This window comes from Odontesthes bonariensis, chromosome 14 (assembly GCF_027942865.1).
Source record: "Odontesthes bonariensis isolate fOdoBon6 chromosome 14, fOdoBon6.hap1, whole genome shotgun sequence".
NCBI lineage: Eukaryota > Metazoa > Chordata > Actinopteri > Atheriniformes > Atherinopsidae > Odontesthes > Odontesthes bonariensis.
The window spans coordinates 25,890,627-25,956,452 of NC_134519.1; the positions used below are offsets into that span (position 1 = coordinate 25,890,627).

Consider the following 65,826-nt stretch of genomic DNA (forward strand, 5'->3'; position numbering starts at 1 on the left):
ATAAGTGGTTCAGTCAACAGTTCTATGAACTATGTTTCAGATGAAAAAGTTGTTGGCACAAAGCCATTCAAGAGAGAAGAATTTTGCATGATCGATAGTGATAAAGAGCAACTTGGGATAAACCGAGGCCCCACTTATGAAAAAAAATAATAGGCATCCAGAAAAGGAAGAAAATCTATTGGAAGATTAACATAACAAAAACAAACAAACAAAAAAAATATTGGAAATTAATTTGCTTTCACGCCCGTTTTGTGTGTTTACAATTCCCAAGAGTGTAAGTGTGTTCTTGGTTTTGCGTGTTTGAATGTACAAGTACATTGCTAATTAGAGCGAAAGAGGTTTTGGCTCACTGACTACACTTTCTTGTGCCAAAGCAACAAAAGAGCTCAGTTTGCTGATTCAAACAGTGATTCCTTCTTTTGTTTTTCTTTGAAGAAATTACCTTTTTTTTTTTTTTTTTTTACAACTTGCTCTATCTATGTGTCAAAAAACCTATGAACTGTGCCACTCAACAGTACTTTATGTGCCATTTTCCCTTTGTTTATACTAGCCTGTATATTCTCCTATAACCTAAAAAGTTTGACTGACACATCCTCTTAACCAACCCCAAAGCTGTCAGCTGGGTGGGCAGACTGCAAAGGTCAACAGAGAGGACCTGTTCTCAGGTAACGGTATGCCACACATACACATTTTCAGACACTCAAACACAGGAACACTCTGCAGTGAACAGTCAATGAAGCCTGTGTTGCAAAGACATTTTTTCATCAATTCCCCATCTATCCTTCCTCTTCCTTTCCTCCTACGATGTGTTTTCATTTCATACTTGTTGGTTGTTTTTTTTTTTTCGTCAGGAAATGTCGGGAAACATTCACAAGCTCTTTTTTGGACGAGTGGCCGAGAAAGGCTGCACAAACACTGAAAAGCAATATTGTCGTCATGCGTGGGGAGTCTTTAACTATGTTTAGCCTATTATCAGTCTATCAGTGACCAACAGGGCAAAACTGCATCGGATCTAATCAAACCAAATCAACATCAAATCAACTGGTGTTAAAACAAATAAGTGACATAATGAGGAAAAGGAAAGTGCATTCATTAGCATAGCTTTTATAGATTTTCAGTGTAGATGTACAAAATCTCCAATTTGCTGTCCCGTAATTAGAGTATGGAGATCTTAAGTTGCCACCTTGCAATTTACAGCTCCTCACAGAGAGGGGCAGCAACACTTTTCTGGCTGTGGTCCTGCCCCAGTTAAGGTTCAGCGGTGATTGCATGAAAAGGTCAGCGTCTGTCCGTTTGATCAAATCTCCTTTGTGTCCAGGGCGGCAGGTGGGAGACAAAGAATGTCTGGAATGGGAAGAGATGATGGTAGATGTGCACATGCACAGACATACACACTAACACACACGAACACACACATCCTCACACTCTTTGAACCCCAAGCTGCAACCTCAGTGAAGACAAAAGGGACTACCTGCAGGCAAAAGGGGCAGTGTGGCCTGGGTGTGGGTCAAAATCTATCAGTCTCTATCAGCTGTCCTCGGAATAAGTTCAAACAACAGATTATCACAGCCAGAACACAGCAGACGGGGGTAATTGTAACTGAAATATCAGTAGGAATTAGGGTCACCAGTGGCCACACATATTTCATTTTAGAGCTGTGGGTAGTAAAAGATAATTAAAGCTGTGCTTTTTATAACTACCTGTGCTTAAGCTACCTGTGCTCACTATAAAAGCAAGGCTGTGTGTATTAATACTTGCAGTAAGATGTATTAGCATTAGATTAGCCTACATTTAAAATGTCTAGAGGTTGCTTTAAATTTTAAGGTCAAACGGAGGGAATTAAACATAGCATAGAACAAATTCTGTTAATATTATTTGTAGAATTGAAATAGTTGCCCTGATACAGGGTCTTAAAATACTTAAGCATGGGAAAAGACGGGGAGGATGGGCAGAGCCATGGAGGGAAAAGAGAGGTATAGCAGACACTTCACAACAGGGGATAAGAAAAAATATAAATTAGGACAAAAGGATAAAACAGGAGAAAAGATAAGTGTCATAATGGTTCTCAAAGGAAGCGTCTGACCCCAGGGTAGGATTAACCCAAACCACTGACCTGCCCACCCAGATCCAACAAAGATTTGTTGCAGAGAGAGGTTTGGTTTCAGCACTAACATTTCTGTTATTTAAGCACACGTGTGCCATTTTTAGCTCCCATTCAGTGCCGTGTTACATAGGATCTTATTCTGAGTGGTAAATCATAGTGATGGCTTGATCCCATCATTTTGGTTAAGATCATTTTAGAGAATGAGTTAGGTCAGGCATCCACCCAATTAGAAGTCATGGGACCAACAAGACATCACTCAGAGACACAGCTGACTTGGGCAATTTTTTTCCACCATTCAACTTATTATCCTCCATGTTAAATAAGCAAAGTAGTCAGAATGCATGCTCTAACTAGGTGATACTTACGAAGGCTTATGTTACTAACCACTGTGCTCTACCATTCACTGTAAAAATTAGCAACGTGCACGTATATCTTTTCAGCCACTCTTTCAGCTACTACGTCTTTATGGGTGTTTTTGGTAAATGCATATCAATACTGCTAAATTCCCAATAAAGCTGCTCTCATTCACATTTTTTATCTGTCTTTTGTTGGACCGCCAAACGTGAATTTTGATTTCAAATCTGCTCATTCAGAGTACGAGACTGTCGCTCTGCTCTAATAAAATCCTGATATTTTTCTTAGCTGTATTATCAACTGACAAAATCACCATTCAAGTAACCTAAAGACAACATCTGTGCAGTGAATTAAGCATTATTTACATGTTTGATAATCTCCCACAGAGAAAGTTTGAAGCAGCACGGTTCCCTTCCAAAGCATATTTATTGAGACAAGAATGGTGGTCCAGGTAAATGGTTGTGTCATGCTGTAGCCATACCCAGATTAAACTGTGTATGTAATTGTACAGAGAGAAAGGGACCTATCATATCTTTTCTCGTAATGGTGGGGCTGTATAATCACAAGATGTTTGAAATAAAACAAGAACCCTGCTGTGGGACGTTTTTCACTGTAAACGATACTTTTTCTTATCGTTTGGCTGTCGCAGCCACACGGAGCCGGCGTTCCCACTACCCCAAAACGATAGTTTTTGAGAACGGGTTCCAGAGTGGGAAGATTTTGAAACGGTGTCGTTTCGTTTCCATTGTTACAGCGAAAACGTTTCTGCGTCAGTCACATGGCTAACGCAGTGACGTAAACACATACGTCAGTGACCAGAAAAAAAAGCGGCTTCCATTCAAAATCCGGAAGAAGACAACACAACAAGGACAGACAGCGATCATCATGGACCCCACAACATTGATAGTAGCACTGCTGCAGACACCGCTAACTACAGCGGCGTTGTTGAAGGAACATTTACAGGTGATGCGCTGGTAGAAGTAGGGGCGTACACACGCATGCGCATTGCTTCTTCTATTGTTCTGGTATAACTGGTGGGGGTGGCTTACAGCGCACCTAGAGGTGTTTCGTGTGTACTGCATCGTTTTCAGCAAGCGTGTGGTCAAAATCGTTTTCGTACCCGTTTTCAAAAAAAACCTCGTTTCGTTTTCGTGTAGCGTAAATGTTTGGCTGAAACATTCATACATTGTCTCACCCACTAATGTTCCGGAGAATTTACTTTGGGGACAGGTGGGAAATGTTCACAAGTAGTCAGGAGCGAATGTTGCGGAAATTTGCCTTTTCACACAGCCCCTCTCAGGTGCTGTTTACACATACCCGGGTATTTTGAAAAACGAAGACCTTTCCCTTCGTTTGTGCCTTTCGTTTATACACAAACGGAGTTTTTTCCTCCGAAAACGAAGCTAAAAAAAAACTCCGGCAAAAGTGGAGATTTTTTAAAAACTCCGTTTAGCGTTTGTGTGTAAACTGGTTGAAAGAGACAAAAACGAAGTTTTGGGAATGGAATGAGGAGTTGTCGTCATAGTACAGAGCCCCGCCCCTATGCGTGAAAACGCCATTCTCTCCGTCCATTGTTTATCTGGCAAGCATGGAGGTGCTAGCAGCATTTCTGTTGTTGAGAGCTATACTCGCTTGTGTGATTTTGAAAATTACACTCATACAATGTATTGAACAACAAAGACATTTTTCACGGCTTTAGCAGTTTTATAGTCCAGCGCAACGTGTAAAAGTAGCTCAGTCTCGCTATCAGTCCACACACATGAGCCTGGCGCCATATTTTCTTCTTGAAAAGGATCCGGAAGTTCTTCCTGTCAGCGGTTCTCTATTAGGCTTCTGATTGGCTTGTGTGGAATTCTCATTGTTCTAACACTGCCACCGTCAGGCTTGGTGTAATTTAACAGCTCTTGATAGCGTATTTATGCGGATTAATGTAGACGTGTTTTTTTTTAAAAACGGGGCTGTGTGCAGGGCTCTCAAGTCTCACGCAATGAGCGTGAGACACACGCATTTCAACAAGTTCACACGCTCACACGCCACACATGCCATTTCTCACGCTGAGAAATTATCAACTTCGTCGCACAGAAATTCTAATGGCCGATACTATAAACGAGTCAATGGCAGGTTACTGTGCGCTCGTACAGCTCAGAATAGCTCTGGTACAGCTGTCTTGATTTAGCAACCCATCGGCAAATCACAAAATAGAATTTCTCAGCCAATCAGAAAACAGAATTTCTTGTTGCCGGGTGTGAAATAGCTTTCAGCTGCAAGCAAGCGTCCCATGAATGCACAGCGGACATAGCCTATTATGCTCTGAATGCGTGCAGAAGTTGTAGACGAGCTGGAGGTGGAAGAGAACCGTCAGGATCATCAGCAGGTCATATCTTCATTTATTTGAATCTTTTATTAGTTACTATAGTTTTCCTACTCCTTGTAAAAGACCAATACCTGCCGATTAAAGTGTTCGTTGGAGTAGTAGGCCTAAATATTCAGCACACACCCTTTGACATGAGCAACTTAATGAAAAATGAAAAATATGTAGGAGTGTAATTAGGCTTCCGTGGTTAATTTTTTTCAAAGGTGACTGGTATGAACAGATTCCCAATAAGGCTATCTACAATTGCCAAACTGGTATTAGTTCTGCCACACTGAAATGCTGATGCAGAGAGGGTTTTTTCCATGGTGGGGCTCAATAAAACCAAGACCAGGAACACGTTGTTTCTGAATGGAACTCTGTCATCCATCATGACTGTGAAAATGGCTGACTTTGAGCCTCAGTGCTTTAAATGGGAGCCCCCAATATCAGTCATCAAGCATCAAAATCTGCCACAAACACTTACAACACTCATAAACAAACAAACACAGAGAGGGACTGCTCAAGGGGCCCATTTGGGGTTATGTTTGTTTTTCTTAATTTAATTTGTCTGTTTTTTTGTTTGTTAAGACTTTGCATACCTAAAACAATTTATTTTAAAATATAGCAGAATTTAGTGTAAAAGTGAAGATTTGTGATTTTGGTATAAATAAAACAATTTCTTTGTTCTTTAAGTAGCTAGTTTATGGCGATGGGATACTGCAAGGGACCCCCCCCCCCCAAAAAAAACCCGAAAGAAACCCCCCCACGCACATGGCCCGGCCCCTGCCCTGCCCGAATCTCACTCCAAGCAAACTTGAAAACTTGAGAGCCCTGGCTGTGTGCACCTAGTTTTTTTTGCAAACGAAGGTTAGAAAATATGCGTTTATCAAAATACCCGGGTATGTGTAAACAGCACCTCAGGAACATCTCTAGATGATCTCAGGAGTCCAGTGCACGTGTGAAAACAGCTCCCAAAACTAAAGGAGAGCTAACGAGCCTGTAGCTCACGAAAGAAGCTCGCAGTGATAGTGAGGTGGCAATTTTTGCTAATTTATCATCCGTGTTAATTAAGTTGGAGGGTATCACAGGCACAGTACTCCTGGTCAAGTATAGCACTTTCCTGATGGGATTATATGCTGTCTAGCACAAAGGGTTCTTTGGCAAGAGTTTTTTCAAATTAGGAAGTTTATCCAAGTCAGCCCACTAGTAATATAATCAATTTCAGCATAAAAATATGGGTTAGTGCAGCTTTACCATAAACACTCTTTTCAATTTTAGTGCTAAAACCAAAGTGATTTTTCATGGTGCCCATAAAATCTAGAAAAAAAAAAACTAAACAAATGGCAGTGAAACGATCCTCTTCCTCAGCTGGTGCCTTGGCAGAGGAAATGGTCTTATGGGAAGGTGCGTGTGATTACATTATGCACTCTGTAAAAAGAAAGTTTACTGGCTTAATGATTTACACACTGCCTACAAAGACACAGGCTTCTGCGACTATGACAAACTGACTTGGCCAACGCTACAGATAAACTTCTGACTTCGACATCACACCAACAGTTCCTCTCAATGGCACTCTGTAAGGTCTGCAGCATATTTCAGACAGATGAATTCATTGTTTGGAGTTGATGGGAGGTCAGACATGGACATCTGCAGTGGGACATTTTCCGTTACACCAAGTGTCCGTGGTCATTGTTGTGACCTAACCTACCGCCTACACTCCCCTCTACAACCCCCTGTCCTCCTTTCACCCTTAGTTCACCTCTGGAAACATCCAATCATACAGATGCAGATATATGCTAAATAAGACGGAGATGAGTGGACCAGCTGGACAAAGACAGACAATGTGACAGACAGACAAAAAAATAACTTTTGAACCATATGTTCTCTGTCATAAAAAAACTTACTATAAATACTAAACTGTATTTAAATATGCTACAAAAGTTATTTGAGATAATTGGAGTTATATTGAACTATTTACATCTCCACATGCATGTATACTGTAAGGCACAGGACATTGAATGTGAGACTCTCAGCGTGTGTTTATGTGTCTTGTGATGTTTGCTCAGCTGTGAGTGTTGTTCTCAAAGCCTCTCGCATAAGCTCATCTCCTCCTCCAATACAAATGCTAATGAAGCACTAAGGGAATTCTTTAACACATACGATCCACTGGAAAGTGTTATTGCTGTTATGATTTTAGATAATCCCAGTGGGAAAGCTGAGATTGAAGACAGCAGCTCTGAACCTACTATTCAATAAATAGCTATCTCATGTATGTCATATAAAATTTGCTATAATATAAAACCTCAAACTTTGTAATTAAATAAGGGAAATGATGACATAAAAGTTAAATATTGTTGTCAAAGGCCTCATATGAAAACAATCCTGCATCGCTTTGAAAGTTGCGGCTGCAGGAACTGTGGGACAGAATCATCTCCTTTCTTTCATGAAGGACAGTCCAGCACCAATGCTCCTTTCCTCAGCATTTAAGCAAAAGCTGCTGCTTAGACATTGCTGGGTCATTTAGGTGCTGTTTACACGTACCCGGGTATTTTGATAAACGCATATTTTCTAACCTTCGTTTGCAAAAAAAACTAGGTGCACACAGCCCCGTTTAAAAAAAAAAAACACGTCTACATTGATACGCATAAATACGCTATCAGGAGCTGTTAAATTACGCCAAGCCTGACGGTGGCAGTGTTAGAACAATGAGAATTCCACACAAGCCAATCAGAAGCCTAATAGAGAACCGCTGACAGGAAGAACTTCCGGATCCTTTTCAAGAAGAAAATATGGCGCCAGGCTCATGTGTGTGGACTGATAGCGAGACTGAGCTACAGAAGCTCCGCAATTGCTGCCCTCCGCCCGCGCCCTAATGCCCCTTTGTTGTTCAATACATTGTATGACTGTAATTTTCAAAATCACACAAGCGAGTATAGCTCTCAACAACAGAAATGCTGCTAGTACCTCCATGCTTGCCAGATAAACAATGAATGGCGTTATCACGCTAGCATCCTGCCAATATGGCGGTTAGGGGCGGGGCTCTGTACTATGACGACAACTCCGCATTCCATTCTGAAAACTCCGTTTTCGTCTCTTTCAACCAGTTTACACACAAACGCTAAACGGAGTTTTTAAAAAATCTCCACTTTTGCCGGAGTTTTTTTTTAGCTTCGTTTTCGGAGGAAAAAGCTCCGTTTGTGTATAAACGAAAGGCACAAACGAAGGGAAAGGTCTTCGTTTATCAAAATACCCAGGTATGTGTAAACAGCACCTTAATTCCTAAACAGAAACTGTAGAGCTATTACCTGAAAGAGAAACATTCACAAAAAGGACCAATCGAGAAATGCTCATTGAAAACAGAAATGGAAGCCAGGCTTATGATGTTTGTGCTTTGGAGCTGGTGCTCTGCATTGTGTTTTCAGACAGGCATTTGCTATAATCTGTGTGGAATGAAAGGCCACCGTCAGAGAAATGTGATAGGAAAATATTATCTCATGCTTGCGCCACAGTCACCCTGGCAGTGGACCATCCACTGACCACCCCCAGAGATGGCACAACAAAAATCAGTATTGTTCAGAACCACAGGAGTAAAATGCTCTACTTGTTCCTGTTGGCATTTATCAAACAGCTTATGATTTATTAACTGATTTCTAACTGTTTTAGTCATAAACACTTGACCTGTACCAGCAAATTTGGAAGCTTCAAAGCTGCCCAACTTGTGAGGTAAATCGCTGAAAGGAGAGTGATATTTTCCACAGAAAAAGGTGCAGAGATCAGGTGTTTGCAGTTTGCACACAAACTGACATGAATGTGCATCTACAGTACAGCAGTGGGGTGATTCGTATCTTTACATTTAGCATTGTTATAAACCATATTCACGGCAAGATTTGGCACCAGTATTGAATCATTTAGCTCTATATTTTTTTTTATCTCTTTGCCTTATAGTGGTCAATGGTTTATCGTAATTATTTTAAAAATAACTATATTTTCAGTCATAGTCTCAGGGGTTATTTGAAAGAAAGAAGGCTGAATTTAAGGTTTGTGTCCTTCACCTCTGTTTTTAGCTCTCTTGAACCTTCCTGATCTTGAGAATTATTTTTTAACTTTGGTTTATTTTTGTGTTTGTTTATTTTTGAGCCTGATGTCGAATCTGAAAATGTAAGAGCAGGTCACACTTTACAAAGAGGCGGTGGTCTCTAACCATACAAGTAACTGAATTTTAACTCTACAAGTACCTTAGATCTGCTTGTTAAATAATGATAACTTTAATGTAACATAATTAAAGTCTAGGATGAAAAGAGAAGATGTTCACTATTAAACACAGAAGTAACCAAAATAGATCATTCTCTTGTACATTATGTATATTATATATATATGTTCATAAATCATAATTAATTAACTTCAGCTATGAGTCTACAAAGAGATATATACCTGTGTGCTTCTCATTCATTGGCTGTATTTCAGAAGTTTGGTCAGAGGACTTCCTCAATCACTCACTCATCACTATCACTGACAACCAAAACAGAGACTAAAGAGTTGCCTCAGGGAGTGAAGAGGCTAAGTGAAAGAGCAGCAATTTGAGCTTCTGTGTCAAATCTAAAGGTAAATACTTAACAGTCCGCTGTGGCACAGGGGGTCATTATATGACTGACCTTAGATGTTAAATATTTTGTTAAGGAGGAAACTGAGATATGATTTGGATTCATAGAACAGCATTGTGGTAAATCAACAATTTCTAATGAATTTTCAGCAAACTAGCGGTAGTTTTCCCATCTGCTTATCCAACTGAATTGCACTTCAACTAAGAAAATACTATGCCATGTTATTCCATCAACATTCCACTCACAGGTCAGGTCACGGCAACAAGGATTTGTATTGCTACTAATTCAGTGTTTTTTAATAGACAGATTTGCTGTCAAAGCATCAATGTGTTTGCGTGTTTATGTAACATCTGCCAACAGAAAGAATGAGCATAATTTCTGTGGCCTCAGACTCAGGTATGCAAAAGCATGCCTGATTATAAACACACATCTTTAACCTTGAAATCCCGTTACTCCTGCATGTTCAAAACTGTGTCCGAGCTGAAATGTGAATGCTCCACAATTCAGACCCTGCGCTTTGCTATGGTGCGAACAGAAGAAGACAGTGCTGAATATCATCCAAAAACAAAAGACATTAGGGCATTTCCAGACTGTTGTTATGCTCTAAAAAAATACGGATTATATAACCACAGCATCATCTGACAACCCCCCCCCAGTGGAGTACGTAAAAGACAGCACCTGTAAAGTAAATTCAGCTACACTTACATGTACAATGATCTCCTACAGAGAAAGTCATAAGCGGCAGAAAGTCCGCTTTGTTTAATAACTTTACTCCTTTCCCGTACATATATACTGGCTAAGTCAACACTAGCTTAACTCAGCTGTGCAGTACTGATTCGGGGATTGATGTTTGACCAAAACATGAAGCTGAAGCTCTCAGCAACTGTCCTTTAGGAAATTGAAATAAAATAATGAAAATATACAACAGTAAGTGTGTTTGAAAGTGAGCTTAACAATACTTTGTTATAGTCATGAATTGTGGTTTCTTATCTTCTTGGTTATGAGAAAGCAGGGCTGGGAAGTTCAGTTCAGTTCAGTCAGAATGTTCTAAATGTTCTTGTGGAGTTCAGGCAATAAAGGTGCATGTTAGACTCCCACAGCCATCAACTGTGCCGACAGAACTTTAACTCTTTCCACAATTACAGAAAGTTTCCGATTCTCTAAGTTGCTACAAGACTTTCTTTGTGTGATCCATGCCCAAAGCGTAGATAATATGGAACAGATAGACAATGAAAAGGATTCATCACTAATTTCTTTCGTGAAACCATGGAAACAGTGTACCCAAACAACAATAACAACAGAGGACTGGTGGCATTTTATGGTTTGCTTTTGATAAACAATTGCAGTAGGAGTTGAAAATTGTAAGTTTTGAATCTCAATGTAATCAACGTGAGTCTCATAAATGCTTCTGGGATACCTTTGATTTCTTGTCCAACCACAAAGCTCAAATTTCCCTCTTCGTTTTGATCACAACCCTCTAAATGCTAATGGCTACCAAAGTTAGAAAACTACATCATCTCTGTGGGTATCATATGGAAAGTGGGAAAGAGAGAACAATTTTAACGGAATGTCAAAAGACTTTACAAGAAACACCCATTCTTACTGTCAGCTTTCCAGTGAGGGATTTTTTTCCGCTTAAAATCACATAGAACTAAACGTTCGTCACATAGCGCAATGACACCTTTTACAGTTGGCCCATTGTGCCCAACTGTGTTCAAACCAAAGTCAGTCTGGCTGAATGAGCACATTCCAGACAGGACACTGTTGCAGGGTGGGTGTTCAGTCGTCTCATATACTGAAGATATTTAGGTACAGGTTTTTATGGAGCTTTATAACACACTCACATGCCGGGTTACAAAGTCATAAAACACTAAATGAGAGCTTGGAGGGTGTTTGATTCCGAGTAACATCAGAGAACAAATCAGGTCAGGAGCGGAATATAGAGAGCAACAGAGGAACCTATGTTTCCAAGCAGAGAAAAAAATTACGACACTAAAAAAGATCAAATATTCGGCAGTAAAAAAAAAACATGACTCGATTATACTGTACAGAGGAAACTCGTCAAAAACAGACTCCTACTGGGCTGACCTTACAATAATTTATATTGGCTAAACATGCAATCCTTTCAGAGCAACTCAACCAACGGTAAATGGAAAGTGAAGGTTCCTTGAGCCAGAAATAAGGGTTTTCATCTTAAGGGAGGGGGCAGCAGCAAGATTGAAGTGGGAATTGTCCAAAATAAAATTCCGTTCTCAACTAATGTCACAGCACAGCCCAAAAATGAGTTGATGATAATATGCACTCACTAAACTGAATCCACTGTAGAAAAAAAAAAAAGTTATTTGAAAAGATGATGTTGAACACACATGGATGCACTGTCGTAAAAGTGCTCCCTCAGAGGAAATGGTTAAATTTCTCTCTCTACGACAAGTTCACTTAGTTAATTTTGTTTTGTTAATTAGCACTATATAAATGCATTTTGAATTAACTGAACAAAATTGCTAGAAATTAGAAATATGGCTTTTATCAAGGCTACTGGTTCCAGAATTAAGTCTGGAGAGTGTTTCAAAAACCTGTCAAAAATACCGTCTCATTTAGACAGAGAACAAAAAAGAGAAAAAGATACTCGTCTAGTTTAGTATAATCCTTTTTAGCTCAGCGGGTTGTACAGGTATTGCTGCCTTACTAGACTGGGATTCAATGTGAGCACCGACTTTAGTATCAGAGAGGAATGTTCAACAGTCGTGACCGGCTGTAACGCCTCATGTGGCCCTCTAAAACTCACAAACAACTTGTGGACAAAAAGAGATGAGACCAATCACACAGCCTTTAGGGTGCAGCGTAGCACCATTCCCGTGACACGCCTCTGGGAGGCAGAGGTATACTGGAGAGTTTAAATTCTCTCCTTCAGAGAACTGATGTTACTACATGCAATGCGAAAGGCTTTAATTGGTTTGTTTCAGTGGGCGTATCACGTTTGAAATACCCGTTTAAACATGCTGCTTTTAGTGTAAAAATGTTATTAGAGAAGGTGTGAGAGAACACATTTTCACACATGATGTCTGCTCTGTGTCCTCAAAGGAACCCCCCAGACATTGACAGGTGTTGTCCTTTCACACATTAATCGTTTTTCACAAGAAACACAAGAGATTTTCATGAGAAAGTGAAGAGTTTGGTTCCAGACTTTTTTTGTAGTTGCTGTTCACGCATGTGTTTCACAGCAGGAGGCTTTCATCCAGAGATGCACTCCCATGGCTGGAAATGAGAGAGTGGGATTGCAGGGGAGCCTCTGTCTATAGCTCACAGGAGGCAGCATGTGATGCAGAACTGAGGCTGTGGAAATTCCTGTGTTTCTTTACAATGTGATGAAAATAGAATATGATACCTTTGTTGTGTTGATATCACTATGGCATATATTTTTATGTATCCACCACAGGCAGGGGTGTGCAGAAGGTGGCATAATGTGCAGCAGAAAAGGAAAAGAAGAACCCAGCACACACACATGCTCACCCATACACAGGAAGTAAATGCTATGTAACATTAGCAGCTACATTTGCATGTATACTACCAGTTGATAATCCAGAGATAGTGGACGGTAACATGAAGCACTGCAGAGTGCTGGTTGGATCCCACATGACCTGTGGGCATGAGCAAGGTCTCTGCAACACATACCAACACACTTCCCATGAAGCTGTTTGAAAGTCTTGTAGAGGATTTGCAGCATAAACCACAGCTCTGCCATTTGTGCAAATTACTACAAGTGCATTTAAAACACCTGCGAGTATGGATTTACAGATCGATTTTTGTTTCTCCAATTGTCCTAAATGTTTTTAAACTCTTCTGGACAGAAAAGCCTGTCGCAAACTCAATCAGTGCAATAACTCCTCTTTATTTTTCACTTGTAAGTCGCGTTAAAAAAAGCGTTTCCTAAATCAATGTAATGCCATAAACACACACACTCACACACACACAGTAAAATTGATCCCGCCCAAAGTGAAAGGGTACTTGTATGTAATGGAAAACAAAACATGGAAAAACTGTGCCATACTGTACTATGCTGTAATGGAAAAATGCCATTTTTCACTACTGAGAGAACACCATTACACTTAGGTGAGGAGTGGTATGTTATTCTTATTATATATGGTTCTCTTGGTGATTTTTTAATTTGTTTCACAATTTTGGGGTAGGCCCACACCAACAGGGGTTCCCTAATCCAGTTGTCTCTATGGGTACTCATTGTGCTTTTTGTTAAGCAATGTACGTTTATGAGAATATGGACTAAATTACAAGTTACACTGACTTTTTACAAGAGGACTGACACGTTAAAATCAGTTGGGTAATGTCTAGAAAATTGCAGCCTATCATGGTTCGGTAAAAAAAAAACAGCTATATGGTACTAAAAGAATGGATCTCTTTTTTCTTTTAATTCACCACAGCACAATGATACAAGAAGTACTCAAATGATCAAATGTTCAGCATCAGAAGATGGACAGGTAAAAGCAGTGGTGCTACATACAAGTCTATCAACTAAACATCTTTATTCTTTCTGCCTCACTGTATAATGGACAACTACCGCTTGTGGAGGGACTGAATACTGAAATATGACCTATGTCATGAATCTCTTCATGAGAAACTTGATCGAATACAACATATGTAAATCAAATCAAAATCAAATCAAATTTATTTGTATAGCACATTTCATGTACAAACAATTCAAAGTGCTTTACATAAAATAAAAGCATTGCAGCAGGGAGTGTAAGAAGCATTAAAAATACATAAAAGAATATAAAGAGAAACAAATAAAATCGTTTAAATGAATTTAAAAACAAGCAACATTCAAGATAAGTTAAAAGATACCGTGCAGATTTCATGCATAGACACATGAGAAAAGTTGATAGTAACACAGCAGAATCAACAAAAAACAACAACTGTTTGAGACTCAAGTGATTTGCTCAAGGGTACACTGGTAATTATAGTTACCCCAGTCTGTAGTTCAACTCATGATTTGCAAGTCACAAGGTAGTCTCTAACTGGTGAGCCATTGGCGGTCTTAATCGTCATCAGCTGTGTTGTCTTTTTGTTGTCTCGCTCAGGCAGTACAACACAAATGTGTCCCTATCTGATCACGCCAACATTTAGAGCATTAGCTCTTTCTGACACTGCTTTCATCATCCATTGTCAGCATTGGTGGCACAGAATCAAGTGTGTTCCCGGCATCTCACTTCAAAGCTCGGTGTTATCCCACCCCTCCCAACCAAAATATCTCAAACACACAAACAGCCAGTGCAGCGCGGCGGAAGCCCCTTTCACCACTACCATACAAGCTAAACGTGCCACTTCCCACCCGTGTGCAGTGTTTGACTTGTCTGCCACTTCCAGCTTCCTCAATGCAGACACACACAAAAAGGATATAAGGGGATTGGAGGAAGGTGGGTCGATTGCCAAACAAACAAACTATCACTCTCCAGCAGAGCTGTATAAGAAGAGCAGGCCAGCAGGGAGTCACTGAAAGAAAACCGTAACAGCAGGCACAGATGTGAAAATGGGGCTGAATCACACCGTGCGTCTCATGATGGGGCTGTGAGAGCATGGTCGATTCAAGTCCACACTTTTTGGTCTGGAAATGGCAGTTGAGTGATGACCACATGCATTTTCAAGGGTTGCTCCACTGATTTGAGTTCAGTGCATTACAAATTGACGGAAAGGCCTTTGGAGGCAGGAAGGAACTAAAAATGCTGCACCGTTGCAATATGTGCAACACAAAGTGCGTACAATGACGCTAAATGTTGGCCTATTTCAACTTGTGATTCTTTAATGTCAACCATTCTTTATAAATCCGACTTTAATGAAAAGCATACTTTAGTCAAAGCTCTGCAAGTCCTACATTTCCTGCCAAGATTAGAGCTGACAAAACCCATACACAAATGCTCTTCTTGCACTGGCAATATTGTGCTTTTGGTTAATGAGTGAATAATAAAAGCAACTGCCATTCAAACTTTTAAGAGAAGGCATCAGAGTAGTGTTTTCTTTCCAGCTTCCATACATCTCACCTCAGCATTACATTGCATCTTGCCTCACAGCAGTTTACATCTAAACAAAAGAAATACAGCATTTCCTCAATGGTATCCGACCTTTTGTATGTTTGAATAAGTCAACTTCAACATCAAAGAAATCCATTACGAATGGCCAACAATGCATTCTTGATTTGAAAATGCATCATGCAGACTTTTCCTGCTAAACTGCAGCTGTTGAAATCTCTCTTCTTCCGCCTTCCACTGTTTTTAATCTGAGGACAAATTCAAGCCTGAATCCAAACCTCTGATCTGATACAAATCTGATCACAGCACAGTGGACGACTGTCCCAGCAGATGTGAAGTTAAATAATTTACGTATGGTAATTTCCACAAATATAGGTATTAATTTTACGTACTTACTTACATATTATGTGATTTTTTTCTTTTCACACCTCAACAATTTTTTTATGGAGATTATTTTGAGAGAGAACAGCAGTGGCAGGAATCTTACCTTCTATAACCTGCAGGGAAGCGGCCAGCCAACACAGCGGGGCGAGAAGCAGGGCAGGAGACCACCTGAGGAGACACATCAGGAGCACAATGGGAGCTGCAATTGTTGAAGTTCTAGCTACACTTTGAAACTTTGAAAGTTGTGAAAAGGGGGTCCTGAAGCAGCTTGCAGTGCAACGGCAATGTGTCAGAAAGTCTCCTTTGAGGTGGTACTAATGTACTTGGAGAGGATATCCAAAATCTGTAAAAGCCAGTGAAAAGATCCACTACGCTTTCTTTTCATTCAGAATATATGAAGTCAATATGAATAACCGCTTCTTACCCTTGAAACATTTTAGCGAGTGAGTGAATAAAAATCCAGTTTTGAGAAAGAGCTCCGAGAACACGTGTGTGATGAAGCTCCAGCAGACTCCCTGGTCCCTCTGTCCTCCCTCACTGTGCAGACCTGAAGTCACACTGCTGCTCTCTCTCTCTGTGGCTGCACAAAGACTCTCTCAGTTCTGAGCTGAGCGACTCCCTGGATCCAGAGTTGGGAAATTTGACTCCCTTGGAGGGAAAAAAAGAAAAAAAAAACTCCCCCTGTACTCACTCAGTCGACCCTCTCTCCTAACCTGCTGCTTGAGACAATTTCTTGCCATTTAAGATATTATCAAGAATATTTTTGGCCTCCAGAAAGAGTCTGTATGATGTATTGATGTATTTGTCCTGCATAAAGCCTCTAGTTCTACGCAGACTGTTTTATATCATGGTAAAATTGGCAAATATAAGATACGGAATAACTCAACTACAAGTGAACGCATTCTAAGAAAACTTCTCAATTATTGTTAATTAATGTTAAAAAGAAAAAATGCAAATCGTATGTCCGTGTTTACCTGTCATGTGACCCTGAGGCAGAGATTTGTTGTTGGTCTCCTAATCACCCGCTGCATTATGTATGCACCCACCCTGTAATTATCAAGCTTTCATTAACCACAGCGCAAACAACAGATTACACAACAACTTCTTCAGCTTTTGCCGACAAAACAACCAGTACTCTCGAACTAAGATGATTTTCGCATAGCATCTGTTTGAAAAGCTCAACTATGATTGAAACTGAAAGGAGAAAAAATACAAATAAACTGACAGCAATGTGTTCATACTTCACGAAGATGAAATCTGTATTGTTTTCATGCACCTTTCAGCAGCTTCCTAACCTTGTTTTAAAAGACCTAGCCTTGACCATCTCATTGTATAGCTAACCTTAACCAAGTTTTTTATAATGTGTAAAAAAGCAGCAAAACAGGGAGTGAAAGCCCAATGATACAGCGACTGAATGTATAAACAAAATTTCCAGAGTCAGGACTGGAGTCGATCTTCACTCACCCACTTGGCAGTTAGGTGTGTAGCACCACCCTCTAACCCATCCAACATCTGAATATTTATTTTGTTGCCCAGGAGAACAAAATCACACTATGTTGGTTAAATAATAGATTATTCTGCTTTCTTAACAAGCAATCAGAATGATGTCTCTCACTGAAAGACAAAACGCAGATCCAACATCCTGATTCGGCTGGAAAACACGTTGAAGTTCCAACAATTGGGACGGGGCATAGCATACGGAGAAGGTGTTCACCCAGGCTCCAATGTTCCCAATACACTGGTCGATTATTTGCCTGTTGTTTAAGAGTCTTGATAATTTACAGCTTACACAAGTTAGTATCATGATTTCTAGTTTTACTTTAAAGCTGCAAAGCGTTTGTAATAACTGTATGCAGTGGCAGTGTGAATGTGGTCACTCAGCAATGACCAGCTCAGGGGGGTGTTGAAGCAGGACTCATCACATTAGTAATAGCCGCTTTCGGACTGTAGGAACCTTTGGCAGTTCTAATAACCTTTTAATCCGCGGGGCCGTTTTCTCCTGTGTTCGGACATACAGGAACTCGGGGCTTTCTCCCTTAGTTCCTATAACTATTTAGCTCCTTCTCCGAGGTCGGGTCTTTTCATGGTTCTAGAGAACGATCTGAAGGAGGTGTGTGGTGGTCGGTAGCTACGCCCCATGTCATGCTGTCACGGCTGAAATGTTTACTCATACACGGACACAACCGGCGGGTGTTTAATAAGTTAAACTTACACTGGTCTCATTTGTCTGCAGCGCTGCTCTCCTTTCTTCCTTCATGAAATGAAAAAGTATCTCCTGACTCTCTCTGTGAGCTTTTCCAGCCTCGATATTAGACGCCTGATGTGATTGTCCATGATTAATATCACCATCATGCAGACCATAAACACAGTGGCCTCCCCACTCTCCATATTAGCTTCTTGGTGGTGTTTTTTCTACTCTCATTACTTTTACCGTTTTGTTTTGTGTTTGAATGTAGCGCTAAACGGCTAACGGCTAAAGGCTGATTCATACTCGGCGCAAACGCGCAACTGTTCTGGCTCGAGAACCATTAATGACGTCATCGAAAGCGCCAGCCCCTTCACAGTTCCTTCAGCTCATAAGCGCAGTTTGCGCCGAGAATGCGTCACATTTGCAGTTCTCTCCAGACCAGCGAGCGTCACTGTTGAGGAAACAAGCTGAAAAGCATACGAAGAAAGCATACACAATGCCACCTGTGGTGTCACGTCAGCAGAGGCTGGCACATCTGATGCGGAATGAATTTACTCTGGGTGTAGAACTGTATATGTATCTCAGAGCTAAGCGGCTGCGGCAAAAACAGAAGAGAAGGTGGAATGTTCGTCCTTTGCAACAAGACGAACTTTGTCAAACGTTGTCCCAGTGTAACTTCATAGACGTGTCGTACAGATGTTTGTAGAGGCGCACCCTCTCGGTCACCGCGGTCTCTGCAGTGTTCATTTTTTTCTTTTTCTTGGTCAGCTGTTTCCGGTTGAGCGCGCGCGAAGTCAGAAAAAAAGTTGTGTGCGCGCCCTTGCGCCGCGCGAGGATTTTCTAGCTTGCGAAGGGGGGCGTGGCGGAATTTTGGGACACGTGACCGTTTGCGCCATTTGCGACCAGCTAGTATGAGCGAGGTTGCGCCGAGTATGAATCAGCCTTAACACGTCACTGAAGCAGACGGCTGCGCGCGACGCATCAGTCCCTATCAGGTCCCGACTCATGTGCGAATGCAGACTGTAACAGAAGGACAGTTATCAGAACGAAATTCGAGGAGGGTAGTTCTGATAACCAGGGCTCTCAAGTTTTCAAGTTTGCTTGGAGTGAGATTCGGGCAGGGCAGGGGCCGGGCCATGTGCGTGGGGGGGTTTCTTTCGGGTTTTTTTGGGGGGGGGTCCCTTGCAGTATCCCATCGCCATAAACTAGCTACTTAAAGAACAAAGAAATTGTTTTATTTATACCAAAATCACAAATCTTCACTTTTACACTAAATTCTGCTATATTTTAAAATAAATTGTTTTAGGTATGCAAAGTCTTAACAAACAAAAAAACAGACAAATTAAATTAAGAAAAACAAACATAACCCCAAATGGGCCCCTTGAGCAGTCCCTCTCTGTGTTTGTTTGTTTTTGAGTGTTGTAAGTGTTTGTGGCAGATTTTGATGCTTGATGACTGATATTGGGGGCTCCCATTTAAAGCACTGAGGCTCAAAGTCAGCCATTTTCAGTCATGATGGATGACAGAGTTCCATTCAGAAACAAAGTGTTCCTGGTCTTGGTTTTATTGAGCCCCACCATGGAAAAAACCCTCTCTGCATCAGCATTTCAGTGTGGCAGAACTAATACCAGTTTGGCAATTGTAGATAGCCTTATTGGGAATCTGTTCATACCAGTCACCTTTGAAAAAAATTAACCACGGAAGCCTAATTACACTCCTACATATTTTTCATTTTTCATTAAGTTGCTCATGTCAAAGGGTGTGTACTGAATATTTAGGCCTACTACTCCAACGAACACTTTAATCGGCAGGTATTGGTCTTTTACAAGGAGTAGGAAAACTATAGTAACTAATAAAAGAATCAAATAAATGAAGATATGACCTGCTGATGATCCTGACGGTTCTCTTCCACCTCCAGCTCGTCTACAACTTTTGCACGCATTCAGAGCATAATAGGCTATGTCCGCTGTGCATTCATGGGACGCTTGCTTGCAGCTGAAAGCTATTTCACACCCGGCAACAAGAAATTCTGTTTTCTGATTGGCTGAGAAATTCTATTTTGTGATTTGCCGATGGGTTGCTAAATCAAGACAGCTGTACCAAAGCTATTCTGAGCTGTAGGAGCGCACAGTAACCTGCCATTGACTCGTTTATAGTATCGGCCATTAGAATTTCTGTGCGACGAAGTTGATCATTTCTCAGCGTGAGAAATGGCATGTGTGGCGTGTGAGCGTGTGAACTTGTTGAAATGCGTGTGTCTCACGCTCATTGCGTGAGACTTGAGAGCCCTGCTGATAACTACTTTCTTAGAACGGTCTGTCCAAAAGCGGCTAATGTTTGAGAGTTTAAAAAGGAGCCTTGTTGTGTGACCGTTGTAACCCATTTTGCTTTGTTGATAGGAAAAGTCACATTTTTTATTATTTTGATCATTTGATTAAATTCCTTTCATATCTAGATCCAACTGGCCTGTTACATGTCACTTAAATATTTCCCACAGGGGAGGTCTTTTGTACAAGCAGACAATGTGCTTTGGTCTGTTTGCTCTGTCTGACTTTTAGGTCCAGTGCTTTCTGTTTAATGTTCTCTCTGGGACACACATGCTTAACCTTTGTGAAAATGTTGCTCTTATGGAGTTTTTCAAAGCACAATCCTCAAAACAACTCAAGATTTGAGATTAAAATGTGATGCTGATAGACCGTGCTCAGTGGGCACTTACAAAAACCCCCCATATACTCTCTCCCAAACCATATTGTTTTTTAGTTGTCCTGAGGTAACTTTTCCAGCAACAAGTACAGCTGTTTCCATTCCCCAGCCAAATGAATCTAAGATGATCCTTTGAAAATCCCTCAAAAATAAATGTCAATCAGACACATTTCCATTGACTGGTTTGAAGGGAATAAACTAGGCTGCACAGTGACAGCAGAGGGTTGCAGTATAGAGCTGCTCTCACACCCACACTGGGGTCCTGAAATGTTATAGAGATGTCCTGGAGCAGTTTCCACCCAGCCCTGTTGTAAAATCATCCGAACATTAGTGTATGAGACACTGTACGAACGTGTCAGCAAATATTACAGAGCATTTGCTGTCGCTGTGCGAGTGAGTGAGTGAGTGTGTGCTGGTAACATTCTGTCCTTTCTTCTGACCTGTATGCTGCTTTCTGCCTGCCTCCTGGTATTATGAATACCAAACAGGTACATACTTTACTCAGATCAACACAATAAGGAGCAGTGATTTCCAAAGCATCAATTCTGCATCATGTGCTGCACCCTGAGTGCCACCAGAGTGAATCTGCGGAAAAAGACCAAATCAGATTTCTCCAATATCAACTTTCTCCTGAAAATCTCTGGTGTTTATGTGTGAAATGGGTTTAATCTACACTATTAGAGGTTTTCCTAACTGGAAACAAACCGCGAGGAAAAAAGAACAATAGCAACTGTGGTGGACATCCTCTAGAAGAAAATGGATACAGGTCTTCTTCAGGAATTACTGGGAATATCCGGGATATTTGAGAAGATACCAGTGAGTTCATTGTTTGCCAGTTTAGACCAGAAACACAATCTTTGCCAGATCAGATCTGATTTGCAAAGTTGTTTCCAGTCCCCCTAATGTACTGTTTCCATTCACCTTTCTTCGTTTACATATTCTTAAATTTGAATGAAAAAGAGCCTTGACCTCACTATGCTGCAAAAATAAGTTAATCAGTAATAGGTCTATGCTAAAATCATATAACAAACAATGGGAAGTTTGACCATTTTTAGTGAGTTTCTTGAATTATTGACTTAATAACTGAACTCAAGGCAGGCATCTAACAAATAGTAATTGTCAGATTAGCTCTTGTGACCTTAAGCTAAACAAGTTAAGCACCATAGATTTTCAAAGATCAGGCTCATTTGATCTTCAATAATATCAAAGACATCTATAGGAATTCTATATAGCATATAGATGAAAGTGTGAAGCAAAAAGTGTAGTGCTTTCTACATTTCTTCTAAGGCTTTTTCTCTCACGCCACGAGAAACAAACCCTCGCAGGTCAGCTAGGTCAAGGGGAGTCTGAAATAATCTTTGTTGTGATGTTCACACCCCACTATTAGTAGATACTGGAATGATAATAGCTCAGAGAGAAACAAAGGACCTCCCTCTTCCCCGCCTTTCCCCCTGCATTTTCTTTACAGAGTGAATTCCCTTCCTATGCCACTTGTGTTTTCCCTCTTTAACTCTTCTGCCAGATTTAGCTCAAAGATAGGATTTGATGGATTTTTTCCCCTCTCAGGCCTTTTGCAACAAGCTGTTCATGAAAATCATAAACATACCTGTTATTTTCAGACCTTGTAATGTTTGCAACTGTCCTTAAAAGTCAAGCCAGGTTTCCATTTATGTGTTTTATTTTCATTTTGAAGATGTACTTTAGAGAAGTGAATAAAAAATGTAAGAATTTAGATACTTTCATGAATGTGAAAACAAGTTTATATGCTCTCTTGAGGTGGTTTTTGTCTGTTTCAAAGAGGACTTCGGACCCATTAGGGGAAACACAATTATGCAAATTACTTACATGGTAAAGATTACAATTATGTGACTCCCATCTTAGGCCACAAACAGTTAACTCATCGGTGTACTCCCAAATATAATATCCCAAATATTTCAAGATATGAAAGTAATTTGTGCTCAAAAGATGATGTGGTTTTGTTGCAGATGATGTGGTTCTTTGCAGATGACGTGGTTCTGTTGGCTTCTTCAAGCCATGACCTTCAGCATGCACTGAAGCAGTTCACTGCTGAGCATGAAGCAACCTGGGTGATGGCAAGTTGGAGCGAGAAATGGACAGACAAATTGGGGCTTCATCAGTTGTAATGAGGGTGCCCTTTCCACTTGGTTGAGGTGAAGAGGGAGCTGAGCCAAAAGGTGAAGCTTTTGATCTACTAGTCCATCGTCGTTCCAACCCTCATCTATGATCACAAGATTTGGCTTGTGACCGAAAGAATAAGGTTGACTGAAATGAGTGTCCTTCAAAGGGTGTCTGAACCCCGCCTTAGAGATAGGTTAAGAAGCCATCTGGATGGAGTCTGAAGTAGAGCTTATGCTCCTCCTCCTGAAAGGAATTAGAGGAGATGGTTTGGGCATCTGATTAGGATGCATCCTGTCACTCTCCTTTGGAGATTTTTGGGGCACATCCAACTGGGAGGAGGCCTCAGGGCAGACCTAGAACACATTGGATGGATTACATATCCCATCTTCCTTGGGAATGCCTCAGGGATCTCCAGGAGGAGCAGGAAGGTGCCGCTGGGGAGAAGGATGTCTGGGTTTCCCTCCCGGACCACAGCAACCCAACACAACTTGGATAAGCGGAAGATAATGGATAGATGAATGAAAGTACTTGAAAGAAGATGTTTCTCCATTTTCCTCTTTTGGGTGTCCCCTACAGTTGTTTTTGTCCTCCTGAAAGATTTGTTTCAACTACTTGCTCCTCGTCTGTCAACCCACAACCAGCCACCAAGGCTGTTGCTGTTCTTGAATTTCAACCACTAACACCGTAACATAGAGTGTGACCCCCTGGTGACACTGGGCAGCCTAGGTTATTTGCTTCAAACCAGTCAGTGGAAAGTTGACTGCTTAACCTTTTTGTTTTTTGTGGCTGTTCAAACAAATTCAAATTCTGCGAACCCATCATTTTCCGCTTCTGTTTTTGAAAAGCTTTGTGATGTGATATTATATATTGTGACATTGAGATTTTCATTTGAGCAACTATAAAATGTCAGAATAGGTCGACTGTTGTGATTCTTAGAAGGAGGAGCCTATATTAAAAACTAAGCAAAGTGTTCAGGCAGTGGACATGTAACAGAGTTGTAATTGAGAGCAATCAGAGCATCAGAGTGGGTAGGTATTTATTGTTGGTTTGAGTGTGTCGACCCAGCTAACCACCCTCTGGGACAAACAGGAAGCCATTTATCCTGGGCCAAGTTTCCCAACAGCTTTCTTACAGCAACTCCATGATTGTCCTTGTTCTTTTGTGAGTCAAAAGACAATGAAGATTTTCGGATTAAATTGATTTTTGGACACTGAACCCAGGCCAGTTATGTAAGCGATGACAACAATCCAAATTTGTCGTAATGGTCAGACAAGAATAGATTGCCTTCCTTGCAGGCATTATGACAGATAACCATAGGTGTTAGTAAGTGATGCAGTTACGTGAATTAATAAAAAAGAAAAAAAGAAACACGCATTTAGTGTGGACTAAATTGAGATGAGCAGAAAATATTCAGAGAAATCACAATGGTCTGCCTCTGACCAGCCACTCAGTTAGCCTAATTTCCTTTGCATGCAGACTTTTTTTTGTGTTTCCTTCCTTCTACGTGTTTGTGTTTTGTGCCATTACAGCGAGAGGATCCTTTTCAGCTTTCACAAACATTTCTCATTGTGGATAAGCTCATTCTGTGGTTTGTAATGTATATATCTCAGGTCCCTAAAGCTTTGACACAGGTGACTAGCACCACATAAAGTTAATATTTTGACCTCTGGTGTGATATTACACAGACACTTGATTTAAATCATGTTGTTTGCAATGCAACTTGTTATCGTTACGTCAGTTCAGAAACTATTTACATATTTCATATTTGATTTTTTATGTTTCAGATTCATCTTAAAATTGATCCAGTTTTCTTTTTTTTTTTATCATCGACCACAACACTGTACCCCATGACGACAAGACAAAATAGGCTATTGACGTGTTCATAAAAATAAAAAACTGAAATACTCCATTGACTTTAATATTCAGACTCTTCACTTAAAAACTGATTAAAGGACCTTTAGCTGTAAAGGGAGGCTCAGGTCTGTTTGGAAACGAAAGTTACGTATGTAACTACGGCTCTATGAATCCTGGATGACCGCCAGAGGCGGTGCTTTCAAGCACGGAATGGTACATCTCGCGCATGCGCAGGTCGAGTGTTTATACCAACAAAGTCACTCGTGACCCCGATGACCCCGGAGAGCCTATATCTTCCGGTGACATCATCGGATCTGTTCCTACAGAATCTTCTCGTGAGTACACAAGGATTCTGAGTGACAGAACGCTCTGGCGGTCATCCAGGATTCATAGAACCGTAGTTACATACGTAACTTTCGTTCTATTTCATCCTTACTGACCGCCAGAGGCGGTGCTTTCAAGCACTGTGTGACTCGTACCAGAAAAGTCACGAGGAATCCAGCACCTACTCACTTTACTGAGAGGAAGCAGCAGTGTCGGGCAGCAGGACCACAGCCAATGGGTGGGGAGTGGCAACATTCACCCGATAGAACCTGGAGAAGGTACTCGGTGATGCCCACTTCCTTTATATGCCTGGGTGATGGCGTCCACCACCCAGTGGGACAGTCGCTGTTTAGAGAGTGCACAGCCCCTCCGAGGGCCACCATAGCAGAGGAAGAGCTGGTCTGACTGCCTGATACCGGCAGTCGCGGCCACGTAGGCTCTCAGATTTCGCAGAGGGCACAGTAGTCGTAACCTGTCCTCCCCCTCCGGGGAAACAAACTGTGCCAGGTGGATAGGTCTGTTGAGGTTCGACGAAGACAGAACCTTAGGGAGAAAGGCGGAGTTTGGCCATAGGGAAACCCCCGAGCCATCCGAGCTCCACCTCATGTAGGAGTCGCTCACCGACAGAGCATGCAGCTCCCCGACGCGCTTCGCTGATGCGATGGCGAGGAGAAAGGCAGTCTTAGCGGAGACCCACCTCAGCCCTGCCTGAGCAAGGGGTTCAAAGGGAGGTGAGCACAGAGCGCCGAGCACCAGGTGCAGATCCCATGGCGGGATGCGCCGCACTCGTGGGGGGCGCAACCGCTGCGCACCTTTCAGGAAAAGGGACACCAACCTGTGGCTCCCCACCGTGCCGTTATCCACTCGAGCATGCCGAGAGGAAATGGCTGCCACATACACCCTCAGGAGTGACTGGAGGAACTCCAGAATCTTAGGGACAGGACAATGCACAGGGTCCTCACCCCGTCCAAGCACCATGTAGTGAACAGCCGCCACCTCTGTTCATAATGCGCCCGGGTAGAAGGCGCCCTCACGTTTAGGATGGTATGGTAGACATCGCCAGAGCACTCAGTCAGCAGCGGGTCGGGCCCTGCAGTGGCCAGACCCACAGCTGCAGGCGGGAAGGGTCGGGGTGCCAGATTTGACCCTGCAACTGAGACAGGAGATCCCTCCTGTCGGGGAGGCGCCACGGGGAACCGCTGCAGAGCGTGTGCAGCAGTGGGAACCACGTCCTCCCTGGCCAAAAGGGGGCTACCAACAGCAGCCTGTGGCCCTGCTGGAGGACCCTCTGTAGTGTTGGGACAATCAGAAGGATCGGCGGGAAAGCACAGAGGAGAACCTCTGGCCAGTTGTGGGCAAGAGCATCCTGGCCCAGAGGACTGCTCTCCTCTGTCCGGGAGAACCAGAGGGGGCAATGGGTCGACTCCTCTGAGGCAAAGAGGTCCACGTTTGCTCTGCCGAAGGTGGTCCAGATATCGAGAACCACCTCCGGATGAAGCTGCCACTCCCCCGGCGGAGGCTTGCAACGGGAGAGCAAGTCCGCCGTCTGGTTTCGTTCCCCGGGCAAATACATTGCCCTCAGGCTGGCTTGGCATGGTGCTGCCCACAGCAGGAGGTCCTGGGATGCCTGCAGCAGCAGTGCAGACCTGGTGCCACCTTGGTGGTTTATGTGGGAGACGGCCGAAACATTGTCCGACCGCACAAGTACATGTCGGCCCCTCAAGAAAGGGAGGAAAGCCTGCAACGCCCTGTGCACAGCCCGCAGCTCCAGTCCGTTGATGTGCTGCGAGTGGTTCCGTGCCGACCACAGCCCCTGAGCTGTCCGGTTTTGCCACACGGCACCTCACCCCGAGAGGGAGGCATCCGTCGTGACTGTCTCCCAACGGGATGCAATGGAGCCCATGGGCATGCCCTGGAGGAGAAACGAACGCTTCCTCCACGGGGCCAGGGAAAGAAGGCAACGGTGGGACACCCTTAGCCTCCTGTGCCGGTGTCTCTCGGCATCCAGGTGAAAGCTGTGCAACCACCTCTGGAGGGGATGCAGCGACAGCAATCCTAAAGGGACCACGGCAGCCGCAGCTGTCAGTTTACCCAGGACGCGTAAGAACTCCACGTAGTGGAACCGCCTGCCTTCCCGAAACGGGAGGAGGCGGCGGAGTATGTCGTCCACCCGCCGTGGCGACGGGCAGGCCTTCATGGTGACCGCATCGAGGGTCACCCCAAGAAAAACCGTGCTCTGTGATGGGGCAAGGCCACTCTTTGTAAAATTCACCCTGAGGCCCAAACGGGCCACATGGGAAAGAAGACACGTCGTGTCGAGGGCCACCTGGGAGACTGGGACGGCGCACAGACGAGCCAGTCGTCCAGATACGGCAAGATCTTCATGCCCCGCGACTGTAGGTGCGAGAGGGCTTCCGTCACACACCTGGTGAACACCCGTGGGGAGAGGGAGAGACCAAATGGGAGTACCCTGAACTGGAAATGATGCCCCTGAAAGGTGAATCGCAGAAACTGCCGATGGTGTGGCGCCACAGGAACGTGAAAGTAGGCATCCTCCAGGTCTATTGAGGTAAACCACTCCCCTCTGGAGACCGTACGCAGAACCTCTGCAGTGGTCAGCATATGGAACCTCAAGACCTTCAGGAACCTGTTGAGGTTCCTGAGGTCGAGGATAGGACGGAATCCGCCATCTTTCTTTGCTACCAGAAAGTAAGTCGAGTAGAACCCCCCAGGGTGCAACAGGGGATCTACCAGTTCGATGGCACCCTTGCCCAGGAGGACAAACAGCCCCTGGGCGAGGGCTCGGGCTTTCGCCGGGTCGCGGATGATAGTCATCCTGACTCGGCCATGGGTTGGGGGCCGACGTCGGAACTGAAGTTTGTACCCGTGGGTCAAGGTGGAAAGAACCCACGGGTCCCTGGTGGAAGTAGCCCAGTAGCTGAGCTGCTGCTGGGAAAAATAGCCGACGGGCCCCCCGGCCCCCTGGCCCCAGGGGTACGACGGGCAGTACGTGAGACCTGAGGTTGCCCAGGGGGCAGTCGCTCAGGTGCCCAAAAGGTCTGTGCCTGCCGCTGAGCAGGCTGTGGGTGCTGCGCTGTGGGGCAGCTGGACGGCCCCTAGGGTTGCCAGGAGGCGGCGCACTGCTGTGAAGCCCAGACAGCTGCTGTCGGGTCTTTCCAGCTTGGATCGCGCGCTCGAGGGCTTCCAGAGCCGCGGAACCAAACAGCTCCCCCGGCTCCACCGGAACGCTGCGGAGGGTTCTTCTGCAGGCCTCCGAGAGAGGGGACTGCGCCAGCCAGACCTGGCGGCGAGCCTGAACAAGGGTTGACATCACCCACCCCAACTCCCTAGACATCAGTGCAAAGGCCTGTAGAGAGGCGTCAGTAACACTGTGGACAGAAGTGTCCAGCTCAGTCTCCTGCAGGGATGATGACAAGGCGAGCAGCAGGTGGGACATGGAATTACCTATGCGAACCATGCGTGCCGGCGGATCATAGGCCCTCGACAGCAACTCATCCATAACCCGGCACTGGGGGCGAGGACACCTCGCCTCCTGTCTCATCGGGTGAGACGATCAGGGCGGCTATAGTGGGCTCAACCGCTGGCATGCGGTCCAGGCCGAACTTGGACGTGTCTTGCATGGCTGCCAGGGCCCGAGCATCAGCCGTTGGACGAGCAGGGGCCCTAGGGTCCCTCCAGAATGTCTGCAATTCCCTCAGATACTCCTCTGATGGAGGCACGGTTAACTCAGCGGGGGGTGAGGAGTGCCTGAAAAAGGCACTGGCCAAAGCTGGCTGAGCCTGCGGCACGTCCAGCTGCAGCCTGGCTAGAGCCGTACGCTCCCATAGAGCAGTCCCCGATACCACCCGCAGAGCTACGGGCCGACGAAAGGGAGCCCGCTGCAGAGGGACGGGAGGCTTCGTCCTCCGGGAGCACGCCCGACGCGTAGTCCTGAAACATAGTAGCCGAAGCCGCTATGGAAAACGCATCCTCCTCCGACCCGACGGAGGCCGTCGGAGGAACAAGAGCACCTGGCCGGGTTGCCCCAGCCCCAGGTTGGAGGGCCAGCAGGAGGGACCTCATGCTGTCAAGCTCCGCTGTTAGCTGATCCACTCTGGAAGTAAGCCCGGACCCCTTAGCCCTCTTCCTGGAGGTGGGGCCTGCAGTCTCAGCAGGCCGACGCCGGGGTTGGCTAGACCGAACCGGGGCCAGCCGCTGGTCTGGGGTCAACTGGGGAGACGAGGGAGGGCCCAACAGGCGCTCTACCTCAGCCAGCCTAATAACTCTGACAGCATGAGGCAGGATACCACAGTTCATGCAGGACTCGTCTGAAAGATCCTGCCTAAGATGTCCGAGGCCAAGGCACGAGGGACACGTCATGGCCATCCTCAAGCTGTAGAGGAACCATACAGGCCGAGCAGGAGTGGTTGTCATCCATGTTGGGACCACCAGCTATATATATATATATATATATATATATAATAAATATGTATTTATTTATTTATTTATATATCTATAGATGGATGCTGGGAGAGGGAGCCGCAAACGGTGCCTTCACCGACAACCAACTATAGGCCACCTGTGCTGGGAGCGGGGGGCGCACACACCGCCTTCACCAGGAGAGGGGCTATTGTTTATTTATCTATAGGTGGATGCTGGGAGAGGGAGCCGCAAACGGTGCCTTCACCGACAACCACTATAGGCCACCTGTGCTGGGAGCGGGGGGCGCACACGCCACCGTCACCAGGAGAGGGGCTAGTCAAGTTCTGTTTATCTATAGGTGGATGCTGGGAGAGGGAGCCGCAAACGATGCCTTCACCGACAACCACTATAGGCCACCGGTGCTGGGAGCGGGGGGCGCACACGCCGCCTTCACCAGGAGAGGGGCAGAACAATAGCAGCAAACAAAAGAAGTTGCAACAGAGAAAAAAACAGCACAACCGAGTTGGCCGCGCTTTAACATAGGCAGGTTACAGATGCCGGGAGAGGGCTAGCAAACACATACCCTTCACCAACAACGTAACTGTAACTTCACAAAAAAAAAAAAGGCTATTACTTCCTTGCGGCTGCACAGCACCGGGAGAAGGAGCGAACACGCTGCCTAGACCGGCGCTTGTAACAACCGGCAGTACACTTCATCAGCCGAGGAAAAAATAAGGTTACAGACCTCTCGGCGGAGTTCGTTGTGGTCTCTGAAGGGCGAGCAGCTCGCAGCTTAAATGGAACGTCGCGAGACCACCAGCAGCGAACAATGAAGCAGTAAGTATGGTTTGAGAAATTCGTCTCGTATGTAGATGCGGTAATACCTGCGAGCGAGAAGATGAAAGGAACAGATCCGCTGATGTTACCGGAAGATATAGGCTCTCCGGGGTCATCAGGGGGTCACGAGTGACTTTGTTGGTATAAACACTCGACCTGCGCATGCGCGAGATGTATCATTCAGTGCTTGAAAGCACCGCCTCTGGCGGTCAGTAAGGATGAAATAGAACGTTCCTACAATCTTGGCATGCCTTTCTATTTGAGGTTTTGCCTCATTCTTCTTTGGAGAGTTGTTCAAGCTTGGACAAGGTTGGTCATTTTTGGTCATTGTGTAGTGTAAACAAGAATGAGGAAACAGACTCCGACCCAAAGTAGACATGAGAAACAGAAGAAAAGAAAAATCAAACAGACTAAAAATAAACAACTGACCAAAAACGAACATGGGAACGTTAGGACTAGAAGTGCTGCAATGTCTTGACAAGAAGTATGAAGATAGTTGGGTAGACAACCAAGAAAACCAGTAAATGTATTAATTATACAGAGTGACTAATGACTAATAGAGCATCGGTGTGGAATAATTAACAAACTGAACACTAGTGTGGGGCAAAGCAAACACAGGACATGGACTGAATATTTCACAGTAGTACAGGAAGCGATGAATCTAAAATCCAAAGCCGAGATGTTCTGCTGTATTCAGGTCTTGTCTCTACCGGGGTCACTCCATGACTTTCTCTAAATGTTCCCAGAGCCACCCATGTGTCTTCTTGTTGAAAATAAATCTCTATGTCAAAGAACTCTGATGGAGGCTTTCAATCAGGATTGAACTGTACTGCCGTAATGGCAATGTCATAAATATTTTACTATCCACAAACTGTATTTTTGTATGCAAAAATACACTTTACACTTGAAAGGCATGCAAAGTGAAATTGGTGCATTGAGACTATGGAGGCGAAGTATATTTGTAAATCACTTCCTGTCAGTATGTGATGTATGTAAGGCATTTTGTCCAACTGGAAGCAAGCTTAACTGCAGACAAAATCCATAAATGTAAGATGCGGTTATTCGTCTCACCAGCCATATACACACATATAAAGACCATAGACTGAAAAATAGCCTATGATACAGACGATACTGTTGCTACTCTGCAGCATTACACGCATTGTATCACGGCCATGGGATTTTCCCCATGTTTTTAGTTTTATGTCTTATCATGTTTTAAGTTGTCATATCTTGGTTTTTGAGTTCATGTTTTGTTATAGGTTTTGCCATTATTTTTCCCTCACTCAGTTCATTAATTTCACTCACATCACCTCTTTTCATTGTCCCCAGCTGCACTCATTCACAATCCCCCAGTTCACTATTTAGTTCCCAGGCTCCCCTGTCATGTTGTGAAATCCTTTTTCTGATTTTCACCCCTCATGCCACGACGCCACGTTCACGACCCCCCATATGCCATGTCAAGTTTTTGTTTTGTTTTCTTGTCATAGTTACTGTTACATTCATGTTTTTGTCCCACAGTTTGGTTTTTGTCATCCGGCTCAGCCGCGCCCTTTGTTCACTTTGTTTGTGAATAAAACTCAGTTTTTGCCATACACCTCTGGAGTCCGCATCCGTAACCCACCCTTTTTTACACATTGTACTGAAGTTGTTGTAGAGTGGCTGAGCAAACACTGATTGCGAAATACAATGTGACCTCTCTTAAAGAAAAATGTTTTATTAGCACATCTGGGTCAATGTTTAGTGTCTTCCCAATGAACTGACAAATGGATGGGCTGTGGATTGAACCGCAGAGACTCCAGCTGGTGGATGACTGCACGTTCGACAAATTTCAGACAAAGGGTCTACATACGTATGTAAAATTAATATTTTAGGCTTTTGTTCTTAAACGTAGTTTTACTATTTATCATTCACTACATTTTCATGCACAGTTGAGTTCAACTTGACTTGATGGGATCAATCCTTGTCCCAATATTTACGCAGGGAAAGGGAATCGAGTTATCGTTAAAAGTGTTCTGCCGCTTCAAACTGACGCCTTTTCTGTGGGAAATCATTGTACATATAAGTAAATATATAAATATGAGCCTAATACACAGCACAATAGACATCGTCTGTTACTGGAAAGGAGATTTTGTCAGATGATGCTGCAGTTATAAAATCAGGATTTTATTAGAGCAGAGTGACAGTGTCCTGATCTCCATCTCATGTTTCTCGTCAATGCCCATGACATGTTTCCATCCAACCACCCCTCCTTCTTCTGCTTTTTAAAGGAGAGATTAAAGTGAGATGTCTGGTCTGATGTGGAAATGCTCATGAGTCGTAGTTCCCATGTGTAGCTTGTAGAGTGCTTTACAGGACGCATATGATTGTTTCAGTCAGAAATTGTTGCAAAATTACAAACACGTTTAGCCATCTGACAAAAGAAGTGGAAAATAAATATAAGAGAGCAGCTTTATTGGGCTGTATTAATATACAGTTATGCTTTACTTTTTTCCCCCTGTGGGTATTCTTTGTGGGAATACCCCCCTTCACGCTGGTTTGTTTGAAGAAGTCGGGGGTGGGGATTCCCAAAGACGTAGCGGGGAGTGTGCTTCGGCTGTATTTTCTGCACCTGAAACTAGTTCCCAAACCGACATGAGCAAAACAAGCCTTCTGTGTAGATTTACACAGTCATTTCCACTCGATGTGAAAGTACACCACTCACACAGTAATTAGAAGGTAAATCAAGTAAATTAATTCACGTTGGGCGAAATATTTCGATTGGCGACGCTAGCATGTATGTATTACACGCAACCAAGCAGTGGTCAGTGCTGTGAGATTCGGCCTGGGTCGCCAGGAAAACGCTCCCACACACTTATTTATGTCTCGGGAATGCGGGGATACACTTAATTTGGCCTGGGGGTGGCATATCCCTTTAAGGTGGGTAGAGAGGCCTCTGGGTTAGGAGAGGCCCAGGAAGCCCACAGAGTTCAGGTTGTGCTGCAGGCAGAGCACCATTGTCCTTAACCGCAACCATGTTACTCCAAAACGTTAACCGGCACTCCCTTCTTCTTCTGACAGAGTAGATTCTTCCCCATTCTTAATGCCCCTCCATGATTCCTGTCAACCCACAATCCCACTCGTGCTACTTCTGCCCTGTCATGTTTCCTCCTTGAGTCATTAAAAACATTAAAAAAGTTCTTGGTGCAAAAAAAAAGAAAAAAGTTCTTGGTGCTATGAGTAGATAGTAATGACCTCCCGGCCTCCTCCACGAACCAACAGAACACGGTCTAGGTTTTCCATTAAAACCTCCAGGAACTCCATATCTGAGAGAAAAATAAAAGTTAAGGGTTTTTATTGTGCACAACAGCTGGTTCATCCAGTCTTGGGACATGTTATTGCAAAATCTTAATTTTTCTAATTACAACTATAGGCTTTACACTTTTGCACAGACAACATTTTCCAAACACACAATTCATGAATCAGTTAATTTCATTGCAGCTAAAATCGTTTTAAAATTTGGGAAATACATTTTTTCCTATTAAATGTTTTTATGAAGGGAGATGAAGTGAGACGATAAATACGCGTGTGTTCTAAACATACAGCTACAGTTAAGTAAGTTTTATATTTTGCAAGTTTGAGGCTGTACAAGCGTGTGAATGATGTAAATGTTACCAGAGGGCCTGATGGAGGCTTTGGCCTTTGCCAAAGCTTACCAAACTCAGGCATTCATCTGCTCTACGTTCTAGACGTGTGGATAATGGCTAGGGTTGCCAACCGTCCCTTGAAAAACGCAATCGTCCCGTATTTAGAATGGTGCTTTTGTTTCTAAATACAAGACGATTCCGTTTTTCAAGGGACGGCTGGCAACCCTAATAATGGCAATTTTCTGCAGTCTCTCCTCAAAACAAGTGTCTATGTTGTTCTTGTGCTTGATGTCTTCTGTCTTTTTTTTTCTGAATGGAGACGAATGCAGGTGCACGTGAAGTGTAGCTCAGTCTGTGCAGTAACAAATATCTGAGCTGCTTGTAGTTAGCTACAGAGAATCCTTTGGAACCTTGCAGACTGGTGCAGAGAATGAATTTTACATTAAATAGGACTTACTCTTGAGCTGATATGGGAATCATGAGTTGCTTTTATTAAAGCCTCTAGCTGTGTGTTAGCTTAGCAAGTTAACAGAAAGAGGGCCAACAAAAAGAATAAAAATATACTTTAGTTCTTAGTTATATACCAGATATCCAAAGTGCCTGCTGATGGAAGAAGTCAGTAATGTTTTTCTCCTTTATGCTAAGCTAAGCTAATTAGCTGTGCGCTACAGCTTTTAGAATACAGAGTATTAGTCTTTTAACTCTTGACAAGACAGTGAATCAATGAAATTATATATATAATATATTTAAATAATTATCTTAAAGGTGGGGTATGAGATCTTGGAAAAACGGTTCCTGCAAGCTAGATTTTTGAAAATACACAACCTTGCTTCTCCCTTCAGCCCACCCCTCGAAACCACGCCTTCAAAACACATGAACGAGTCACGAGTCTGTGAACGCGCAGGGGGGAGGGGTGAGGGGGGCTGACGGTTGATTGGCATGTCAGAATCCAATAGAAGTAACTCTCATCATTACTTCTATTGGTCAGACATTTCCTCTTACTACACCCTCTACAATGAACTAAAATATTATTTTTTTCCCCCAAACATTCTATTTTAGTGGGTGCAATGGGGTCATGAGGAGGTTTTCAGACAATATGATAAAAAATGCTCCAGAAAACATCTTATACCCCACCTTTAAAGTCTTACCATTACTTTAAATTACCAACATTTTTTAAGTAGCTAACTAAACAACTGGATGTCTCCCTGACTATTTGAATGACAGTTAGCTGCTTGACATTGATGTTGGACTGAAAAAGGATACAGTTCTCGTCCCCTTTCATGTTCTTGGGTGGGCCTGGCATGTTGAGCAGGACCAACTGTGAATCTTTGGATTTCTTGACGACCACCTCATTCAGCTTCACAGCTGTGTGCATCCTCCGCACGTTGGACTGGTTGCTACATTAAACCAGAAACATTAACAAGAATATTGATAGGAAAACCGATATCCTGCCATGTGTAACAGATTCAGCCATTATACACTATGGTACTATGAATGAACAACCTACAGGAAGTGCAGGATCTATGGGATCTGATAATCTTGCATGCAAGTGCTAATACATGGACCTTTGATATAATTTGATAGCAGCATGGGTTTCTTTGTCAGCAGACATCTTATGCTCATGCAAACTGAACCAAAGCAATTTGCTTACGTGCTATCATGCCAACAGAGATGATTTTCAAATACATGCACATGCACAAAGAGTTTCTGCAGATGCAATCCACAAAGAGAAGACAGAGAAACTTACAGATTCTCCCACTCACTGGAGGAATGGAGACAAAAAAACAACATATTCAACATTAACAACAAAACAAGAGCTGTTCTTATTATCTCAAAATCATTGCAAATTTATATTTAGGCTGAAAAAAAAGGACAGGAAAGTCTGCACGTATGCCCTTAAGAAAGGCATAAATGAAATGTTGGACCTGCAGAGGTCACTTCACACTGGTTTGGTCAACTCATTTTGTACAGCTTCAAGCCAATGATTGAACTGAAAGAGCAGCAACTGAGATGAAATGTGTAGAAAACTGTTTTCAAACGTACTAAAAAGAAACTACAAATCATGCCAAATGCAATGGCTAAAGAATACAATACACCAAAATATCAAAGTAGGTAAAGTAAAACAAAACAAAACAAAAAACAAAGAAATATATATATTTATAGAAAAAATATTGAAAAAAAGGGGAGTGTAACTCCATGATCTTGCACCAGAGCTGGATCTACTTACGGTTTCATATTAAACATATCCTTAACAGGAATCCCTTCTCTCTGTTTGTTCCTTTCATTCAGTTTGTCTTTGGTCCAGGTCATGTGGACACGATCTGGTGTGGCAACTTCACCTTTGTCATTTGTTGTTGAATGAGATGCTGTGTTCCGGTCGTGTATCAACTGGGCCTGAAACAAAGAACGAGTTCAGGTTAGCCGAGGCTTATGCTTTCACAATTTTTCACATCTTAACAAGTTTTATGGTCATCAGACAATGTTCATCACGACTTTACAGTGAATGGTGACATGGAAACTTGAGAAAATGCTGAGGGAAATACATGTTAGATGATGTTATGAGAGCAGTCAAGTGAGGAGCACGCATATGGAGATGAAATAACATGCAGATTCAAGGAACTGTCATGCTGTATTTGGATAATCACACTTGCACACAGATGAACGCTCTGCTTTGCTCTTGTAACACACCTTGGTCAAGGGTGTGTTTCCTCGCTCTGATGACTGTGTTCATGACAAAATGTCCATTTCAAAGTCCAATTCTTAGCTCTTTATTTAGATGTAGAAAATTTAGATTTTAGCTAGAGTGGTGGCTAAATGTTACCTCCTCATTGTACTCAGATGTTTGCTGCTGTCTTTTTTTTCCTTGTTACTTGATTTTTATTATTTGAATCCACTCATCTTAAAAGTTACTGACTTAAAACTGGTCGGGAGAAGGTACATTTCTTTTAAAAGAGCACCTTCTCGGACATCTTTGTTGTTCATCCAGTTTAACCAAGTGCTGAGTTATGTAACTCTTAAAAGATGACCCATTCATTCTAGTCTCAGACTATTTTTTTTTTTTGTCAAATTCAACAATCCACTGTCTGTCTCTGCCGACTTTTAGATGCAAAGAAACAAAAGTCTGGAGTATGTACTCACTCTTGGTTCAATTATTGGGTAAAACACAAAGGGGTCAAAACACTATTAATACCAATGAAACATTGTGAAAACCGATACATTTTCCTGTGCAATGTGTCAAAGTTCACTCTGAAAAAGTTATTTGTTTTTACAGTATTTCATATCCACAATGTAACAGTGGTATGTTTTGGATTGATGCATAGATTGACATCATCCTTGATAACACTATTTCCTTGTAAGCTTGGCTACAAATATACTATCCTCTGTTACAGTAGTTTTATCCCCCCAAAAAAGTGCTGCCAGGTTTTACTCCATATGTTTTGGATACAGCATCTGTGTCCTTGTTTATCATTGGGTGACATTTCAATGATAAATTGTCTCTCAACAAGTGCTAGTATCGCTTAATTTAGCCCAAAGAAATCCTAAATGAGGACACTGCAAGTACACTAAAAGTGGGGTAGGCAAAAAGTCAAACCTGAGAAGGGACCGAAAAACGAGATGGTATTTAAGAGTGCAACTGCCCCCAGATCCAACGTCTTAATCTTTAGGAAATGCTTAAACTCTCCATCAGGTTTCATGATATTTGCTGATAAAATAAAATGCAGTCTAATTATACATGTAGATGGACATGCATGATTACCTTTAATTCCATTGCTGTGGTCAAAGATATCAGCATTTAGAACCGTAAACAAACTATGTTGAAATGATATCAGACAGAAAATGGATTTCACATTTAAGCCACTCAAAGAAAACTTTGTCCTCTTCAAGTGGCAGCTTTTCATCTCTAAGAGTCTTCCAGCAGTAGATGTAAAAGGGTAAAAGGATCTAAGATTGCAAACTTAATCAGTGAGAAGGGCAAAGTCATCAGGATCTAGTAGTTGTGGCAGAGCTCAGATTTTGTATATTTAGAATGGATGGATGGAGAGGAAAAATGCGATGATAAATGTAGGGGGCAATGACACAATGGATGGTTGCTTGGAGCTGTTTGGTTGCCGGGCTACCTCATCCTCTGGAATGTTGAGGAGGAGTGAGGCATCAACACCGAACCTCTTCCTCCTCTTTATGGAGCCACGTGATACATCTGTGATGCTCTGAATCTGAGCCCGTCGACCAATCAAAACACAAGATTATGGGAAGATTTCAACAGTCAAACACAGCAGGACAGACCAGTGTTGTGCTGCACCTTCAGTTTATTTTCATTTCTCAACGTAGCACTTTATAATCTGACATATACTATGCATACCTCTCTCTCTCGCTCAGTGCGGGACAGCTGCATCTGTTTGAGCATCTGAGATCTCTGCTCCATCACCAGTGTCTTCTCATATGTGAACGCTGAGATGTCGCTGTCATGCTAGAGAGGCGTAAAGGACATCGGCAAATGTTCCATCAATATTTAATAGCTTGGGCTGAGTTTCATTAAATAGAAATGAATAACTGCAAACCATCTTACCATCTCCACCACCTCCACCACAGCATCCAGGCGTAGATGGTAAAGAAACATTTGGAGGTCCTTCTTCATCTGGATGGAATTGTCATCCATCTGAGCCACCGTGAAGATTCGCATGTTGCACTTCCTCCACACCTACAAAGGCTTACATCAGTTCCAGTTGCCTTTACATGAGCATCCTATCTATGGTCTTTCTCAGTAAATAAAGTAGACCATCTCTACTAACATGTTAAGCTCTCTAAAACCAGGAGGGGGCAAACACACCTTGTGCTGATTAAGTAGAAAAGGCAGCAGCATGAGCAGTCCACCATCATGTACGATCCACCACACATCAATGGTGCCCCCCTTCAGACGCTCTTGGTTGCCAGGGAAATGGTCGATGTTCTTTGCCACCAGCAGAGCTTGATGTGCTGCCGTGGTCTCTCTCACTGTTTCTGCAGGGTGACAGAAAGAAGGTCGAGTAATGTTGGCTCATTTCAGTAGTTCCCATGTCAGGGCTATACTTTTATTTTTTTTTACTGTGTTGCTGGCATCAAACATGCAAAATTACAAATTTACACTTTAGAACTAACCAACTTATCTGGAAATAGGTTTTCTTATTTGTCCTCTTCCTGTGAGATAATAATGTGTAATTTACCTATGAAGTTCCTCCTTGCAGAGGAGTCCTGGGCTAGTTTCCAGCCTACGGGCCAGGCCATCAGGACAGCATTGTGTTTCATTCCTCCCAGTCCTGCGGACTGTATTAATATGGAGAAACCGTCTCGCAGGCTGGACGACACCACTACATGGGAGAAACCCTTGGTCCGCTCTGCAGCCATGGCTGATTTCAAGTTCTGCAGATGGAGAAAAAGAAGGTGAGTAAAGAAAAGGAAACAACAGTTTTACACATTGAACTGTTCTAATTATTTTTGCTCAGAGAACCTGCTTTAATGTTGCAAAGACGACTGCTGCTGTCACCTGTTCATGCCGACCAAACAAAATCGCAACATGCTTTGGATAGAATGTTAGAGCTCAAAAGGCGTGACGGGTAATACAGTTCCAAACAAATTGACAAACCTCCTCTCCAGTCTTGGCGTCCTTCTTGCAGGTCATGTATGTGCCCTGCAGGACTGAGGCGACGATGGTGAGTCCCTTCCCTGCTTTGAGCTGGGAGGTGAAGGACAGGAGATGAGGGTGTTTCACAGTCAGGTCAGAGTCCAGCTTACACAACACCAGCAGCTGTGGCCTGAAGAAAGAGAGAAAAGAGTTAATCGTGTTAGTGGAACAACAGGGACCAACTGCAACAACAAAAGAAGCAGTTTTGCATTGGGTCGGTCACATAAAAAATGAGAGATTTATGAGAGTTTAGATTTGTTTTTTTATTCGTCAGATTGTGGATGTACTGCCAAGTGTCAGAAGTTCATTTTCGAAAAGGAAGCCCCCTCACCTCCAGTTTTTGGTGTGCAGTGGTGCCTCCTCGAGGCGAATGAGAGCATAGCGTGCTGCGTTTAAGGACAGACCTCTGATCCCATCGCCCCATTCCTTCACTGCCCTGCATCAAAAAAGCCCAAATAGAAAAGCGTCATTCCTCTTTTTAAATGTCAGATTTAAAACAAAATGTTTTGTCCAGTCTCACTGGAGAGCAAGATTTTAAGCTTCCTCAGCTGTCCTTGAAGAAAGTTTTGATTTCATGTACTGGAGCACACAATTCGGCGGTTATGATGAACGGTTTTTCGCTACTGACTCCTGGGACAAATTAGCAGACATTCTCTTTAAGTCATCATCAAGGCTTTGCCATAATTGAAACGTTAACTTTTGCTTTGCCACCAGAAATGAAGAGTTTAAAATTATTTCAACTTCAAACTCACCCTCTGTATTCGATATATTTGTAGATACAGCCGGCTATCATGATGGCAACCAGAGCGTAGTACCAGGAGGAGATGAACATGAGGGAGAGACAGAGACTCATCCCCAAGAAGGACAGGGTCCTTCAGGAAACAAACACACACTTGCTGGTACTGCCTCACAGAGAAACACAAAGATGTAAAGGAAATGTTTGCGTTCCAGAGTTATTGAGGATCTGTTCTCACCAGTGATAGAACTTAAAGCGAGGTCTCCAGTTTGGGGTACGGAGCAAAGTCTGAACAGCACAGGCCAGGTTGACAAACAGATAGCACATGAGGAAAAACCTGAGCCGACAAACAGATTGTAGAAAGATGTAAGAATTTTCTATTTGTTATTAACTCGTGTTCTTCTTTTTCCTTTCTCAGCAGATAATCCTGGCCTGGTATTATGGTGCTTGTTGACCCCTTTTTTCCTGTCCCCTCAACCCCAAATGATGGCCACCCTTCCTGGGTCCGGTTCTGCTGGAGGTTTCTTCCTGTTAAAAATTAGTACTCCTCTCGTCTGTGGGTGATTGTATTAAAATATGATTTGATGTGATCTGTTGGGTTTGAATTATCGCAATATGAATTAGACTAATTTGGATTTGAAAGAATTGAAATATAATTGGATAATCGGACTTGAACTGAATTAGACTGTATTTTCAAAGTTCCTTGAGATGACTGGAGATGATTCTGTTGTGAATCAGCGCTATATAAATAAAACTGGACCGAAAAGTGCATACATAGAGAGGATGGGGGCCACTTTATCCACAGAACCGATGAGTATTCCTATCTCACAGATCCCAACTGTCAGCAAGAGAGCCCAGGTGGGCTCACCGTTAGCCTTCCCATGACCAAAAACCTGTGAAAGAGGGAGACAAAGAAGGCAGAGGTCTCATATAGGTCTCAGTAAAAGTGGAAGTAAGGTACATCATGCACATCTCATTAGTTAAACTACTTTTTCAAGTACAAGAGAAGAGAAGACAGCTACGGTACACAAAGCCGCTGCATGAGAAGTTGAAGGAAGCTAAGATTGCAAGGAGACTTTCAAGTGTCTTATATGTGAATGTGGATGGAACGATATGTTTGACCTCCAGATTTGATAAATACGTATCTTTGAAGCGCTTACTTGTAAGAACGGAATGATGCCATCACGAGCGATAGCCTGCAACAGCCGGGGGGCGCCAGTGAGGCTCTGCAGCCCCGCACCACAGCAGGAGAAAAACGAGCCAATCACAATCACCCAAGGTGACGGCCAGGCCAGAATACCGATTACTGGGTTCTTCTTCACTGAGTAACCAAACCTGGAAAACCCCAAATCACACATTTGGTTTGCTGAGTGTACAAAGTAGAAGACAAACCCTTATTCGGCATATTCTTCAATCAAAAATAAATGTATTTGTTTTGTATACAGGCTGTATACATGTTTCATGTTGGTTATCAATGACAAAAGCCAATGCACCACATTATGTTGCTCTACACCTAACAATGAATGGACAGTTAAACATCTACTTACTTGTCTCTCAGCACCACTCCTTCAATACAGGCCCCAAACAAGACCACAAAGGAAATATCTGACCATGGTGTTAAGATGGGAACATAATAAGCTGAGGTTCAAGAGTTTTAACCCACACAAACTTAACTTTTTTTGCTGTCACCCATCATAAACTGATCCAGATATTTGTTTGTGCTGTCCTATAGGCTCTAAATACAGTCTGAAGGATACAGATGAAAGAGGTGGTGAGAATAGCCAGTATAGTTCCTATCGGGATGGACCTTTGGGCGTCTCGAAGATCCCCAGACCTGTTTGAACCAGCCATTATACCTGAAACAAGACACACATTTTAACTTTAAATGATTAAACTGCTTTGGATTGCATATAAAAAAAAGAAAAAAAAACAACCAGTTTACAAAGCAATCATTAAATATTGAGACAAATTTTCACTTTCATTTGACATTTGAGGTCAACTTATACCTGTGACAGAGGGGAAATATATCCCCACCAGCAATGTGAAGTAAGTGGTGATGTCATTGAAAACGTAGTTCTTGACTCTGTCGTTGGATGAGTCCTGAGTTTGGACTGAAGGCTGATTTTTCTTCTCTATCATCCTATCGGCTGGACCATAGTTGCCCCACAAGTTGTCTAATGGGTGAACAGACAGAGAGACAAAGACTCAGATTCATAGTGCAGGAAAAAGTAGAAAATTGAACTTGAAGATGGTGAATTTGCAAACCCCAGTAAACTTTTATTTCCCGCAGGAACCCGGGTGAAAGATAAAGACTTTCTTTCTCACCTTTGATGACTCCGCTCAGGAGCCCGGGTATGGCCTTTATTTCTGTGAAGTTGTTTAGGTAGAAGTACTCATCACAGGTCGCGTTGGGATAGCCGCTGTCACAGAAGAGGCCCCACAGCTCAGTGGTGACTACGTTGTGTTTCCCTACTTCCATCTTTGAGCATGTTTCAAACATTTCGTTCTTCACAGAGCGATTCCCCAACAAGCAGACACTGCAGACGAGAAGATTGAGGTGAAAACTCATGTACAGCATTGCGCTTGATAGATGGAGCTTTGGTTCTCAGTAATACAGTAACTTTTCTTCAGTTTTGATGTAGTATTTGATAGAAATGCTACAATCATATCCGCTTTACACAACTTTTAAAGTTTCTCCTCTGGCATCAACCAAACCCCTAACAGCTCATTTTCATTCTATATACATAAATCAAATGTACATAGATTGAGGTTTTCTTCCATGAAAATAACTGTAAACATCTTGGGATGGCTTACATGTAACTCCTCTTGTGCCATGACTTAAAGTCCCCCTCTACTGAAAATCAGCTCTTCATCTAGGGCTTCTTTGTGTTATCAGACAAATGGCAAGCTAAATCAGCCAAACATGCTATGGCTGAGGGTTTCTGCTTAAAATGTGAGGTGAGGTCTGACAGTGTTTCATTACTCTTTGTTCTTTACAATGTGAGCGTACTAAGAGTGATTTTTGCAGAGTCAGAAGAAACTTTGTATCAGAATGCGAATGTATTCTAATGTATTGCTTCTTAAAAAAACAACAACAGTGATCTATAACATGAGTGTTACATTTGCAATGTTAACAAGCACAAAAAAAATCTTCAACTAAAGTTACGGTAGATAAATCTTGCTCCGAGCTGCAAGCTCTGACAAGTTTCATCCTGCAAGTTGACCCAATTTACTTCTCAGGCTTGTTTTATTCAAAAAACCTGGCTGTGTGAATTGTGTTTTTGGGACTGTCACAATGCAGTCCCAAAGCTGTGCTATGGCATGGACTTCCCATTTCACTTTTAATATGTCTTTTACTCCCACTCCCCACTGATGCCCTCAAAACAATGTGCTTCTGCCTCGTTTTGAAGTCCACTGACTTTTTTTATGCACATGCTTGAAACTGAGCTCGCTGAAATACAGCAGTTTACAAATTTGGTTTGCAGCCTTGCACCACAACAATTTTTTCTTTTGAGGACCAAAAAAAAATAAAACTGTTGAATAGACAACCAAAGCCACATGAACTAAGAAACAGATACATGCCAAGATCAGTTTCCTGGCTAAATGACTAATTAGCTTCCAGTTTGCTGAGAAACAAACAACCTAAAATGCATCTAAAAGCAATAAAAGAAAATAGAATTTTGTTTTATTAAGTATATTGTCGCATTCTTTTCAGCAGGTTTCAGGTCAATTCTTAATCAGAATTGTTATTTAGCTGTTGGTCACTTACTTAAACTCTGGTGGTTCGATGGCTGTCTTTATGGCTCCTGCATAAGTGGCCAAGATGGAGAGAAATACACAGGAGAGAAACACCAGCGCCAGTTTGTTCACATACCTGCAAAGAGAAGAGGAACAAAACTGAGCCTGTGAGCTAGTGTGAGTGTTTGCATGCGTGTGTGTGTGTTTAGATACTCACTTCACCCCTACAAACACTACCAGCGCCATCAGGACCAGGCAGCATGTGCCATAAACGCGCATGTCGTTGGGGACTGGTTCACCATCACTGTCTTCAAACAGTGTGGCCGAAGGAACAATGTACATCTGTTGGCAGACAAGCAGCAAACACAGAGCGAATGAGTCTTTAATGTGCAGCAGATGACACCACTGAAGTGGCTGATTTGGAAGTCACATACCAGCAGGATCTCAATGGTACCCAGTGTGTACAAGGATCCAGCGAAGGTGGTTCCAAGGTAGAAACAAAGACCCACTGCTCCTCCAAATTCTGGACCCAAAGATCTGGAGATCATGTAGTATGAGCCACCGGCTATAAAGAGATGCAATCTCCGTTAATCTACAACAGAATGTCTAGGGTGGTATTTTCAGCTTAATTCATTCACTATAGGCCTAAAGTTCGAATTAATTACCAGACAGGGTCATAAAAATATCTTACTGCACTGCTTTCAAAACTGCTGCTGCATTTCTGCAGAATCCTACTGCTGAACTGCTGAATACGACTGCTAAAGAAAAAAGAAAAAACAACTCAAATGTCAGATCGTACCTGGCACAACTCCATTTGTTGCTATGGCGCTCATCGATATGGCGGTGAGCAAGGTCTGCATTGAGGGAAAGAGAGTAGGTGTTCAGATGTAAAAGTAAACAAGAGATCAGAGGGGTAGTGGGCTTTCATTACAACCTTTGCTTTTCACTTAGCAGAAAAAAATCACTTTAATATGCATTACTGAGAAAGACTGAAATTCACAACATGAAATTGCAACTGTAGTCAATATATTTCTATGTGAAGGTGCAAAAAAATCTTGCGTTTGAAAAAAAAGTCCTATTTAATGCAAATACTTGGTTCAGACTATCTTGTGTGTGCAGGTTAGAACATTACGTCATATTCATAACAACAACATATTGTGCAGTCAATCGTAAGCGAAGCACTACCAGAAAGCACTTATTCTACGTTTTCAAATGAAAGCAAAAGGTGAGAATTCTTTACTTTCATCTAAGTTGATAGCAGATTTGTTTAGTCATGAGTTGTTTTCTGCTTGTTTTGAGGACTCTTCTGAGCACAGCCACGGTGATCAATGCTCAGAAGCCAAAAATCAAAAGGAGGGTTTAATGTCATAAATCCCAAACATGACCCCAGAGATATCAAAGGGGACTCTGGCACCACAGTTCTTCCAATGTGGTGACTTTGTAGTTAAAGCTGTTGATTACTCACGCAGATGCAGCACATGGAGACGATGGCGAAAGATCCGAGGATTCCCGCTGTGCCAACAATCCAGGTAAGACGCAGAAAGAGAATCACACCGAGAATGTTCTGCATGCAGGGCAGGTAAACCCCAATGAATGTTCCCATGTGCGGAACCTGGAGGTGTAACAAAACACATACATGGACACAGATGAGGATCAAACAGGGAAAAAGGTGAAAGCACTGGAACCCCAAAATGTCCCCTTCCAAACTATGCTGAACTTCCGCTTCGTCACCTTGTGATCTTTTGTTTTGATGAAGCTTCAGTGCACATCAAACCTCAACAATAAGCCATTTTCCTTCAACATTTGTTTGAGAGTGAATGGGGATACAAATTGTAGGTAGCAGAACGTTGACTTGCAGCTGATATGCCTGCTTAGATTCAAACCAATCACGTTGCAGATGCAACAGCCATCAAGAGATGGTTCGGGGGAGATGTTTTGGGTTATGATTTGTTGTGTGCGTGCATTAGCTGGCTGTTAGGCCTCATTTTAATGCATCCAGTAAATTAGCTAAATAAATTGGAATTGAAATTTCCCTTTACTAATATAAGTGAGGAATATTAGCTGTTGTTTTGACTCTACAATTCCACTCATGTTATGAAGTAGGGCTTTGAACACTGAATCGTCTTCTCTAAAGCAGAGTTGTTGTTTTTTTTTGTCCAAATCAAAACACAGCACTGTCCACAAACTATTCTCAATCTCAGTGAAAGCTTTAATGTACACAATAGAATTACTGACAAACCACATATTGCGTTTATCACACTGCCTAAGCACACACCCACTTTATGCTTATCTACCTCTACCTTCCCCAAAAACCAAAAGGTACGTACCATTTTTCAACTTAAAAACAAAAATGCTTCCTCCTGAGCTTTTTCCGTTGCACGCAGCTGTTTGTCCAAATACTGCAAAGTGCCTGTTGTGGACTTCCCCCATCTCCAGGATATTCTCCCTGACTTTATTCTGGTCTTCTCTCTCTCTTTTTTCTCACCTCAGTCTCTTTGTATTGTCTCCCTTGATCATTACAGTATCAAGCCTCACATCTCCTCCAGGACTGTCAGCTATCATTCATGGGGCGGGATCTAGTGAAACGCCATCAATGCTTCTACAGAGACCTACAGTCCAAGGTCCTACTGTCCTTTACCCAAAAGCTCCCAATGTTCAGTGTTCCCACCACCAAAGAACAGGCACGTACTGTTGTTTCTGGAACATAGTCTCAATGAGTTTATAGGATTTAGCTAATTTAAATGTGTTTGGAGCTTGTACAACTTTTGCAACAAGGAATGTGGATAACATCAAAGCCATGAGGTTTTGTCATTTCACCTATCATGCATGAAAAAAAAAATCCATTTATGGTATTTTGCAGTTTGATCTTAGCATACTTTTTAAGCACGCAGTTTTTCTTCTTTTTTTTCAGGAGTAAGATACTATCAAAGTAGTTTATTGCTTGTTGGTTTTGGTTTTGGAAACTTTACTGTAGAAATTAATTTTTTAAAGGGAATAAAAAAACATTTTAGAAACTACACATGAAAAAGACCAATGCTCATGTTTGTTGACCTATAACAAAGTCTGGCACTGCCTGAAATCATCTTAGGCAGATCCTAATCTTGCGGACTACATATCTGCACATAATACTGACCGTCAAAAATAAACAGCGAAACTAACTGTGTGTCAGTAAACACAGTAAACCTGAGCAAGACCACTAGCTGGTGCTTTCACTTTGCAAACTCAGTTTTCAGGGCCTGGACCTCTTTCCTTGGGTTGAAGTCAAGTTTCCTGTCTAGGCTCAACCTTAGTATTCTAATTCAACCAGCAAGCCACCCAGCAGTAATTGTGTGACTTTTTTGTTTGAGCCAGGAAAAAAACAGGTGTCCTTTTCTGTTTAGGTATTTTTCCTGCTCCATCAATGCTTTTCACTCCCACATAGGGCTAAGCAAAAATGAGATGCTAATAATCTTTAACATGAAAAGTTGATGACAAATGTAGTTTATCTAAGAAACAATACAATCACTGAACAGATAAGGCATGTTTGTTTTTAACAAGCAGTGTCACAAGCTTTGAAGAGGACATCCACACTGCAATTATGAAAGACCCTCAGGGGTGTCACATGAACCCCAAGATTACACGTGTGCAAATCTTAAAAGATCACATTATTTAGTCTGTTTTCTGCCTCATCTCCATCCTCTATCTTACCATCTGACCCTCTTCCAGATCTGTTTTTGTTTTCTTTCACAACGCTTTGTGCAGCAGCGATAAAACCAGAAAAACTGCATTCAAACCAACTCATCCTGTCAGCGGCTGTGGTAAACTGTGGTAAGCCGACCAGCAGGACACGAAAGAGGTGTAAAACCAGGTTTTATTTTTACATTTTAAAAAGTTCATACTAAGTTCATACTAGTCTCACATATACATGAAAAAAAGATTTGAAAAAGACTCTGTTGCTGTTTGTGAGGATTGCAAGACACCCCTTTAGAAGAGACAATTCATTCAGGTAGTTTTACAAGGAAACATTAGTCTGGTTTTGCCTCTGAGCCCTTGGGAAATTGAGATTGAATAGTGATTTTATCACTATTTCATGGTAGTGAAATGATGTGATAAAATTAAATCTGTCAGAACTCAAATCCTGTATTTGTTCTTTGTTTCATACAAAAACTGCAGTTTGTCACAGATTGTAGTCACTGTACATATCTTAACATGTAGTTCAGCCAAATTATAAACTCTAACTTTACAGCCAATAATTTGTTACATTATAATCCCTAAAATAAAGGTTTTTTTTTTACACTATACATATACTTTCTGACTGCATTTTAACCGGTTTTCTGTGCAGTTCACTATTTACACTCCCACCTCAGTGACAGAAAAGCTGAGGTACAAGGGACTCGTCAAGAGGAGCAATGTAGCGTCTTGCAAAATAAGCTAATTAAAAACCTGTTTTAAAAAATTGTCAGATAAAATTTAATTTACCGGACCTTTTAACACACCGTGAATAAATCCATTGTAAAATAACAAAAGATGCACTGGAAAAGTTATTTTAAGTTAAAAAGTTATTCGTATAAGAGATCTTAGGCTACGGCCCTGGTAGAGAAGCTAAGAAGAACAGGTGCAAACATATTATAATTCCATATGTGGCAGGAGTCTCAGAGAAACTTAGAAGGATCGTCTCTAAACATGACAATCCAGTGCCCTTCAAACCCAAGAACACCCTCTGACAGAGACTGGTTCACCCAAAGGACAAAACGACCAAACAAAAACTGAGTGGTGTCGTGTATGCACTGCAGTGCTGCGAGGTGTATGCGGACCTCTATATAGGCGAGACCAAACAACAGCTCCACAAGTGCATGGCACAATATAAGAGAGCCACTTCTTCATGTCAAGACTCAGCAGTGCACCTGCATCTCAAGGAGAAGGGCCACTCTTTTCAGGACAGCAATGTACACATTCTGGACAGAGAAGACAGATGGTTTGAGAGAGGAGTCAAGGAAGCGATCTATGTTAAACTGGAAAAAACATCTTTGAACAGAGGAGGTGGTCTCAGGCATCAACTTTCCAGCACCTACAATACAGCATTGTCTCTCCTCCCCAGGCAGTTTCACAGCCATTCACATCTTGGATCCTTCAACCAAAATTCGCAGGTAGACAATTCAGTGGTGATAATGACTCTAACGACATGCACACTGGTCAGGGGTAGCGACCCTCTCTGCTTATAAGCTGATACTCCCCACATTCTGGTTCAGAACTGAAGAAGCCCTTTGGATGAAAGGTGAAACGTCTTCAAGATCCAAGAACAAGTCCAGCTGCTCTTATTCAAGCTCTTATGAAGATGTTATGCAGTTTATTGTGCCTAGATTTTACAAGTATAGACTATAGACTCCTAATCACTCTATTGCTTGAAGCCACTGTTATGGAAGGTAACCTGAACCAAGTTTGCTTAATCCAACAATCCACCTTGCTCAAGGCGTCAGCAAATGACATGAAATAATAATATATACAATAATATCAACACCATAACCCCTTTTTAGCTCAATTTCAGGGGGTATGGAACCTGCAACAATCCGATTGTATAATACCATCTCAAACCAGTCCAGTGACCAGTGACCCAGAACCAGTCCTCAAAACTAAAACCTGAAGCTGAAAGAGAAGTCAGTTAGACATTCTTGAGGCCCAACTGACAGATGTACAGCATGATCTTTGTACTACAAGCAGTAAAAACATGAAAATCAACAAATTCCTTGATGGACTATCTCATGAGAGGAGAGACATAGGAAACACCCCATGTCTTCCTCATAAAGCAGTCCATTCTTTAGATGTGTTTATGGGCTGCTTTTATCTCCTCGTGATGTCAGCGATAAAAGCCTCCAGTACAGTAAAAGCAGTTCCTGACACTCTACATGAGGTTTGACTGAGGAGCACACATTGTATTTGTGAAATCTCACTCCTAAAATAATGGTCTTGACCCTAAAAACACAAACAATGACATTAGAATAGGCCTGAACGTTGTTGCCACAATTGATTTTGAGAGCAAGTGGGATAATTACGAATCAAATCTGCCAAGACAAGCCATAAACTTTTGTTAACAAAACTTCTCATGGATGATTAGAGGTTCGTACTATGACAGCGACCCTCCTGGGCCCATCTTCAGCCTCCTCATGCTCACGAACACCCTGGGAGAGGTTTGTGTAGTTAGCCAGCCTGTTGAGAAGAGACGATACCATGGGGGTGCTGTCCATTTCCTCCTGAAGAAAAAAAAAAAACACCCAACACTTTAAAAAAAAAAAACTAGCTCAAATCCAAACTTTTAACCTCAATCAGAATGAGAATTTTTTCTCTTTTTTCAGACTAACGGATGGTTCTGTAATTGAGTTTGAGACAAAGTAATGAACTCCGGCTTCCTCCCACTGTCCAAAAAACATGCATGTTTGGTTAACTGGTGTCTCTAAAATTGGAAAAATCTTAGGAGTGAGTGTGAGTGTGTTTGTGGTTGTTTGTCTCGTTCGTCTCTGTGTGGCCTTGTGATGGACTGGCGACCTGTCCAGGGTGTACCCCGCTTCTGAGATAGGCTCCAGCCCCCCCGTGACCCAACCGACAGATTCAGCAGGTATAGAAAATGGATGGACGGATGGACAAAGTAATGAGATGGAACCCATTGGACGCTCCTTTTTTGTTCAAATCACTATCTATCCATCTATCTATCGATCTATCTATCGATAGATATACACACGCAGGCTTATATCTGTATATACCCGCTTAATCAAATTCAGGGTCATGAGAGGCAGAGTACACCCTGGACAGGTCACCGGTCAATGACAGGGCCAACACATGCAGTCCTACGGACAGTTTAGGATCACCTGTTGAGCTACCATGTTATTGAACTGTGGGAGGAAGCCGGAGTACCTGTTAGAACCCACACATGACCAGGGAGAACATGCAGTCTCCACACAGAAAGGCCGCAGCCAAGATTTGAATTGGTGGGGGCTTCTTGCTTTGAGGAAACAGTGCTAACCCACACACCGCCATGCAGCCCATGTCATAAAAGGATAATCTATGACATATTATTAATAACATTATCATTATTAGTGTAACTTATGGGAGTGTGGAACCTGTATTTATCTGATTTTATAATATGTAGTTAAACTCTGTTTTCCTTTCGTAATGTTAATGGATTCATTCATAAAAAATCTTAAGATAAACAGAGAAACAGGAAATACATCAAAGAGATGCATACATTTTATACATTTGTTTGTCTCTTACCTCAAACAGGGCCATGTTCTTTCCGTCATAGCTGTACTTTCTGCCAATGTCTGAGATGATGAATGGACTGGACTCTTTTTGACAGTCATCTCCAGGTAGGACACACAAACAGAAACCATAATTACACACAGTTGTGTACAGAGGCTGTGATCACATGATCGTTTTTTCTTTGTAATTCCAAAGCTTACACAGAGAGCAATGAAGCTTTTTAAACCACTTAACATCACTTAAAATCTGAGAATTCCCAACAAGACTCATGTTGGCGACCAAAGGTCAGCACAGTTACAGTGTACTCTTAAGTCCCAGCTCATCTAGTTCATCACAGAACACTTCCGATTCAGATGTGCGAGTAAATGTTTTGAAATAAGAAATTGAAATGGAGAACACTAAAGTTAATTTGATACTTACAGATGTTATTATCGAATGTTCTCTCCTAAATAATTGAAACCCCTCAGAAATTTCCAGATGACCGTTGGATATTTACCCTACAAAAAGTAACTTTACAAGATTTATTTCATCAGTCTGAATGAATTGACCTTCCAGAAAATACAGAGTCACATAGATTTCTGTGTCGATTCTTTTTGTGTAACTTGTGGTTGAGCCAGTGTAAGTTGTATAAGAGAACTGATAAAAGTAGCAGTGGTAAGTCATTACAAGTCATAACAAAAAGTCATAACACACCCTATAACTTGCCCATTGCCATTCCAGTTCTGGGACAGTCACTCACAGGAACTAAAAAAAACCTCCTGCAGAATCATTGCACAGGATCATTTTTTATGCAGCATGGCAGCATTTCATGGTAATCAGTTCACCTCAAAAGGCTTACACATGATAAACAATGCCACTGTGAGAACCTCTAAATGGTTAGCTTAGCATAGCAAAAAGGATGATGGGAAACAGTTAGCCTGGCTGTGTTCAGCTCTTCAGTTAAATAAGTTACAGAGTCAAAGCCTTTTAACATTCTGACTCAATGGTTTTACGTTTCCATTTTGACACTATAACAAAATGGTTAACCATTCCTTTCATAATATATAGCCCCCCTTTTTCTCAGTTTTTTCTATTTGCTACCTTCTCTTAACCAACATGTCCTTGTTGTTGTAGAGACTTCCTTGTTTTAGCCTTTTCAGCTCAGATAACAGGGTTCAATCATTCATGTAAGAAAATGGAAAAAAAAACTTGTTCTGCTCATCTGCTGTCAGCACATTACTTGTGTCTGGTTCAAACAAAGCAAGTGGAATAATATGAAACATGAAACTGGACTAAGGATGATGTTCTAGAAAATGATGGTACTAAGAGGTTATTGTTTATACAGTTAGCATCTTGTCTGATCAGCACTTGGTGAGTATCTAAGGGGGTGTTTGTCCTTCTGAGTACTGCACAGTCCGCAACATATTCCTCTGCCAAGAAGGGCATAAAGTGTAACCATTCCACTGCACTAATGGGATTCTTTATGATGACAAAGCAAAAACATTTGCATTGTGCCTGTTTACTGGGTTGCAGTGCCTTATTCATAAACTAACAGAGGACTAAAGTTGTCTGTAAGGACATGTGCAACTGAATATAACAGGCCTTGAAACTGCTGGACCGATCCCCATTGCCTACCAGTCCTGTATAACACTGGTATTACTGCTGACACGCCTCCAATCTGCCAAGTACAGTACAGTTGTCAAGAAGCTAAATATTGTTTTTTACTAGTTATTATTTATATTATATTATTATTATAGTTATTATTTGTAAATTAAAAAAAACACCTCTTGACCTTTACATGAAGTTAGAAAAAAAATGTAATTATTGTGTGGGTCCATCTAAAACCGGACTTTTAAGACATATATAAACATGTTAATCCGACTGAAATCATACTAAATTCTTAAAAATTTGGATTAACACAACCAGGTAATGCATCTGGAAATCAAGTTATTCCTGCTCATCGATGTTTAATGGAGCTCATACTGGCCTGTTGTTATCCGGGCTTTGAGCTGGAAGTAATACACAAAGCCGATACACTGAACAAAAAGCAGACAGTGACAAACGTGTATAGCCCATACGAAATGTACAAAGCTGTTAAGATTTCCAACTAACTGTTTCACGTGGTACTGATTCACGGCCAACTAAATTGTTTGTCAATTGTTTGGATATGCAATGTTACATAGGTCATCTGGAAGAGGGCATATTGCCACCAACCACAAGAGAGTTAGACATCCATCCATCCATCCAGCAATAAATTGATTCTCCTCCAGTGCTTGTATACTGGGAGTAGTGAAATTAAGTGACCACATTAGAAGCGTAAAACGTTTTAATTGTGCGTGGAGACGTCATCAATTGTTCCACATAAATGGGCTCATGTATTAATGCTGATCAATGTATTAAGATTTCAGTAGAAAGCACACAATTGAACCTGATTAAACTTTATAGACTATTCAGGCTCGGCTATACATTAACTGCACTTATTTATTGGCATGACATGTCAAGTTTCACTGTCTGTTAGTTTATAAAAAACTTCACACTGGCTGTCATCCTGCGCCGAACTATCCGGAGCTGCCTTCACTTGCCTGTAATCCTGCCTATGGCTCAAAAGCTTACCTCACAAACAAGCAACCGACTGATGTCAGTTCGCGTGTGTTTGCGAATTTGTGATGTGGCTGTCATTCTCAAGCCATTAGTTTTAACGAACATTGTTTACCTATGACGTGCAACGTTGACGGCCAAACTTCTAGAGAGTGTTAGAGAAACAGAGGCAATCATGGCTGCAGATAAGGAGGAGCTGCTGTGTCGGTGTCTGGTTTCAGTGAATACCACGCAGGACAGAACAACACTAGACGGAAGTAGTGCAGATAAATAAATACAATAATGGAGTAAAGGAATGAGAAAAAAAACGTTGCTGTTCAGGGAGGCCGTTTGCCAGCTTTTCTCTTCTTTTTTTCATACGAGCACACCCACTAAAAGAAAAGAAGCCAATTAAATCTTTTCCAATACCAAGTGAGCTGCCTGCTATCTGGCAGTCACGTAAATATGTCAATGTTGTCTATTTTTGTCCACATGTCATTGCTGTCAGTTGTAAGACATTTCTGTCAGTAAACATGCGTCTCTGTAAAGAAAAAGTTAACTGTACCTAAACTAGTAGCTCTAAGCACAGCATTGAAAATTAGCGCCTGCACCCAGGTGCTGTTTTTCCCATCAGTGCCAATTAGAGCTTCATTAATGTCCACCACAGAGGCATCTAAAGGGAGACTGAATGCTAATCAAACACTTTCTCATTGCATTGAAAAGCCAGACATACTCAGTGGGTCTACATGATGAGATTAATTCGATTATAGCTATAGTTGGGTTATGCTCCTTATTTGAGCAAGGGTAATTATCCTTGGATATATGACGATGAATGAATTGAATCATTGGGACAAAGCATGTCATACTCTGATATGATAGGTGGCGCTGTACCCATTTCAACTATTGCTAATAGAGCCACTTCCGGTTGACCTCTTCCCCACCACCAACAACAACAACAAACTCAGGCATTCGAGAAAGATGGCGAACGAAGAGCAAGATGAAGCTACGTCCCTCTACATTTTCGTTTGTGGTGAGCTGCTTATTGCACAAACGCGATGCACAACAACGCTTTCTCCTTTGTGTTGTTTGTCTCTTTCCGACGGCGGCAACAACAACAGTAATATAGTCTTCTTTGACTTCCGGTTCACGACCCCGGGAAAAAATCTCGAGCATGCGCAGAACGCAAAGTCCAATTCACCACGTGCTTCACCGTCTACAAGCAGGTTTAGTGTGAGTTTCATCCTGGGGTCTTAATCCGATCGCGAGTAACCCGATCCGATTCAATTTCTTGTCAGATTAAAGGGGAACTCCGGTATTTTCAACATTAAGCCCCTTTTCTGAGTCGTCTGCAATGTTTTAGAACCCCCCTCACCGCTTTTTTGATGTTTACTACTGTCTCCGGTATTTGCCTAATTTTGATTCATCTCAACCTGCTTCAGAACGGCAAGTCATATGCATGTCTTAAAAGGTCCGTAAAAGCACCATAAACGTCCGTTTTCAAAATAATCAACTCACCGGAGTGGTTACTGGTGTGCACTGGTAATCCATATCAAATTTCGTTGCGAAAAGTTGCTTCTGTCGTGTTTTATTTGGCAGCTCGTTCATGCTCGCACTATTTTCTTAGCGGTGGCGGAGTAATATCAACGAATATCCAGGACAAAATGTCAAATAAAACACGACAGAAGCAACTTTTCGCCACGAAATTTGATATGGATTACCAGTGCACACCAGTAACCACTCCGGTGAGTTGATTATTTTGAAAACGGACGTTTATGGTGCTTTTACGGACCTTTTAAGACATGCATATGACTTGCCATTCTGAAGCAGGTTGAGATTAATCAAAATTAGGCAAATACCGGAGACAGTAGTAAACATCAAAAAAGCGGTGAGGGGGGTTCTAAAACATTGCAGACGACTCAGAAAAGAGGCTTAATGTTGAAAATACTGGAGTTCCCCTTTAAGGAGTATACATTAACTTAATAACTCAGTTTTATTGTAATTTAGCCCTTAATCCGATTTTTACAGTGCCATGTAACCCCACTGACTGTCTTGCTGAAGGACAGTTTAGCATTGATTCACACTCTCTGTAAGCAGAGGTCAACTTATCACCTGAGCCACAGCCACCAATAAAGAATGAAATTTACTGTGTAATATGATGATACACAATAAATAATAAACCTTTGTTTCTTTGGCAATCAAAGTGTAAATGAATGGGAGCGCTGATACTTCTCTTAGCTCTGAATAGCTGTGTGTATCTTTTTTTCTCACATAACTAAATATGTTGGTTATTCTCTGTGATGGACTGGCGGCCTGTCCAGGCTGTACCCCGCCTCTCGCCCGATGACCGCTGGGATAGACTCCAACCCCCCCCGCGACCCGACCGACGGATTAAGCGGGTATAGAAAATGGATGGATGGATGGGTTGGTTATTCTTTAGGTATTCTACTCTATTATTTTTTTCTTGATTTTACAGTTTTATAATGGATATATAGCCCTGCAGCACAATCATGGCAAGGCAAGGTCACCAAACCATCAATCAGGAAGGCTGATTTAAGCCTGATTTATGCTTCAGGCGCAAAGCCTCTGACGCTCGGACGCAGAGCCTCTGCGAGCGTCAAAATCTTGACCACTCCCCCACGCAGAGGCTCTGCGCGCGTTGTCGTGCACCTCAGAAAAATCCTGACTACGCGACAGACGCACGCAGACCATCAACGGAAGTGCGCAGACAAAAGCGGCTGTGATTGGGCCTCGGTGTGCCTTTCCGGTGGTCTGTGTGGCTTCCTCCTTTGCATTTTCGCCAACTCCAATAAAAGAAGCTGTTCTTCTTCGATGTCGAGCAACTCCAGATCCATATCTTGCATACACTTTTTTTTTTTTGAAAAATAAACACTTCCGCCGGCACCCCCGAAGTTCTCGTCACCGCCCACCGAAATTCTCGCGAGGGGAAACTGCTGTGCGTCCCGAGAAATTCCAGACCGAGGTTGCAGAACCATAACATGAAAAGTGGTTCGCGACCAGAGCAAAGCAACACGTCAAGACGATAGACGCAGAACTATAATCCGCCCTTTATGCTTCAGATGCAAAGCCTCTGACGCTCGGACGCTCGGACTGCGTGGGGGAGTGGTCAAAATCTTGACCACTCCCCCAAGCAGAGGCTCTGCGCGCGTTGTCGTGCACCTCAGAAAAATCCTGACTACACGACAGACGCACGCAGACCACCAACGGAAGTGCGCAGACAAAAGCGGCTGTGATTGGTCCTCGATGTGCCTTTCCGGTTGTCTGTGTGGCTTCCTCCTTTGCATTTTCGCCAACTCCTGGTTTCACGTGACGTCACAGTGCTGCATCGCGAACGCGCGAAATTCAGATGGATGTCAGGAAGTGAAGTCTGCCCATAGAACGCTGTGTAAAAAAAATCAAGATGCCCGTTTTTTGTGCTGTTTACGGCTGCTCCAACCGTTCTACCCGTGAAAAAGACAAAAGTATTTTTAGAATACCAAAGGTTGTCGTACACAAACGTGAGAAATATAAAAAGCTAACAGAATAACGCCGTAAAAAATGGATTTCAAACGGGAGGAGCAGAGTCTGTTTTTTTTTGTTTTTTTTTACTTCCTTTGATTAAGAAAAAAACATTTTTCACATTACACATGAAACATTTCGCCAGGGGACAAATGAGATCATAATAAAATATTCAAGTGTTCACAGATATCAACAGTCTTAATCGCTTTCTGGTTGTTTGAGTATTTAATGGAGGTCATGTACTGCCTGAGCTCACCGAGAAAGGCAAGAATATAAGGTTTTCTTTTCATGAATTTACATTTATGGATAGAGCAGAGTCTGTTTACTCTCGTGTCTGCAGCGACCACTTCGTCAGAGGTATGTTAGCTAACTGCTAACTTTGTTTTTGTGGCTGTGTTTATATAGCATTGGGGTGTTGTTAAATACTCATTTAGTTAGTAATGATTATTAAGTTTCCGGTAGTCTAATATGGGCTTCATTGTGACTTTTAAGGGCATCCCTAGCGCTTTGGGTGACGTTGAGTCGGTAGACTGGGCTCCGACGGTCAAGCTCGGTTACGAAACCACTAAGCCGAAATCCGAGGCATCTCTTCAACGAGAGCAAAGGATGAAGCTCAAGGAGGACTACAGCAACAAACACGGTCGGCATGTGCAGTGGCTATGTTGGATCTCCAACAGACAGCTGAGAGCCCGGGTATGAGCCCAGATCTGATGCAAACAGCCGAGCATCCAGCTGACAACCCACAATCAGAGGGCATCAGTGGGAAGGGAACATTAGATTATCAAGGGGTACGGGTCCCGCCCAACATATTTACTAACTAATTGTTTGTATTGTATTCTAGAAACTGGCTCTAAATCTCTACAATACAGACTCTCTGGAACGGTTTCCCCCATAGACGTAGTCGCCATATTTACTTCCCGACAACCATCTGAAAACCGCGCCCCCTTACGACCACGTGACTGAAACCAAGCTATAAAAGAAGCTGTTCTTCTTCGATGTCGAGCAACTCCAGATCCATATCTTGCATATACTTTTTTTTTTTTTTTTTTTTAAATAAACACTTCCGCCGGCGCCCCCGAAGTTCTCGCGAGGGGAAACTGCTGTGCGTCCCGAGAAATTCCAGACCGAGGTTGCAGAACCATAATGAAAAGTGGTTGCCGACCAGAGCAAAGCAACACGTCAAGACATAGATGCAGAATTATAATCCGCCCTGAAGTAACAGCACACGCAGGCCCTCCTACCAGCCACGTCAGCCAAGCTTCCCTGCAAGTTCTAACTGGCTGAAGCCTTAAAGTGGTGTGCCTTTCTTTGTGTGTGTGTCTAACGCATGTGCCTGCCAAAGCATGAGTGTTTGTGTCAGCACGGGTCTGTTTGTACATGTTCACTGGAACGACGAATCATTCAGTTTGCCATACTTGCACACCTACCGCATCTTCCTTTCAGTGCATACCAGGATAACTATTCTGTTAACCTGAAAACCTCCCGTGGCGTATGAGCCCATCAACAGGTCAAAGCAGATATTTTGTTATTCCTACCTGAGTGAGGTCCCTGTAAGTCGTCCACATCCTCTTCGTCTTTGAAGATTTTACGGACACTGACAAATTTGCTTCCTCCAGCTGCAGCTCCACTGTTGCCACTGTCCTCAACATCCTCCACTGGCACCACAGTGAAGTTTGTGGGCATCTTGGATTCTTCTCTCACCCAGAAAAAACTATGAGCAGGTGCCCAGTGATGAAAACTGGGATGATAGGAGCTGCTGGACTTTCACCCCTCGCAGAGAAACTTCAAAAAAGGTATTCAAAGGCAGTTTAACAAAGTAAAGTTGTTAAAACTTCAGTGAAACCACAACATGATGCTGACTCTTTTGTTTCCTTGCTCTTTGTACTGTCCTCTGAACCCAGGGTGAAAGTATCGCCTCCTGCCCATGAGGCAGGTCAAAGTCCTATGGTATATTCTCTCACTCTCCCTCCTTGTTTCTTTCCCTCCTTTTTCCCCCCACAGCCCCAAGACTATTCCCCCATGTGACCCTCTATTTACCATTCAAACAGAGCCCAGAGTGGGGGAACCCTGCAGCTCCTCCCTCCTCTCTGACCGTCCCACTTCTGCCACTCACACCTTTCAGTTGACAAAAAGTAGAGAAACTAACTCCAAAGTCTCTAAACAACAGCCCAACTTATATATAAATCCACTTGAGAAGAAACGCCTGCAGAACAAGAATGACTTTAAACACAAAGTCTTTTCTCTTCCTAATCTTCAGGCTTTGATTTCCTCCTCCTCCTTTAGCCTGGCAGTTTCCGTCTCGGGTTTCTTCCAGGTAAACAAAATGGGCGTTACCTTTCCCACAGTGCATTCTGGGTAACATTAAAGTGCTGGTGTTCATCATAAATATGACACCATACGTTCTCATGCGCACACACATTGTAGCAGCAAAGGAAACACCTTGGAAACCTTGAAGGCTTAACTTTCCTCTGTATTCTGAGCACCAGCATAGATTACAATGGACAGTCACAGGGGGAAGGAGAGAACTTTGAAAAACAATGGACACAAGTAAACATGAATTGTTTTCTGTGTGTGGGAAGGATTATTTTACTGGCACCTCAGTTTACAGCTTTTCTGTATTTTTCTTTTTTGTCTTGATGAGCAAAGGACGACAAAAAAAGAAAGAGCCAGACTCCATTGTTATCATTATTGTTTCTAACATTAAAAACTTACTATAATTTATAGGAGTTTTAACCAGAAAGTGTTAGCCAAGAAAGTTTGGATCCATGTAGCCGAAGAGCAGTAAGGCCATGCAAGTTTATTTAATGTATTTCACGCACAACTTTTTATTCAACACCATGAATCTAAATTTACACAATGATCCAACAATTCTTTATTGTCATGGCCTGTACTGTATTTGCTGCTGTTCTTCAATAGGTTTTTGTTAGCCTCATCATGTTGCCTTACGAGGTCCGTTTTATTGATATACATTCATAAATATCTACTCTTATATGACTCCTTATGTGCCAAATAATTAAGCTACCCCATAAAGTATCTATATTAATAAATAAATTATTGTTTTAGTTCATGACTGGCAGTGTAGGGTAACTAACTTATCTTCCTAGTCTAGCTAGCTTTTCATAATTTATTTGACGAACTGAGTCTTTCTTTTATTTGAGATAACTTATTTGGCTTTAGCACACTGAAGGTTTCCGTTGCTGTAAGTACACACAGGATTTGGTCCATACCTTCACCAAACCAAACCGACACGGCTCAGTCTATGCTCTTATTTCTTAGCTTGCTGTTTGGCTTTACTGTAGCTTTGCTCTCTAAACAACGTCCTTCAGTAAATGCTAAATTCAATCTGACCATCAAAATGTAACATGATCATTTTGTGGGGCATTACCGTGATTTTTTATTTTTTATTTTTCAAAAGGAACAAAAATAACCTGCGTTGTCATTTGGATTATACGTGAGGTAAAATTTGCCATTTTACACACAACATGGCTTCAATGTGTCACATTCCTGCATGTTTACTCTGAGTGATGCTTCAAGTGTCTCACCTCACACACAGGGATGACTTTCTCTGTGTACGTGTAAAGTTGGAATGCTAATCCTAATCCCTCAAAGTACCTTTAACCTTTATTTAGCTTTATTTTCTCTCTTAGTTTGGTTTGTCTTAAAGCCTCTTTCATGTTAATGCAAAATGAAGACATGATTTAAAGCGAGCACATATAGCTGCTGATCAAGTCTTGAAGATTTTCTAAAAAAACAAAACTAAATGCAACGGAATGATCTTATAGAACTGCTACATAGCAGAGCAAATTTGTCATGCTTCTTAAACATGCCAGATTTTTACCGTAATCTTTTTAAATGAAGGGGTAAGTATTTGTCAACAGCGGTGTTTCAATGCACCATAAAATACAAACGTCATGTAACAGCTGATTGGTACAACAGCAAAAGGAGACATAAGTGCTAATGAATGTGTTGCCATGCAGGCTGGTTTGATCTTCTTATTCATAAATGTAACGACTATTTTCTCAGCTTTGTTTTGCAAGTGATTCGTGAAGCATGGACATAGGACATTGTGAGGAAAAGGGATGCTCATTTTGACCTTTTGATGCCCATTGCAGCCTTTCTTTATTTCTTTTATGCTTGTGATTGCTTTATGTTGTCATATATCTTACTGTTGTTAAGAGCAACAACTGAAAATGCCTAGCCTCTATGGTCTGTCCATTTATTGCCACCAGAGGCTGCTGTAGATTCATGGAAAGCTAAGCTTTCTTCCATTAACAATGAACAGAAGAAACTAAATGTATATTAGGTATATGTCTAAGTCATAGGGAAAGATATTTATAGTCTATGGGCAGCCGGTGAGAGGAAGACTTCAAATAGGACTTTAGCAATGGTTCACAGCAGGAGGTATAATGAGCACTGAAAGCAGCATTGATCAGCAATGTGGGACTTTCTTTTAACAAGGCACTCAGTTTGGGTTTTGTGCTGGCTTTGACCTTTGACCCATTTCAAGGTTTTCTCCGAAATGCATACATATTATTCACCAGTGTGTATTCTTTCAAATGAAATGCATTTAGTGAGATCTAAAGCCTCCGGCTTCTTTGCTTAAGAATGCCAAATATTTCTTTATGTCATTCGTGTTATATCACCTGGCCCGACTACCACAACTTCTCACTCTTGACAAAGTTGCCATTTTATCTTCCTCAGGTGGCTTTAGTGTGAAGGGGGAAAAAAAGTAAAAGTGAGAGAGGTAGAGGTGAAATCAAATCCCTTTAGCAAACAGTAAAAAGGTCAGTGCTGACGCAGGCCGGGGAACAGGCTGCCCTCCCTCAAGACTATATTCTTAAGTGGCTATAGGTTCTATTTGTAGCATTTTACCTGTTTACTGACTCCCCCATTCCAAAACCAGGTAGCTGCGCAAACATACTGGAGGGTTTGGACAACCTCTTGTGCCACGACGCGAGGGATATATTTCAAGTCAGTGGGCTGTTGTGCCAGACCGCAAAACGCAATATCAAGGCAAACAGGACTCTTATTTATCAGGGCTGGGACGCACAGTTACTCCAAGAACTGGATTGAATTATTTCTGAAATGATTTGATATTAAAGCACACAATATAATTATTTGTTCAGTTAACTGCTTAGAGATGAAAAAGACTGTTGCTGACATTGTGTGTTGAGAAGTCCATCCTTGGAGGACAATTTAATCATTTTGTCTCAAATGAATAGTAATGGACAGGAAATTTGAATGTCTCGTAATGATAATTGAAAATCAACAGGAGATTTAATACCTGGTGCATTGCCATAAATGAGGGTCAGAAGCTCCACTTGTCTGAGGCTACAGTTGTTGTAATAGTCAGGTCTGAGTGAATTCTCTCTTTGTGATCATCTGAGAACGATAAGAAGGCGAACATACTATTCTATCCCTATTGGCATCCTCTCTATAATGTCAGTCGTAATAACTGAGCTATTCAGTTACAAACAGCCCTGTTTTTAAACTGAAGCTGCTGCCAGTCATGAAGTTATTGTCTGACTGCAAAGATTTTTGCGTCTATCAATATTTCACACCTGAATACACAAGAAAATTGGGTCCAAGTTGAAGAATAACTGATTTTTCTTTCACTGCAGAGCTGCCTGAGGACTTGAAGCACACCATCATTCAGTCTGTTGTTTTCTGGCCTTGGCTTTTGCAACTTTCTTTTTAAAAAAAATATAATCACATTCAATCTTAGATTGAGAAACACTACTTTTAAATTGTGGACTGTTTTCCCAGGCACTACATTTGAAAAGTACATATTGGCTTAAATAAATCTTGCATCTATATTTCACTGAAATTAAATATCTTTCAAAAAAATTTTCATGCTAAATTATTATGATCTGCTTAGTGACCCATCCTTTGGTTAATCTATGTTAATATTTTGATAAACATGTACTTTCTATTTGACAGTAAATGGTGTGTTCAATGGCCAGAGTGATGGATGGAGAGACATTTAGTTGACATGTTGGAACAGATTCACACACAAAACTTAAAAGCATGCTATACTAAGCAAATTATTTATATAGCTTATAGATTCATATCAGAGTAGTCCCTCTCATCTCTTAGAAACCGTTAGAAATGTATGCTGGTGTATTTCTCTGCAGCAAATAATCCAGCATGCTGTGTTACATGGACTTTCACATAAAGTCTGCCAAAGCAGCAACTTCGCACAAGGTAGTGTGGAGGTGGGGGGTTGTGTGTTTGTGCTTTAGAATTGAGCTGCTGTGAAATTGTAGTAAATCCTGTTTTATTTTCTATTTGATGTACTACTTTATACTGTGACTGATAGTAGTCTGTTTCTCACTTCCTCCAGAAACTATTGTTATTATGTCTCATAAGACACTTAGAGGGTTTCTTAGAGGGTAACTCAGGTTTAGGTTTCCACAGAGGGCAGCTTACACAGTAAACAGAGAATCCTTGTTGTTTATATGGATCTCAAGGTCAAAAATGTGATTTCAAGGAACAAGGAATTTGGCCTGACTCTGAAGAGAAGGAGACGAGAGGCCGAGTTTGAATGGCTGCAAACTCTTACTGTAACTATACATTTGGAATGTTAAAATCCTGATGAGAAAGACACATGTTCCTATGAGGGAAAACTTGTTAAAATTTCAAGAGACACACTTGTAAAATTTTCTGAATTTAATCCAGTGGCTCCTTGATCAAACCTTTTTATGAGGGCATGCTGATGTTAAATAACTGAATAGTACTTTTAAAGACTCCAACAAGACCAAATAACCCTTAAAACATATCATTTCTTCATGCCAGCTTTTCATTGAATAATAAACTCAGGTATATTTACTATATTCTATACTGGAACTGAAGGTCACACAGTGCATACACTGTCTTCTTCCTTCTGTTTTTTTTCTTTTGCCCACTCATGCCCCATCATGCTATATGCAGCAAACCCCCAGAACCCAGTAGTATTTTCACTTATTTTATCCCACTACATCCCAGTCTTTCTCATGCAGACCCACGGAAACTAGATGTTCTTTCATCACTGTCAAAAAAGAAATAAACAAATTAATGAATTTTCTAACTACTAAGATCTCATGTGTGTACTCAGCCCACCGTAACCGTCAGGAGGGCACCAGGCAACTATGGCCAGCAGTCAGACAGCTATTTTTGGTTCAAATGGAAAATTTTGTTTTTTAGTAGGGACCAACAGCAAAGGACCAGGGGGTAAGAAGTAAGTCTGTGAATCCCGTGGCCTTGTGGGTAACAGTGACCCTCTGCCACACTTTTCTGGCACGAGAGGTCTGCGTGTGGGTTACCAATAAAACGGGGAGAGGGATGCCAAGCCCATAATTTGAGTTTGGGATCTGAATGCGTGTGTGAGTGTGTTTGGTAGGTGGGAGGTATGGAGCACTGGTGAATCCAGAATTAATCATCCCCAAAACGCTTTTAACAAGCAGGAAAATAAATCTTGCAGTACGATCTCTAAGGGGTGAAATAAAGTCAGTGCTCTTCTTTGTGTCAGCATTTTGATAGAAGACAGACGTAATGTGCCACTTAATAAGTCACAAAAACTGTGGAGGCAGAGGATGTGGGCGGAAAAGGATAAATGAGGTGAATAAAGTGCAGCAAGTATAAATTAAAAGGCGAGGCATGAATAAAACTGAGTCTGGTATCACAACCAAGTGGATGAACGTGGAGACATTTGTGTTGGAAGGTTGTTTTAAGGCCAAAGGCAGCTGAAGCAGGCGAGGAAGGGAGACTGCCTGAAGTGAGGCAAGATTTAAAGTAAAAAACCTGCTTTGAAGAGTGAATCATTAGTGCACATGGCCCAAGAGATGTGTTTAATGTTATTAGAAACAGTCCCACTGAGTGAAAGCTCGTTCTCGTCCACGTGTGTATCACATCTCATCACCCACCAACCAGCAGAGTGGGCAGAGTGTTGAAATAACCATGCAGCACGTCCTGTTAGTGCAAAAATGAGAACATTCCAGGTATTTTTTGATATTTGTTAATAAAGACACCTTGAACTGTGAAACAGGTTAAAAACTTCCTTTAAGAGCTAACCGAGTCTTGTTTCACCTGACGGGTGTACGACAAGGGACGTTTAACACAGCCGGGCTGTCTTTGTGCTAGCTGGCTCGACATAACCTGAACCTCCACTGAGCTATAATAGGCACTGTGACAGTTATGAGCTTTCAATTTTAATCCAGGCTTTCCTCCTCAGTCTCTGTGCGTGCTCACATAAAGTGAGGTGTAGAGTTTTCTTCACTAAACTCTGGTCAAAAGTATGTAATTGCTGAAAAGACATCATTGTATTATGATTAAATTTGACATTTAAGATGTCAACATATGATCAGCATTTAAATGCACTGACTGGCTTCTCACCTGACATCCCTAAGTTTACTCTATATCAATCAAGGGCTTTGAATTTGGAAACAATGTCAGACAACATTTAAATGTTGTGTGAGTCGGATTCTGCTGT

General features: G+C 42.2%; 2 protein-coding genes across 5 annotated transcripts in view; both read right to left on the reverse strand.

Annotated features, from left to right (window-relative positions):
• col15a1b (collagen, type XV, alpha 1b) overlaps positions 1 to 16,420 on the reverse strand; it is a 56,022-nt gene extending 39,602 nt beyond the window's left edge. Inside the window, exons 1-2 of the mRNA XM_075483758.1 lie at positions 16,259 to 16,420; positions 15,938 to 16,002 (exon numbers count right to left, since the gene is read on the reverse strand). Of these exons, the coding sequence (XP_075339873.1) occupies positions 15,938 to 16,002; positions 16,259 to 16,269 (76 nt within the window). The 5' untranslated portion in view covers positions 16,270 to 16,420. The remainder of the gene's footprint in view (positions 1 to 15,937; positions 16,003 to 16,258) is intronic.
• Positions 16,421 to 32,730: 16,310 nt separating this feature from the next.
• LOC142399223 (solute carrier family 12 member 7-like) lies at positions 32,731 to 59,669 on the reverse strand. Of its 4 annotated transcripts, XM_075483759.1 has the most exons (27): positions 58,895 to 59,669; positions 51,300 to 51,388; positions 50,159 to 50,284; positions 45,523 to 45,669; positions 44,857 to 44,911; positions 44,492 to 44,622; positions 44,275 to 44,399; positions 44,089 to 44,193; positions 42,645 to 42,856; positions 42,326 to 42,493; positions 42,077 to 42,175; positions 41,867 to 41,924; positions 41,480 to 41,654; positions 41,094 to 41,212; positions 40,558 to 40,656; positions 40,336 to 40,455; positions 39,915 to 40,019; positions 39,545 to 39,713; positions 39,126 to 39,321; positions 38,753 to 38,922; positions 38,492 to 38,623; positions 38,285 to 38,392; positions 38,043 to 38,138; positions 36,152 to 36,318; positions 35,672 to 35,686; positions 35,188 to 35,321; positions 32,731 to 33,603 (listed from the first exon to the last, which is right to left on the reverse strand). In XM_075483759.1, the coding sequence occupies exons 1-27, from the start codon at positions 59,040 to 59,042 to the stop codon at positions 33,512 to 33,514; spliced, it is 3,360 nt and encodes a 1,119-aa protein (XP_075339874.1). In that variant the 5' UTR covers positions 59,043 to 59,669; the 3' UTR covers positions 32,731 to 33,511. The 4 variants fall into 4 exon arrangements, with proteins under 4 accessions (XP_075339874.1, XP_075339876.1, XP_075339875.1 ...); XM_075483761.1 differs by lacking the exon at positions 38,043 to 38,138; XM_075483760.1 differs by lacking the exon at positions 35,672 to 35,686.
• Between the last annotated feature and the right edge of the window lie 6,157 nt (positions 59,670 to 65,826).

What these genes read in the sequence shown, in the direction of transcription:
- LOC142399223 (XM_075483759.1), bottom strand. Translation starts at nt 59,042, where the DNA reads ATGCCCACAAACTTCACTGTGGTGCCAGTGGAGGATGTTGAGGACAGT. An exon ending in GCATCATTCCGTTCTTACAA is followed by an intron (nt 41,213 to 41,479) that starts GTAAGCGCTTCA and finishes CCTCTTTCACAG; the next exon opens with GTTTTTGGTCATGGGAAGGC. An exon ending in GCACTGAGCGAGAGAGAGAG is followed by an intron (nt 38,139 to 38,284) that starts GTATGCATAGTA and finishes CGACGGGCTCAG; the next exon opens with ATTCAGAGCATCACAGATGT.